Source organism: Anomaloglossus baeobatrachus, unplaced genomic scaffold (assembly GCF_048569485.1).
Source record: "Anomaloglossus baeobatrachus isolate aAnoBae1 unplaced genomic scaffold, aAnoBae1.hap1 Scaffold_109, whole genome shotgun sequence".
NCBI classification, from domain to species: domain Eukaryota; kingdom Metazoa; phylum Chordata; class Amphibia; order Anura; family Aromobatidae; genus Anomaloglossus; species Anomaloglossus baeobatrachus.
This window is the reverse complement of record NW_027441879.1, coordinates 607,134-679,222: the sequence shown is the minus strand read 5'-3', so window position 1 is coordinate 679,222 and position 72,089 is coordinate 607,134. Positions and strand designations below refer to the sequence as shown.

Genomic DNA, 72,089 nt, shown 5'->3' with positions numbered 1-72,089 from the left:
TTGAAAAGTCAAATGACGCTCCTTGCATTCTGAGCCCTGCTGTGCACCCAAATATTTGATTTCCACCACAAATGAGGTGTCTGTGTACTCAGGAGAAATTGCACAATACATTTTATGGTGCAATTTTTCCTGATACCCTTTTGAAAAAAAAGCTACCTGGTTGAAGTAACAATTTTGTGGTAAAAAAAAAATAAATTTTATTTTCACGGCTCAACTCTATTAACTTTTGTGAAGCCCCCAGAGGTTCAAAGTGCTCAATAAACATCTAGATAAATTCCATGAGGGGTCTAGTTTCCAAAATGGGGTCACTTGTGGGGGAGCTCCACTGTGTCGGCACCTCAGGGGGTCTCCGAACACAACATGGAATACGCTAATTATCCCAGACAATTTTGCGTTTGAAACATCAAATGACGCTCCTTGCATTCTGAGCCCTGCTGTGCGCCCAAACATTTCATTTCCACCACATATGAGATGTCTGTGTACTCAGGAGACATTGCACAATACATTTTATGGTGCAATTTTTCCTGATACCCTTGTGAAAAAAAAACTACCTGGTTGAAGTAACAATTTTGTGGTAAAAAAAAATATTTTTATTTGCACGGCTCAACTCTATTAACTTTTGTGAAGCCCCCAGAGGTTCAAAGTGCTCAATAAACATCTAGATAAATGCCATGAGGTGTCTAGTTTCCAAAATAGGGTCACATATGGGGGAGCTCCACTGTTTTGGCATCTCAGAGGCTCTCCAAACGCAACATGGTGCGGCTTACGATTCTAGCTAATTTTCTGTTCAAAAAGTCAAATGGCGCTCCTTCCCTTCCGAGTCCTACCGTGCGCCCAAACAGTGTTTTTTCGCCACATATGAGGTATCTGCGTGCTCAGAAGAAATTGCCCAACAAATTTTGGGGGTTCATTTAATCCTACTACCCTTGTGAATATGCAATATTTGAGGCTAAATTAACATTTTTGTTGCAAAAAGTAAAATGTTCATTTTTTTCCTTCCACATTGCTTTAGTTACTGTGAAGCACCTGAAGGGTTAATAACCTTCTTGAATATGGTTTGGGTAGCCTGAGGGGTGCCGTTTTTGGAATAATGTCACTTTTGGGTGTTCTGTGTCATGTAGACCTCTCAAAATCACTTCAAATGTGATGTGGTCCCTAAAAAATGTGGCTTTGTAAATTTTTTTGTAAAAATGAGAAATTGCTCATAAACTTTGAACCCCTATAACTTCCTTAAATTTTTTTTTTTTGCCCCCCCCAAATTGTTCTGATGTAAAGTAGACATGTGGGAAATGTTATTTATTAATTATTTTGTGTCATATGTCTCGTTGGTTTAGAGCATAAAAATTAAAAGTTTGAAAATTACAAAATTTTCGCGAAATTTCCATTTTTTTCACAAAGAAACGCAAAAAATATTGGCCTAAATTTACCACTAACATGAAGCCCAATATGTCACGAAAAAACAATCTCAGAATCACCGGGATCCGTTGAAGCGTTCCAGAGTTATAACCTCATAAAGTGACACTGGTCAAAATTGCAAAAAATGGCCTGGTCTTTAGGGTCGAAATAGGCTTGGGGCTGAAGGGGTTAAGAAACTGGATGAATAAGAAACCAAGTTCAGCATCGAGTTTTTATTGATGATGTCGAGCGATAAAGGGAAATGTCTGTTATTACCACATATATACCCTGCCCCCCCCTCCCCCCGCAGTGACTGACAGCCGCTCAGCATTGGAACCTGCTGTTAGTCAGTGCAGAGACCGCGGTATACTGAGCGGTGATTAACACCTCATCGGTGCCACCCCTATGACTGAAAGCTGGATGCTGTCATAATATATGTTGTTTGAGTTAAAATAATTTGGGGATCTAAGTAACATTAAGGTCAATTACGGAAATCAGAAGCCTTGAATGTTACTTTGAGCTCCACGGCGGTATCTATGGACAAAACTAACTTCTCTTTTAAGTGGCAGTCCAGGGCAATCAAATTTGTTAGGTATGTCCATCCTTGCTAATCTAGACTCCCTCTACTCCATGAACTATCAGGCACTTTTGTCACATACTGTAAGGGATCTTCTAGCATATCATAAAAAAATCATCTCTTGGTTCGGGCGTACTAATAAATTCAAAATGGATATACTCCCTCGGTTCTTATATGTCTTCCAAGCAGTCCGAATACTCGCTGTCACCAGTTTTTTTCCCACTTTGAAGTCCGCCCTGCATAAATTATGTGGGGACACTCTAGAGCCAGGATTAAGTATCAGATATTCACACGCCCTACCTCTACAGGTAGCATGGGTCTTCCAGATATCCAGGGCCGGATTAAGGTTGGTGGGGGCCCCTGGGCAGAAAATCTGGTGGGGGCCCCTGGGCAGAAAATCTGGTGGGGGCCCCATAAACGTTAACATTTTTAGCCATAACAGTAGAGCGCGAACTGTAGCATTTAGATATAAATTTAATGAACATTTATCTTCTCCTGTTCTGCCACATTCAGATTTACAGGACTACAATACAGATACAGTCCAGGATCACTCACAGCCGTCACTTATACACACAGTACAATACAGATACAGTCCAGGATCACTCACAGCCGTCACTTATACACACAGTACAATACAGATACAGTCCAGGATCACTCACAGCCGTCACTTATACACACAGTACAATACAGATACAGTCCAGGATAGCTCACAGCAGTCACTTATACACACAGTACAATACAGATACAGTCCAGGATCACTCACAGCCGTCACTTATACACACAGTTCAATACAGATACAGTCCAGGATCACTCACAGCCGTCACTTATACACACAGTACAATACAAATACAGTCCAGGATAGCTCACAGCAGTCACTTATACACACAGTACAATACAGATACAGTCCAGGATAGCTCACAGCAGTCACTTATACACACAGTACAATACAGATACAGTCCAGGATCACTCACAGCCGTCACTTATACACACAGTACAATACAGATACAGTCCAGGATCACTCACAGCCGTCACTTATACACACAGTACAATACAGATACAGTCCAGGATAGCTCACAGCAGTCACTTATACACACAGTACAATACAGATACAGTCCAGAATCACTCACAGACGTCACTTATACACACAGTACAATACAGATACAGTCCAGGATCACTCACAGCCGTCACTTATACACACAGTACAATACAGATACAGTCCAGGATCACTCACAGCCGTCACTTATACACAGTACAATACAGATACAGATGTGGCTGTGTTGCATGATGGCCATCACTAACAGACATGACTGCACACCATGCACACTGACACAGCACTTCTGTATATACATCACAGGAGGGGCTAGGGCCTACAATATATACATTACAGGAGGGGCAGGGGGCATAGACGTTACTGGGGGGGGCATAGATGTTGCTGGAGTGGCAAACAGCTCTGGTGGCGTACACATTACTGGGATGGGTGGCTTAGCGCTCTGGGGTGCCGCACAGACTGCTCTGATTCATATATACACACACACAGCTCTGCTTCACACACACACACACACACACACACACACACACACACACACAGCTCTGCCACACACACACAGCTGCTTCACACACACAGCTGCTTCACACACACAGCTGCTTCACACACACAGCTGCTTCACACACACAGCTGCTTCACACACACAGCTGCTTCACACACACACACAGCTCTGCTTCACACACACACAGCTCTGCTTCACACACACACAGCTCTGCTTCACACACACACACAGCTCTGCTTCACACACACACACAGCTCTGCTTCACACACAGACAGCTCTGCTTCACACACAGACAGCTCTGCTTCACACACAGACAGCTCTGCTTCACACACAGACAGCTCTGCTTCACACACAGACAGCTCTGCTTCACACACAGACAGCTCTGCTTCACACACAGACAGCTCTGCTTCACACACAGACAGCTCTGCTTCACACACAGACAGCTCTGCTTCACACACAGACAGCTCTGCTTCACACACACACACAGCTCTGCTTCACACACACACAAATACACAGCTGCTTCACACAGCTCTGCTTCACACACACACACACACAGCTCTGCTTCACACACAGCTCTGCTACACACACAGCTCTGCTTCACACACACACACAGCTCTGCTTCACACACACACACAGCTCTGCTTCACACACACACACAGCTCTGCTTCACACACACACACACAGCTCTGCTTCACACACACACACACAGCTCTGCTTCACACACACACACACAGCTCTGCTTCACACACACACAGCTCTGCTTCACACACAGCTCTGCTTCACACACACACAAATACACAGCTGCTTCACACACACAGCTCTGCTTCACACACAGCTCTGCTACACACACACAGCTCTGCTTCACACACACACAGCTCTGCTTCACACACACACAGCTCTGCTTCACACACACACAGCTCTGCTTCACACACACACAGCTCTGCTTCACACACACACAGCTCTGCTTCACACACACACAGCTCTGCTTCACACACACACAGCTCTGCTTCACACACACACAGCTCTGCTTCACACACACACACAGCTCTGCTTCACACACCACACATCTTTCTTCAGCTCTGCCCTTACCTGCTCTGATGCCATCCTCCTGCTGCTCCGGTATAGGCCGCCGTCCTCCTGCTGCTGTTCCGGTGCCGCGGCCATCCTCCTGCTCCGGTGAGTCTCCTCTCCTGGCCACGGCGCCGGTCTTCTCATATGCGGCCGCGGCGGCGGTCTTCTCATATGCGGCCGCGGCGGCGGTCTTCTCATATGCGGCCGCGGCGGCGGTCTTCTCATATGCGGCCGCGGCGCCGGTCTTCTCATATGCGGCCGCGGCGGCGGTCTTCTCATATGCGGCCGCGGCGGCGGTCTTCTCATATGCGGCCGCGGCGCCGGTCTTCTCATATGCGGCCGCGGCGGCGGTCTTCTCATATGCGGCCGCGGCGGCGGTCTTCTCATATGCGGCCGCGGCGCCGGTCTTCTCATATGCGGCCGCGGCGGCGGTCTTCTCATATGCGGCCGCGGCGGTCTTCTCATATGCGGCCGCGGCGGCGTCCTGCTGTGACGGCCGCGGCGGCGTCCTGCTGTGACGGCCGCGGCGGCGTCCTGCTGTGAAGGCCGCGGCGGCGTCCTGCTGTGACGGCCGCGGCATTGGACCCCACAGCAGAGCAGGGAGCAGACATACCTCTGACCCCGGAAGTACAAACTACTTCCGGGGTCAATCAGCGTCCTGCGCCCGCAGTTTGTTTTTGCGTCTTAGATAGATAGACGCAGATACAAATAAATGCAGGTGCGCGCACCCCCCCCCCGAAAACACAGCTGATTTATTAGGCTGTCTTTACGGAGGGGGAGAGGGTGTGAAGAAAAAAAAAAAAAATATTGCTGATGGGTGGCAAGTATGGCCCCGGTGGTGGGGGCCCCCTTGGAAGCTCTGATGGTGGGGGCCCCGGGGCTGAAGCCCCGCCTGCCCCGCCTATAATCCGGCCCTGCAGATATCCGTTGATATCATCACTAGTGTGCATGTTTGGCTGTCATTTCCATGCAGACACTAAAAAGTGGGTTGCCCTGGAACAGAGAAGTACATCAATTACGCTAAAATATATACCGAGACTGGGGACATGGGAATGGCAGATTTCTTGACTTAAGGCCGCTTTACACGCTGCGATCTCGCTAGCGAGATGGCTAGCGTGCGTACTCGCCCCCATCATTTGTGCGGCACGGACAAATCGCTGCCCGTGGTGCACAAAATCACGCGGATCCGTCACACTACTTACCTGCCTATCGACGTCGCTGTGAGCGGTGAACCGCCTCTTTTCTAAGGGGGCGGTTCGTTCGGCGTCACAGCGACGTCACTAAGCGGCCGCCCAATAGAAGAGGAGGGGCGGAGATGAGCGGGACGTAACATCCCGCCCACCTCCTTTCTTCCTCATTGCGGGCGGTCGCAGGTAAGGTGAGGTTCCTCGTTCCTGCGGTGTCACACATAGCGATGTGTGCTGCCGCAGGAACGACGAACAACATCGTACCTGCAGCAGCAACGATAATTGGGAATAGGGGGGCATATTACCGATTAGCGATTTTGAGCGTTTTTGCGACGATTCAAAATCGCTCATAGGTGTCACACGCAACGACATCGCTAACGCCCCGAATGTGCGTCACAAATTCCGTGACCCCAACGAGATCACTTTAGCGATGTCGTAGCGTGTAAAGCGGCCTTAAGGCCACATTGAAAGTTTGGGATCGGGTGAAAGAGTTCCCTGGTTGGACCCTCTCTTCTGTTATCCCCAAATTTCTCCAACCTGGAATTTTCACCAGGCATCTCGTAAAACACATTCTTACGTTGGAATGGGGGGATGACTCTCGTATTTACCACATGTTACAGGGAACTAATATTATGCCGTATACTGATATGCAGAACTTAGAACCCCCTCAGTCATTGTCGTGGCTCGAATATAGACAGCTGTACTCTTTTGTTTGTGCTCAGTTGAAGGGGGTTTGCCCTCACCTAATTCTACACTTTCCTTTTTGAGAAACTATTCTTACAGGACACCATAGCTCTCTATTTGATATCACTTATCTATAAATTATTGGGTCAAGGTACACCTTCCGCACACTTGGATCCAAATTTGATTACTAGCTGGGAAGCAGAGCTGCGGACATGTTTTACAGATGAGAAAAAACAGAAAGTGTATTTATTTACACATAAGATGTCCATAGCTGGTTACATCAAAGAAAAAAACTATAAGATTCTAACCAGGTGGTACCAATATCCAGTAAAGCTTCACAGGATTTTCCCTTTGGTGTCCAAAATGTGTTGGCGTTGGGGAACAGACCGTGGACCATGACACATGTATGGTGGGATTGTTCTAAACTTCAGCCGTTTTGGGAGGCGGTTATACAGCTGTACTTTATAATTATCGGAGAGGTTAGTGATCCCTTCTCTTCAGATATCTCTAGTATCGATACTTCCTGGCTCTATTAGATCTCAGAAGTGTGATTTGCTGCGGTTTTGCCTAACGGCCGCACAGTGGGTGATACCTAGGCATAGGCGATCATCAGGGGTTCCATCCCTGAGGGAATGGCAACAGGAACTAGCTTTTATTTATCACATAGAGGATTTGTCAGCTGAGGTAGAGGGGGACAATGAGAGGTTTTTGAAGATGTGGCAGCCTTGGATCCTCTTCAAGGACACTAGCGATTACCGGCATCTCTTTGGCCCGTGAGTTGGATCCAGTTACGATCAAGATTGATCCTATATCTCACACTATCCAACATTCCCCTCCTTTGTTTCCCTTTCTTACCTCCCCTTTTTCCCCCTTTTCTTTCTCTTTCTATCCTATCTGTTCATTTCCTCGCTCTCTCTCGCTCTCTTTCTCTCTATATATCTCTCTATATCTCTCTATATCTCTTCTCAATATCTCTTTCCATTTTCAATGATATAGACTGGATTCACCTCTACACTTTGAGTCATAAAAATGTGTATTGTTTACATGTAGAACTGCTCACACTTTGCGAACAGCTAGAATTTACAGTGCACTCGGTGGCAATTATTATAACGACAGATGGCTGTAGAGTTGTTTGTTCTGATTCATGTATGCTGCTTTGCCGTTTTGTTGTTTAATAAAGACAGATTATACATAATATATCTTAATGACCACATGGAAATATTTCTTAGCTATTTTTTAACTTCATTGTTTTGTAACAAATCTATTTTGTTATTTTGTATATATGTTTGTTTTTTAAATGGTCGGGGCTAATAACATTGATAGTGGTATATTCCTATATTTCACACTTTCGTGCGGGGGGGGGGGTGTCATAGTTTGTCATTTTACATTGAAATCTACTGGAAATTAAGTAAATTCAAAGTCCGATGAAATGGTGAATAAATAGTTGGTGCACACTACATCCGATCATGCTGTTGTTACCCCCAGTGTGAGCCGATCAAACACTGCAAGCGGCTCACACTGGGCTGAGCACCGAGCGTACCCGAGCACATCGATACTCCCAAGATTAGTTTGCATACATAAAGCATCCGATCTCCGCACCTTATCGGAAAAGTCTGAGTTCAGGTTCACTCATCTCTAGTGGTGAATAAAAATCACTTTTGTGAAATAAAATCAGCTTGTGTTGCCATTTTCCGACACCGGTAACATTATTATTTTGGCGTCGATGGAGTGAGGACTTGTTTTTTTCTTGATGAGCCGACATTTTCATTAATACCATTCTAGGTGCAATATGGATAATTGATCACTTTTCATTGTATTTATATTGCTATAAAATAATGTGCTACTTGTATCGGTCGGTTTTATTACTTACATTGCACATTTCATCTTGATATTTTATCCTACCTAAGTGATATCTCACCTCGCTTATTATCTGCAGTATTTTATATATCGGTTCATCTCCTTCACATTCAGGTCCTTATAATATCGGATCCTCTCAGTGGAGATCTTCTATATAAGAGAATTTTCCTGATTGCCCCGTGAAGGATGGATATGGACAGGGACAAGATGGCGGAGAGGATATTACACCTTACCCTAGAGATCCTCTTCCGGCTTACTGGAGAGGTGAGAGATTCTGATGACGTCACATTACATCATTCTTATCTATGGGAATAACAGATGGACAGAACTGGAGAGGTGAGGACTCTGGAAATGTCTGGAGTGAGATTTATTACTGTGTCTCTCCATAACCAGGATTACACAGTAGTGAAGAAGACCTCTGGTGAGCGCTGTCAGGCCCCTGTGTCTGAGGGATGGGGAAGACCCCTGAGCCCAATCACGGGGCCTCCACGTCACCTCCCGATACATGAGGACATCAATGACCAGAAGATCCTAGAACTCACCTACAAGATGATTGAGCTGCTGACTGGAGAGGTGACACTGCTGGGAATGCTGGGACATTATACAGTAACGCTATATAGGGATCGGGGGGTGACTGTATCATTGTATGTGTCAGGTTCCTATAAGGTGTCAGGATGTCACCGTCTATTTCTCCATGGAGGAGTGGGAGTATTTAGAAGGACACAAAGATCTGTACAAGGACGTCATGATGGAGGTTCCCAAGACCCTCACAGCACCAGGTAATAGACAGGACTAAATACACACGGCCTATAATTATCTGTATGTAAGGAATGAATTCAGTCCCTGTATGTGTCTCCTCCAGTTCTATCCAGTAACCGGACAACACCAGAGAGATGTCCCTGTCCTCTTCTCCCACAGGACTGTAAACAAGAAGATCCCGATGTTCCTCAGGATGTGTTTCCTCCAGTTCTATCCAGTAAGAGGACAACACCAGAGAGATGTCTCCATCATCTTCTCCCACAGGACTGTAAACAAGAAGATCCCGATGTTCTTCAGGATCATCAGGTAGATGTAGAGAAGGTGCCATGAAATCTCCCTATGATGTGTAGACGGCTGTGAGGTCTTATGTTCAGTCTTGTTTTATCCACCAGTGTTATGTTTTATACTTGTGTAATGAGAGTGGTGGAGATGGCAGTGTAGCACCCCGGGGTCGTGGGGTTTTCACCCAACACATCGCCGGGCCAGGGGTGCGGATTCTCTGCATCGTCATGGGCCAGCCTTGCCCAGTTTCGTGATCCTGAGACGTACAGGAAGGGAGGGAAGGCAGTGTACGGGTTGGTAGGATGGAGGGAGAGGGCGGTGAGGAAACTCTTTTTAGATTGTGACGCCACCTGTGGTACGCGGCCCCAGGGATGGGCCGCCGCTGCGCTTCCGGGTGCTGCTCTCCGGGGCTGATGGTGAAGGTCACAGTTGGGATGCTGTCGCTCCTCACAGGCGGAGCGGGGTTACCTCGGGGAGGATGACTGAAGACGGACGGGGTGGTGGTGCTCCCCATTGGTTCCGCAGCGTTGGGCGACAGTGCCGGTAAAGATGAGGGAGAGACAGGGGCTGCGGTTCCAGGTCTTTTTACTCACTGGTAGTTCAGGCGCTGCCCCAGAGTACCGTTCTCCACAACGATGGACTCCAGCCGATACCGATTCCGTGGAAGTTCAGATCTGGTGTGTGTCAGTCTATGGTTCAAGACCTCAGCCCCAGATCCTTTATGCTATTTGGCTGCACACTTGGTGGGACAGGTTCGGTGACTTTTCTAGCCGTTCCCGCGACCCTTGCAGAGTTGGTAGACAACGTGAAGTATGCCTGCGCTAGGGTTCTGTACCCTGACAGTACTGGTTCTGTGGAAGCAGTCACCTGCTTCTCCCCAGCGACCGTGTTCAAACACCTTGGCCCACAGAGCTGCTTCTCGGCATGTCTGCTTTGCTCTGTGTCTAGAGCTGTTCTCTCCTTTTGTAGTTGTGTTGTGTGTTCCAAGCTGTTGCCCCCAGCCACTTCATCGGATGGTTCATTACTCTCACTAGGTCAACCTGCTCTTCCCACTGTGTGCGCCTGACTCCCCCTGTGGTTGCTTCTCCCTGACCCTGAGTCCCCGGTTCCAGTAGATCAGGGAGCCCCTGGTGCGGTGGCGTCCTGTAAACCCACCGCTGAAGTGACCCCCTACTTTGACCCGACCCTGGCACGGTCCCCATTGAGTAGGGCAACCCACTGTAACTGTGTGTATGTGTGTTGGTGGAACTGGTACCGACCCTCCTTGAACCCGGGATAAGTACTACACCCTAATTGAGGTGCAGTACCCTGTGGCACCTGAAGCCTCAGGGGCAACCACAGCAGGATTAGAGCTGATCATAGATGTGACTTCTCCATCTGTCTGTGACTTTTGGATCACATTTATCCCGTTCTCTACACTGAACACTTACATCAGGGTTTCGACACCAGGTTATCAAACAGAGAGGTCGACCCTATCCCATGGGTCAGAAGGTCACAGCGCAAGCCAGCACTAGTTGGATCTGCTTTGCCTTCCACTTAGCTGTGGATACTATCCTCGTGCTGGCGCTGCTAGGGTTAAGCAGATCCTTGTGTCTTTCTTGGCTTACCATCCTGAGATGTCTCAGCTGTTCTGATTTTTGCACTCCCCTCTGGTATAAGTTCTCACCACTTCACCTCAGTAGTTGCCAGTGATAACTTGCTTTTCCATGGTCCTGGCATGGAGGTGTGAGCCATGGAAAGAGCAATTGTTTTGAATTTGATCCTGGAGATTGCTGCCTGGAAGTTTTCTTTGGTGTCTTCCTATTAATCATCTCCCTTTTTATTAATTTCTCTTTCCACCCCCCTTTTTTACCACTTGTTGTTTGGGAATGCAGTTTCTTTTTCCTTTGTCTGTCGTTTTCTTTTTGTGTCATTATTATAAAGCAGGACTAGTGTTCCTCCTGCCCTGCTCACTAGATACGGTTGTGATTAGGGTAAGACAGGGATAGACACGTGATTGCAGCACAAGAGGAAAAAACCTGTCTTGGGACATCGGGGAGCTCAGAGTTGCTCAGAGTATGTGACAGGGTTTATCCTTCCTGTTCTTCCCTAGAGGCAGTGACTTCCACCCCATCTTTTTCATGATACACCGCTCAGCCTCTTTGTGGAACACAACAACCAGGAACTGCTCTGTATTGGTAACTGGTGCCTACTGTCAGCAAAGTCCAACCTCAGAGGCTCTGGTGATGACTGGGTCGGCACTTAATCATGCCCCCCTGGATAAGCCTGGTTCAGAGCGCAGTGAAGCCCTCACACAACGTATTAGCATGACAGGTTTACATGTAATTATTCAAATGAAATGATTCAGATGAAACCCCCAAATGATCCATTCACTGTAATGAGGAAGCAGAGTTAGTCTGGACTTCTCATGGCAGCGCGGTAATCATCCCTATCTAGTGAACGGTTATCTCCAGTAATTGTATTATTACACCGGATTCTTTATGATGTTATGTCGCGGGCGGAGGAGGGGACGCTGCGCTCTCCCACTGCTCGGGTCCAGCTGCTGCTGCTCGGTGGTGGCTCGAGCGGTGGGCCGGATCCCGGGGACTCGAGCGGCGTTCCTCGCCCGTGAGTGAAAAGGGGGAATTGATTGTGGGGATTTGATATTGTCCGTGACGCCACCCACGGTTGTGGTGAGATTGGTGACACCACCGCTGCTCTGGACGGGGATCCCGGGAGCGATGACAGGGAGCAGCCTGGATGTTAGTTCTCCCCTCCGTGGGTAGGGGGTTGGTTGTCCCGGGGCCCGGTGAGGGGGTAGGGATGGATGGCAGGCTGGTTACAGGGCCTGGTGAGGTGCAGGGTCGTGGGGGCAGCGCTGTGCCACACAGCACGGTGGTACTCACTCAGCCAATGATGAACACAGAGTCTCCGGTAAAACAAACGGCTGGATGGACGGGTCCCACAGACGGCTGCGGTGTTTCTCCTCCCGGCAGGTTGATGGTGACTGCCTTTCCCTGCACCTGTGTAGTGTGTACGGTTCCAATGGGTTCCCACCGGTAACCCGCTCCCCAGCTTGGATATGTGCTGAAGGAGCCCCTTTTGCCCGCAGGCTCTGGCCCTGGGAACTTTAGCCTTGGCGGTTACTGTGTTTCCCTCTAACGGTTGGACTGTTGCCTTCTGTCGGGACTTGGCTGCTGGGAAACCCAGGAGGTTCCCTTCGCTAACGGATTTGACAAATTGCACGGCGACTCCTAGCCTTCTCGGGGTCCGTAAGCCCCTGCCGGATGGTGCTGGCTTCTCTTTGTGTACCGGTCCGGTACCGCCGGGCCACCGCCCATCCACGGTCCTTACGGCTAGCTCCAATAGGCCTCTCCTGCAGACGGTCACCACCGTCTGCCAACCTTGCTGTTCCGTCCGGGCCACACACCCGGACCACTTTCTGTCTGCTCCTTTACCACTTCACTCTCCTCACTCAACTCCCAACTATCTGCTCTCCTTTTCCCACCTCCAGGACTGTGAACTCCTCGGTGGGCGGGACCAACCGCCTGGCCCACCCCCTGGTGTGAACATCAGCCCCTGGAGGGAGGCAACAAGGGTTTTTGTTTGACTTTGGTGTGCCTGACCGGGAGTGTGGGGTGTGTTGGTGTAGTGCTTGTGACGTCCTGGCTTGTCCAGGGCGCCACAGTTACATCGTCATCTTCTCCCCATTCAGGTCCCTAGAATATCGGATCCTCTCAGTGGAGATCTTCTATATAAGAGAATTCTCCTGATTGACCCATCAAGGATGGATATGGACAGGGACAAGATGGCGGAGAGGATATTACACCTTACCCTAGAGATCCTCTTCCGGCTTACTGGAGAGGTGAGAGATTCTGATGACGTCGCATTACATCATTCTTATCTATGGGAATAACAGATGGACAGAACTGGAGAGGTGAGGACTCTGGAAATGTCTGGAGTGAGATTTATTACTGTGTCTCTCCATAACCAGGAATACACAGTAGTGAAGAAGACCTTTAGTGAGTGCTGTCAGGCCCCTGTGTCTGAGGGATGGGGAAGACCGCTGAGCCCAATCACGGGGCCTCCACCTCACCCCCCGATACATGAGGACATCAATGACCAGAAGATCCTAGAACTCACCTACAAGATGATTGAGCTGCTGACTGGAGAGGTGACACTGCTGGGAATGCTGGGACATTATAAAGTAACGCTATGAAGGGATCGGGGGTGATGGTATCATTGTATGTGTCAGGTTCCTATAAGGTGTCAGGACGTCACCTTCTATTTCTCCATGGAGGAGTGGGAGTATTTAGAAGGACACAAAGATCTGTACAAGGACGTCATGATTGAGGTTCACCAGCCCCTCACATCCCCAGGTAATAGACAGGACTAGATACATACGGCCTATAATTATCTGTATGTAAGGAATGAATTCAGTCCCTGTATGTGTCTCCTCCAGTTCTATCCAGTAAGAGGACAACACCAGAGAGATGTCCCCGTCCTCTTCTCCCACAGGAATGTAAACAAGAAGATCCCGATGTTCCTCAGGATGTGTTTCCTCCAGCTCTATCCTGTAAGAGATATCTACTTATGTACTTTCTGTACTAATTTGTGTTTAGACTTTTAGGCTTTCTGCTCTGGATTTTTCAGCTGTTTTTTCTTTGCTTCTGCTTCTTCTGCTGTTTGTTTCTAGTACCTTCTCTATGTCATTATGACGGCAAATGCAGAGGGTTAATGAATACCGTTTCTCCGAAAATACGACCTACACTGAAATTAAGCCATAGCATGATTTTATGGGATTTTTTGAGAATGCTTGAAATATAAGCCCTATTCCAAAAATAAGCCCTAGTTACAGTCAGGACCAGTGTTGGAAGGAATCAAACTGCACGATTTCTCAGGAACCCCACTCTCTTATGGACCCCATGAGTTGTATTCTAAGGTTGATGGTTTAAGGACCTTTGATTATTTCAAAGTCATGTGACATGATGAAACCAAAGGTCTCTTAATTGCAGAAGTCTAAAAGAACTCAACAGGACATAGACTGGCGTTAGGGGAAATGGAGAGCAAACTGGGGAATTTCACAGGCCCCCATTCTCCTAGCAGTCATAGTGTTTATACGCCAATTATAGGACTGCTTAAGGTCCTTTTTGACATCATATCATGTGACCAAAGGCTGGTGTCTGTGTCTGTTCACGCCAATTTTAACCAGCTTTGCAAAAATGGGCAGAGCTTGGCCAGAAGAAGGGTGTGATGTCACCACTTCTCTAATTCATAACAAACTGTGGCGTTCCCTTTGCCAGAAATCTCACTTCAGTTCCTGATGTTATTTGTCAGTGTCCATTGCCGGTCTTGATGAACTGGAGCCCTAATGTTTATCTGGACAGACCGCAAGACCCTGCTACCTGCTTTGGTTACAAAACCTAAGGATGGGCCATCAACATTACAGTCCCGGACAATCCCGTTAAATATCCGGCATCTGTCTAACTATTTTATGTTCGTCTTTGAAAAAAAATTCTTTCAAATTGTCCATGTTGTGGATCAAAGTTACAAGGAGATTTTTGCAGGTTTTGCCAACTGTCATGGCTGCGCCAGGATCTGTGAAAATTATAGATTCTGGCACTCTGCAAGTTAACTGCTCTGATGTCTGTGAGCAGTGCAGGGAGACGCAGGCGTCGAACCACAGGCTTGGGCAGGCTAGCAAGAGTAAGGGGCACTTTGCACACTACAACATCGCAGGTGCGATGTCGGTGGGGTCAAATTGAAAGTGACGCACATCCGGCGTCGCAGGCGATATCGTAGTGTGTAAAGCATTTTTGATACGATTAACGAGCGCAAAAGCGTCGTAATCGTATCATCGGTGTAACCTCGGTCATTTCCATGAATTGGGAATGACCGATGTTACGATGTTGTTCCTCGTTCCTGCGGCAGCACACATCACTGTGTGTGAAGCCGCAGGAGCGAGGAACATCTCCTACCTGCGTCCTGCAGCTCACACCGGCTATGCGGAAGGACGGAGGTGGGTGGGATGTTTACGTACCGCTCATCTCCGCCCCTCCACTTCTATTGGCCGCCTGCCGTGTGACGTCGCTATGATGCCGCACGACCCGCCCCCTTAATAAGGAGGCGGGTCGCCGGCCAGAGCGAAGTCGCAGGGCAGGTGAGTGCATGTGAAGCTGGCGTAGTGATAATGTTCGCTACGCCAGCTATCACCATGATATCGCAGCTGCGACGGGGGCGGGGACTATCGCGCTCGGCATCGCAGCATCGGCTTGCGATGTCGTAGAGTGCAAAGTGCCCCTTATTCTCTGCTGGGTTGCTTGTTAATGTCTTTGATCACATGCTGTAGAGGAGAAAGTATCTATCGATCCCCTTCTGTATATGCTGGCTGGACTATTCCATTAATGCCATCTATAGGTTACCTATACTGGTCTGGTGAGGTGTTGAGATCCAGACTTACGGGTGGTTGTTGTGTATTATTGCCGTGAGCTGTTGTGGTGTTAACCCTAGTCTTTTTGTTGCTGCCTTTCTGCATTTCCATCATATTCCTGCCCCTTCCTTCCCCGGGGGATAACAGATTAGATCTGGTCAGGAGAATAGTAAGGCACAGGACTCTGGCATCTCCATCTTCAGGGGTAATCAAGAGGTTAGGAACAGTTTAGGGTCCCCTAGCTTGAGGGACAGTATAAGGGCCCCCTGTCCCTCATTATCCTGCAGTCATATTGTGACAATCAATCAGATTATTTCCTGTAGCACATTCCAGAGAACTGGTGCTAGTAATGGGAGATTCAAATTAATGAAGATGTAACTCTTAGGGGTACTTTGCACACTACGACATCGCAGGTGCGATGTCGGTGGGGTCAAATTGAAAGTGACGCACATCCGGCATCGCAGGCGACATCGTAGTGGGTAAAGCCTAGATGATACGATTAACGAGCGCAAAAGCATCGTAATCGTATCATCGGTGTAGCGTCGGCGTAATCCATAATTACGCTGACGCGACGGTCCGATGTTGTTCCTCGTTCCAGCGGCAGCATACTTCGCTGTGTATGAACCCGCAGGAGCGAGGAACATCTCCTACCAGCGTCACCGCGGCTCCCGTAGGATATGCGGAAGGAAGGAGGTGGGTGGGATGTTTACATCCCGCTCATCTCCGCCCCTCCGCTCCTATTGGCCGCCTGCCATGTGACGTCGCAGTGACGCCGTACGACCCGCCCCCTTAATAAGGAGGGGGGCACCAGCCAGAGCGACGTCCCAGGACAGGTGAGTCCATGTGAAGCTGCCGTAGCGATAATGTTCGCTATGGCAGCTATCACAAGGATATCACAGCTTTGACGGGGGCGGGGACTATCGCGCTCGGCATCGCAGCATCAGCTTTCGATGTCGCAGCGTGCAAAGTACCCCTTAGATAGGGATGGGAGATCCCGATTTGTAAAGATCGGAGATCGTACCGATCACATAGTAATCGAGTCCACGATGCCGATCACGAGATTTCCTGAAAAGCTTGTGTTACAGATCGGTCCAAATCGGGACCAGGGGCTGTAAAAAGAAAGCACATTAATAAAATAAATATCTTTATGATCATACTAACTGGTCACATGACTATGACGTTTTCAAAGGTCCTCTTAACTCCGGGGGTATTCACTGCACTGCTCGTCACTTGGCAGTCATCGGCTGTTTTTGGCCGGGTTTGCGGTGATGTCAGGGTTCACCCAAGTCCATGGCTCATAGACTCGATTGAAGTTTGACTGTCACTGTGCGAGTGTCGCATCGCAAAACGGCGCTCAATCTCCAGACAGCAGCGGGTCGGCTGCATGTCATTCCATGCAGCTGAAGCGCTCCTGTCCTGAGATCAGTCGGTGCGGGGTGATGCCCATGCAAGACGCCAGTGCAATCATCCGCTCATTGTCCGCCTGCTTCTTGCTCTGTACAGAGTGATGTAGCAGAGCTTACAATGCTCTCTGCTTCTCGCTGTGTTTAGACTGTGTCTGTACAGAGTGATGAAGCTGACAATGCTCTACCTGTGGATTACGTCGGACTAAGGATTTTTTTATTATAAAGATGGAGTCTCTAAATGTTTTTTTGTTTTATTTCTAATAAATTTTTTCTCTGTGTTGTATTTTTTTTACTGTTTACTAGAAATTCATGGTGGCCATGTCAATTTGGCGTGACACCATGAATTTCGGGCTTAGTACCATCTGAGAATACAAAGCTGGTATTAACCCAATTATTACCCAGTGTGCCACCATCATTGGATGAGCTGGGTAAAGCGCCTGGAAATGGCGCTAAGAAACAATGCGCCATTTGCAGGGGCGGCTGCAGGCTGCCTAGAATCCCAGCCCCCATCTGCCAGGGCTCTACCTGACTGCCCATCAAAATACAGCGGGAGCCCACGCATTTTTTTTTTTTATTATATTTTTAAATAAAATAAATAAATAATGGGTTTCCCTGTATTTTTATTGCCAGGCAGGTGGGGGTGGCAGCCCGTAGCCGCCCGCTTCAACTGCGCTGAGAATCAAAAATACTGTGGAGCGCCACGTCATTTTTTAAAATTATTTATCTTTATACAACTATACATACTATATATTGTGTACAATATATATTGTGTGTGCACATATATATATATATATATATATATATATATATATATATATATATATATATATATATATATATATATATACAGTTCTGTCAAAAATTGAGTGACCACTGCAAAATTTTCAGTTTTTCTGATTTTTCTCTTTATAGGTATATTTTTGAGTAACAAGTAAATTATTGTAAAATAAATACAAATTTTTTTTCTTCGAAATTTGGAGACGTTGCCAGTAGTTTATAGAATAAAAGAACAATTTACATTTTACTCAAAAAATATAAAGAGAAAAATCAGAAAAACTGAAAATTTTGCAGTGGTCTCTTGTGTGTGTGTGTGTGTGTGTGTGTGTTTTTATATATATATATATATATATATATATATATATATATATATGTATATATATGTATATATATATATGTATATATATGTATATATATATATATGTATATATATGTGTATATATATATATATGTATGTATATATGTATATATAATTATTGTACACAATATACAGTTGCATGAGAGTAAATAAATAATTTAAAAAAATGCCGAAGCGCTCCGCAGTGTTTTTGATTCTCAGCACACATAAAGCAGATGGCTACGGGCTGCCACCCCCATCTGCCTGGCTTTACCTTGGCTGGCAATCAAAAAACAGGGAGGCCCTTTTTTTAAAAAAAGTTTTTTGCCAAAAATAAAAAAAAAGTGACGTGGACTTCGCCATATTTTTGTATGCTAGCCAGGTACGGCAAGCAGGTACGGGCTGCCTCAAACCCCCAGCTGCCTATTTGTACCCGGCTGAGAACCAAAAATATAGAGAAGCCTTTTTAAATTATTTCATGAAATAATAAAAAAAATGACGTGGGCTTCGCCCAATTTTTGTGTCCAGCCAGGTACAGCTAGGCAGCTGGGGATTGGAATCCACAGCACAGGGTGGCCCAAGCTTTCTGGGCCCCCCATGCGCTGCAAATTGCAGTCCGCAGTTGCCCCAGAAAATGGCGCTTTTATAGAGGTGCCATGTTCTGGCGCCGTATCCAACTCTCCAGTGGCCCTGCTGGCGGGTAGCATGCTGGGTAATAAGGCGTTAATACCAGCTTTGTTTTACCAGCTGGTATTAAGCCCAAGATTCTTAATGTCAAGCAAGTTTGACCCGGCCATTAAGAATCTCCAATAAAGGGTTCAAAAAAAGACACCACACAGAGAAAAAAATACTTTAATAGAAATAAATACACAGACACACTTAGAGACTCCATCTTTTTTACTCCCTCTCACCCCTCCACGATCCTAGTCTTCTGTCACCGATCTAGCTCTGCTATATCAGAATGCACAGGGGGGTGGAAGAACGCTGCTGCTCCCCGCGCTGTCTAATCACTCAATGAGTGATCAGAGGCTGCGGGTTGGTAAACGGTGACGTCGCCGCTGCCACCGTTGCCATAGTAACCTAACAAGCGGGTTACTATAGCAATGGTGATCTCCGATCACCTGATTCCCGGCACCACTATTCATCACCGGGTGTAGCAGCCAATCCCTGCATGTGGGCTAACTCTGTAAAGAGCGCCAACATGCAGGGAGGGGGAGCAGGCATGTACCCGAGCATCTCGTTGGTATACAGCAGTCGCCAAATATATCGAGTACTGAGATACTTGGGCGAGCACCGTGTACCGGCAAGCATGCTGGCACTACAGGACCTTTGCATGACGTCATAGCCATGTGACCCAGTCTGTAGCCAATGAGATAATACCACATTCCCACATGACTGATCACATGGCTATGACGTCACAAAAGGTCCTTTGGTTACCGGGAGGACACAGCGATCATCGCACTCGGAAGTAGAAGCGGTGGGAGACAAAGTGCAGGACGCGTCGCGGGACCTGTAAGTATAATGACAATGTTTATTATTGAGTGTATTCTTTATTTTACAGCCCCCCTCCCCATCCCATAACTGTAAAGTCCAACATCGGTGATCGGACGCAAGATCGTGTTATCTCGATCCCGATCTTGATCTTTACAAAATAATCGGACGAGTCTCCCCGCTCCCGACCATCAGGGGGATCACCCATGACTACTCTTCAGGCTGCTTTACACACAGCGACATTGCTAGCGATGTTGCTAGCGTTTGCACCCGCCCCCGTCGTTTGTGGGTCACGGACAAATCGCTGCCCGTGGCACACAATATCGCTAGGACGCGATAAACTTACTTACCGTCCTAACGACGTCGCTGTGGCCGGCGAACAACCTTTTATTTAAGGGGGAGGTTCGTGCGGAGTCACAGCAACGTCACACAGCGGGCCACCAATAGAAGCGGAGGGGCGGAGAGCAGCCGAATAAACGTAACGCCCACCTCGTTGCCGGAGGACACAGGAACGCTGTTGTTCGTTGTTCACGGGGTGTCACACGTAGCGATGTGTGCTGACTTAGGAACGACAAACAACCTGCGTCCAGAACGAGCAACGATCTTTTGAAAATGAACGACGTGTCAACGATCAACAATTAGGTGAGTATTTCTGATCGTTAACGCTCGTTCGTAGGTGTCACATGCAACGACGTTGCTAACGATGCCGGATGTGCCTCACGAATTCCGTGACCCCCGACGACATATCATTAGATACGTCGTTTTGTGTAAAGCGGCCTTTAGATGTCGAAATTGGACAACAGATTCAGAATAAATTTTTTCCTAATTTAATTTCTGATATTATGGTTTAAAAAATGTATTTTCAAGATAATATCACTAAAACATTGTGTTTATTTTTAGCAGATGACTGTATTGGGAGTTCAGATGGAAATCTATTATCTTCAGAATTTAAAACAGATGATAAAAGTATCACACATGATATATATGAAGAGCATGCTCTTGTCACAGATATACCTCCAGTCCTTCTTCGGAAAGTTTTAACATCTGGTCTTTTCAAACAAGTCCAAAATTACGATTTATCACAGATTTGTATGCAAAATAAAAGTTACAGAAGGGATGGGGAACATGAAACTGCTCCTACAAGGGAAAAACCATTTTCATGCCCAGAATGTGGAAAATGTTTTACTCAGAAGATACTCAATCAGAATCTTATTGAGCATCAAAGAATTCACACAGAGGAGAAGCCATTTTCATGTTCAGAATGTGGGAAATGTTTTATTCAGAAATCAAATTTTGTTATGCATAAAAAAAATCACACAGGGGCGAACCCATTTTTATGCTTGGAATGTGGTAAATGTTTTACTAGGAAATCAAGTCTTGTTGACCATGGAAAACTTCACACAGGGGAGAAGCCATTTTCATGTTCAGAGTGTGGGAAATGTTTTATTCAGAAATCACACCTTGTTAGGCATCAAAGATATCACACAGGGGAGAAGCCATTTTCATGTTCAGAATGTGGGAAATGTTTTAGTCAGAAATCAGCCTTTGTTATGCATCAAAGATCTCATACAGGGGAGAAGCCATTTTCATGTTCAGAATGTGGGAAATGTTTTATTCAGAAATCAGATCTTGTTGTGCATCAAAGATCTCACACAGGGGAGAAGCTGTTTTCATGTTCAGACTGTGGGAAATGTTTTATTCGGAAATCAAAACTTGTTCAGCATCAAAGATGTCACACTGGGGAGAAGCCATTTTCATGTTCAGAGTGTGGGAAATGTTTTAATTGGAAATCAGAACTTCTTGTGCATCAAAGATGTCACACAGGGGAGAAGCCATTGTCATGTTCAGAGTGTGGGAAATGTTTTAATTGGAAATCAAAACTTGTTATGCATCAAAGATGTCACACAGGGGAGAAGCCATTTTCATGTTCAGAGTGTAGGAAATGTTTTATTCGGAAATCAGAACTTGTTGTGCATCAAAAATGTCACACTGGGGAGAAGCCATTTTCATGTTCAGAATGTGGTAAATGTTTTATTCAGAAATCAGATCTTGTTGTGCATCAAAGATGTCACACCGGGGAGAAGCCATTTTCATGTTCAGAGTGTGGGAAATGTTTTATTCGGAAATCAAAACTTGTTCAGCATCAAAGATCTCACACCGGGGAGAAGCCATTTTCATGTTTAGAGTGTGGGAAATGTTTTAATTTTAATTCAGAACTTGTTGTCCATCAAAGATATCACACAGGGGAGAAGCCATTTTCATGTTCAGAGTGTAGGAAATGTTTTATTCGGAAATCAGAACTTGTTGTGCATCAAAGATCTCACACAGGGCAGAAGCTGTTTTCATGCCCAGAATGTGGTAAATGTTTTACTAGGAAATCAGGTCTTGTTCACCATCAAAAAAATCACACAAAATAAACCATTTTTATGTTTTGAATGGGGAAAATGTAATTCTCAGAAATCACATTTTGTTAAACATGTGAAGAAGCCGCACAGGGAAGGAACCTTTTTCATGTTGTGAAAAATTGAAATGTTTAACTGGTAAATCAAGTCTTCCGACATCAGAAAACCAGCAGAGCGGAGCAGCCATTCTTGCTTTCGGAATTTGCCAAATGTTTTTATCATTAATCGGGTCCTGTTGTCAGATGAGTCACACGGGAGAAGCCATCATGATGTACTATAATTCAAAGGGTTTTATCCTAAAATCGGCTACAGTTCCTTAACCCCTTAACGACCGCGGGCCGTAAAATTACGTCCTAAATGACATAATCTTACTGCCCGTTGTCCTCCGGCGGCAGCATGCCGCGATCGGCACACATCTCAGCTGATTTTCACAGCTGAGATGTGTGCCTGCTAGGCACGAGCAGAATCGTTATCTGCTCGTGCCGATTAACCCCTTATATGGCGCTGTCAATACATGACAGCGCCATTATAAGCGCGATTGCGGTAAGCATTTACTTACCGCCCGAAACCGGAAGTCACGTGACGCGATCACGTGACTCCCGATAGTTGTCATGGTAGCACAGGGTCATGTGATGACTCCTGTACTACACATGACTTGGTTTCACTTTCGCTGTGCCCGGGGCACAGCAAAAGAGAAAGACAGCGTATCTGCTGTTTACAGCCTTCCAGCTGTGATCAGCAGATACTGCAGAGCGATCGGAATGCTGATCGCAATAGCCCCCTAGGGGGACTAGTAAAATAAAAAAAAAAAGTTAAAAAATAAGTTTTAAAAAATTAAAAAAAAACAAAAAAACCTAAAAGTTCAAATCACCCCCCATTCGCCCCATTGAAAATTAAAGGGTTAAAAAAATAAAAAATATACACACATTTGGTATCGCCGCGTTCAGAAACGCCCGATCTATCAAAATATAAAATCAATTAATCTGATCAGTAAACGGCGTAGCGGCAAAAAAATTCCAAACGCCAAAACGACGTTTTTTTGTCGCCACAACTTTTGCGCAAAATGCAATAAGAGGCGATCAAAACGTAGCATCTGCGCAAAAATGGTACCGTTAAAAACGTCAGCTCGAGACGCAAAAAATAAGCCATCACTGAGCCTAAGATCCCGAAAAATGAGAACGCTACGGGTCACGGAATATGGCGTAAAACGTGCGCCACTTTTTTCGGACAAACTTCCGATTTTTTTTTAACCCCTTATATAAAAGTAAACCTATACATGTTTGGTGTCTACGAACTCGCACTGACCTGAGGCATCACACCCACACATCAGTTTTACCATATAGTGAACACAGTGAATAAAATATCTCAAAAACCATAGTGCTATCGCACTTTTTTTGCAATTTTTCAGCATTTGGAATTTTTTTGCCATTTTCTAGTACACAATATGGTAAAACTGATGGTTTCATTTAAAAGTACAGCTCGTTCCGCAAAAAATGAGCCCTCACATGACCATATTGACTGAAAAATAAAAAAGTTACGTCTCTCAGAAAAAGAATGGCGAAAAAAAAAACGGAAAGCGAAAAATCGGCCGGTCGTGAAGGGGTTAAGTAAGGATTTGTGATGAAAAGAACCATTTTCTTTCTTTTTAGAAATTATTGTAGTTTTTCGACCATAAGACATACCTAGGTTTTGAAGGAGGAATATAGGGAAAAAAATAACGCAAAAATTGTGGTCATGAAGCACTGTTATGGGTAGGATTTGCTGCTGACACTGTTACGGGGATAAAATCCCCCAATTCTGTACTAATGTCCCCCATACTGGGCCCCTTCCAGGTATATGTGTCTCCCATGCTCGTATATATGTCTTTCATCCTGGTATATATGTTGCCTATCTTTATCCCATCCTAGTATATATGATCCCCATCCTGGTATATATGGCTCTTGTCCTAGTGCATATGTCCCTATCCTTATACAGTATATATGGCCCTCATCTCGGGCCCATTCGTGTATATATTTCCCCATCACGCTGCACACATAAGAAAATAAATGATTATACTCACCATCCCTCCGCTCGCCCGGTGCATGGTGTTCTCTTCTGATGCATGCAAGTGTCTTCAGCATGTAAGCGTGTCTTGCTAAATTCTACTAAAAAGGGGGCTGAAAGCCCGTACTTACGAAGCGCTCACTGATATCCTAATCAGGCACGAATCCTAATATTCTTTATAGCAAGATACTATTTATTTTAATAGCACATGAATAGTTAATGGTACATAGGCATTTAGAACTATAGTCATAGAATCTTATACAATAACAGAAATATGCATCAACATTACCGTTTGTTGTAGCAATCCTTTCACATCAGAGAGAACTCGATTTAATGATAAGGAAACAACATGGCATCTTGCATCACAGGAACTGAATTATTGATAGGTCAAATAATATCTGGGATCACTCCTATCTTTTGATTATGATCCCTATCTAATCAAATTCATACTTCAGTCATATCACATTGGTATCACAATCGGTCCTTGATCCCAGGGATTATTTTCCATCATCAGTATTCCACTAGAAGAAGATCACTCGGAATATACCATACCATGACCAAGAAATATTGTTTGCCACAAATTTTGTTTTCTTGGTTTGTTTAGATAAACGTTGAATCACAAATATAATCACTTTCACTACTTTGTTCAGTATATTAAAACTAAAAGCAATATTATCTGAAAAGCTCCCTTGAATATCATGTGTTTTGGCATTTGCTCGATATTCAAAGGAATCATTACACATTACATTTCCCGATATGTTACTACAAGTTTCACTAGTCCCATTTATGAACATATTGGCATAAGGCCATAACATATCATGAATTGTCCTTTCCACTAAGCTGGGTTTAAAAGCATCTACAGTATTTATAGCTGTCCCAAAACTTATTTTTATATTCTCTATAGGGATGAATTCCAGGTTAGTCAGTCCAGTCTTATTTCTTAGTACCCAAATTCCTCCCTTAAAAGCCAGATATTGCAAATTGGTGACTGTTGCATTCAAATTGCCTTGCCACCATGGAAGATTGATCCATCCCACTATGGAAATGGGTACTGTAGTATTCTATAGACGAACACTTCGAGTGTCTTTATCAGCAAGATGATCAGAACAACTTTTCTACTTTAAGATTTCCTCCATCGATACCGGGACATCCAGATAAGGGATACTGGTGGCTGTAAGCGAAGAATGTGTACAGATCCAGCAATCTGTGTGTTGAAAATGTGATGGTGCATCAGAAATGTATTCGCCATAGGTTCCTCCTGATGTAGACTTGTCCATCCAACGACCAAAGAGGCAAACATCAAACACAGGAATTTCTCCATCTCATCACTATCGAGCTCTTTCCAGTAACCGATACCATGGATTCCGCTTATTTACAACACCATCTGCAAATAAAGATACACTATTATTCTCGTAAATAACATTTTTCTTGTGGAACATATTCCCACTTCTCCACTTTTGGTCTCATTATCAGGAGAGTACGATCTTTTCCGACCGCTATTACCTCTGCCTCTGAGGGCGGTCCTTGAAGGTTTTGAATCCATATTTTTGCTCCTACATTTGTAATATTAGAGGATCCAAAACCTTTAATATCCCGTATTGTTAATTCTGCCGGGGCAGTTCCTTCTCTTATTTCAGACAAGTTTATTGGAATTATCAACATCTGAGCTACCTTCTGGTGCTTCATCAATATCAAAGGTTCATTTCCCAAATTTAGCATCAGTACCTTGATTTCTCCCTGATAATCTGCCTCTATTACCCCTCCCACCACTATGGCTCCTTTTAACACTAAACTAGAACGAGTGGCTATTTGACCACAATGATCCTTTGGTATCTGGCAACCCAATCCTGTTGAATTTGGTTTTACCTTACCTGGGGGTACCACGACAGTTTCCAATGTACTGAGGTCTAAACCTGCTGAATAAGGTGTCGCTCTTTCTGGTGTGCCCAAACAGCTGTACCTTGCCTTGTCAACTGTTGGACTGATTTGTCTGATGGCTGCTGCTTTATCTGCTTCTGAATTAAACAAACGTTCAAGTGAGTTAGTAGGGACATGAGCATCGAAATGAAATACAGTGGTCTTGGTAGATTGAATAATCCCTTCAATGTCTTGCCACACTTCCCTGACCATCTCAAACACATTTTGCTGTTCCTCTCCCCAGTGGAAGTCATATTTTTTCCTCGTTACTTTGTACAAATGAGCCAACATTTGTCCCAAATGAGGGATATGTTGTCTCCAAAAATCAAACAATCCAATATAAGACTGAGTCTCCTGTTTGGATTTAGGGACCAGAAAATTAATAATTTTCTGTCTGGCATTGGGCAAGATCTCTCTGTGCCCCTTGTTCCACTGAATCCCTAGACATGTTACCATCTGAGACGGTCCTTGAACCTTGGCATCATTGATTTCCCATCCTTTACTCCTCATATGAGCAACCAGTTTTGTCAATTGATCTTTCACACTTTTCTCATCTTGTCCTTGTATCATTATATCATTGATATAATGTGAGATCTGCATTTCCTTATGACAAGACATAACCCCAAAGGAGAATTTTCCTTTGGTTAGATTAAGAGTCATCCATTTTAGGATATCAATTCCCAAAATATATTCTGGTATAGGTACTACCAGTACCGTATACTCCTGATAGGTAAATTACCTATCTTCAAAGCTACCTGTGTCTGAACCCCCGGTGATCACTTGACCACCTAGTCCAGCAATTTTTACTCGAGGTCCTTTTATTGTTTCTGGGTTTCCATGAATTAAAGTAGCCTCCGCCCCGTGTCAATCAAAGCTGGGACTCTTTGAACATTTCCCCCTTTCCAATGTATGCTAAGATTGACGTAGGGACGTTCGTCCCTTTTTATCAATAGGGGGGCTTGGCTGGCTACCTATGGTAAATCACTTCCTTCTGAACTTTCATTTACACAGACTTCAGTCTGTGTATTAGCCCTTACTTCCGTGACCTTTGTGGCCACGGCTGCAGCCAGTTCTTCCCATGGATAAACTGACTGAAAATCTTCCCAAGACACATTCTTTGGGGGGTTTTCCCCTTTTCCCTCTTATTTCTTTACCTTGGGGGTTTTTGAACCCCCTTCCACATTTGTAGTGGTCACTTTCTTTGTGGATAGAACTTTCTGTTTGTACAACTTCCATAATTCTCCTGTCTCCTTTCCATCAATCCTTTCCTTATTGATCCCGGCTTTAAGCAAAGCCTGGAACATGTCTTTGCGAGACACTCGTGGGGCCTCCCCTACTGATTTCTCTTTCCAATCAGGATTGTTTAGCTTACTGTTACCAACATGGCCTCCAGGGGACGATTTATCCCACTGTCCCATATCCTGTAACTCCCTCATCCTCCCTAGAACTACACCGATTGATTCTCCAGTCAGCGCTACAGTTAAGGTTAAAATAACTGTTTTGTATGCTGGAGGAGCATGTTTAACCAGCCTATTTCTTATGCTGGCTTTCAATGGGTACTGGAGATAATCATCATCCATTCCCAAAAGAGGAAGAGCATTCCTCATTGCTTCTTCCTTCAGCCTTTCCATACCATCTTTTAAGGTATACCAAGGTTTATCATTGATAGGAAAGTCTGCTTCTGATGGATATTTGTCCAGAAAAGCATGGGCTAAGATCATGATTAAGTTTTGAGTACCATGCTCATTATGATCAACAAAATAATTTTTTATTGATCTCTGAATTACTGGGTCACGAGACATGGTGACAAATTTTGCCACGTCTCCGGCGTCAAAGTGCACTCCACCTCCTCCGAGATCGTGCACCCTGACCAACCAGGGAATTTCTCCTTCTCCTGGTTTTTGTCTAAACTGTGTTAAAATGCTATCAACTTCTCCCTGAGAGTAATCTTCAATGGTTACTCGATTTTTTACATGAGGAATTGTTCTCTCATTTGTGATGGCATTACTATCTTCGTCATATTGCAGATTCCCCTGACCATCCCGGACATGTTCCCAGATGATCTCATTCTCTGTCCTCTCTAGGCGCCTCCTTACGGGATTAGCCTGAATCTTCCCTTTATGGTAATCCTCCTCATCAGATGATGAAGATTAATCCCACACATCCCCATCCCAAGTATCGGGATCCCAGTTTATAGAAGCTGAGACGATACTTTTATGTACTTTGGTTTTATTTACTTTTCCTCTTCTTTTCTTGTACTTATTTTGAGCAATTTTTATGGCAGCTTTTTCTGCCACATTCTGATAATGTTCCAATTTATCCTTCAACAGTCTGGAATTACATTCCATAACTGTTTTCAGGCCACCTAATTATCATCTTTTGTTCCATCTGGGAACTTTTCTTCTGCATCTTTAGATTACGCTCATGCATTACACTATATGCACTTGCCAAAATCCAGATGTGCCGTGCTAAAGACACTACATCACCTGCTTTCACAGGGACACTACCGAATACATTCACAACATCAGTAGCTTCACTACCCTTAAGCTTATCCTGCCATTGTTCTGCCAATTCACAAGACGCTACATCACCTGCTTTCACAGGGGCACCACTGAGTACATTCACAACATCAGTAGCTTCACTACCCATAAGCTTGTCCTGCCATTGTTCTGCCAATCCACAAGACACTACATCACCTGCTTTCACAGGGGCACCACTGAGTACATTCACAACATCAGTAGCTTCACTACCCTTAAGCTTGTCCTGCCATTGTTCTACCAATCCACAAGACACTACATCACCTGTTTTCACAGGTGCACTACTGAGTACATTCACAACATCAGTAGCTTTACAACCCTTGAGCTTATTCTGCCATTGTTCTGCCAATCCACAATTGACCAATTCATGTGCTATAAAATTGTAGGGAGCCTTAATCCAGCTCGGGATCTCCACAACGACCTCCTTAACATTATCCTTACGTTTTCTGAACATTTTGACACTATGCAAAAAGATTAAAAAAAATATCTGGAAATTTGCCAAATATATGTTTTTAATTAAATTTCGTTAATTCTTATAGAAGTAATCCTGCCGACTACGCCAATTTATGTCTTGCTAAATTCTACTAAAAAGGGGGCTGAAAGCCCGTACTTACGAAGCGCTCACTGATATCCTAATCAGGCACGAATACTAATATTCTTTATAGCAAGATACTATTTATTTTAATAGCACATGAATAGTTAATGGTACATAGGCATTTAGAACTATAGTCATAGAATCTTATACAATAACAGAAATATGCATCAACATTACCGTTTGTTGTAGCAATCCTTTCACATCGGAGGGAACTCGATTTAATGATAAGGAAACAACATGGCATCTTGCATCACAGGAACAGTGCGTACACTTCAATGTCCTGGAAGGTTTCCCTTAACATTAAGCGAGTCCGGTGTATTTTTATAGGAAAACTTTGTAGGTTGTGTTTAAATGGTCACCAGCATGTGACAGCTGAGTCATGTTCATGTAACTTGACCACAAACCGCTGTGGGCACCAGCAGCTTCCTGCACATTTACTTGTACATCCTGCCAGTTGACAACTGACCGACCACAGTTTACCATAGTGTTAGTGAAATATTGCAATGAGCCGTAAGTTTCATATGCAAGCTTCCTTAAACCTGTCTTTAAGCCAACCACAAGTTTCCGGTAAGTGGAACTGTAAATGTGACTTCCTCATTATCTTGAAACTGCTTCAAAACCTGTTTGACATGTATTCTTTGGTCATCATAGTGAAATTGGTTATTCAGAGGACATCTCTTTGATACTGAATTATTGATAGGTCAAATAATATCTGGGATCACTCCTATCTTTTGATTATGATCCCTATCTAATCAAATTCATACTTCAGTCATATCGCATTGGTATCACAAAGCGGCACAGTGCATGACATTGCTGCCATGTGCCCCCAGTTACACGCGGACGTCAGCTGCCGGAATATTCACTGCTCCCCACACCTGGGATTGTGAGCTTGGGGAGCAGTGAATATTCATTCTCTAATAAACACACGTGATCGCCCAGCCACAGCAGTAAGCCAGCGGCTGGGTTGTTATGTGTACCAAATATTAAAGAGAAAATAGCAATTCAGAGGCTAAAATATAGCTTTTAATCTATTCCATTAAAATTTAGATTAAAATATGTGAATAACCCAAAGTTCTCTGGATTGTTGTCATTAGATTCAGCAATCACGTTTCCAGAGAACCTATGATATAACAAAATGAACAAAAAAAACACAAAATACACAACAAAAATTGAGTAAGATGATTATCACTCCAATAAGGACAGTGGTCCAATAATATGAGTATCTAAAAAATCCTGAAAAACAACTCAATATAACAAACATATAGTGCACGGTGAATCTCAAAGAGGAAATCACCAATTCAAATTTTGTAGAATGAGTAAGGGGTGCTTCACACACAGCGAGCTCGCTGCCGAGATCGCTGCTGAGTCACGCTTTTTGTGACGCAGCAGTGACCTCATTAGCGATCTCGCTGTGTGTGACAATGAGCAGCGATCTGGCCCCTGCTGCGAGATCGCTGCTCGTTACACACAGCCCTGGTTCGTTTTCTTCAAAGCCGCTCTCCCGCTGTGACACACAGATCGCTGTGTGTGACAGCAAGAGAGCGACAAATGAAGCGAGCAGGGAGCAGGAGCCGGCGTCTGACAGCTGAGGTAAGCTGTATCCAAGATAAACATCGGGTAACCAAGGTGGTTACCCGATATTTACCTTAGTTACCAGCCTCTGCAGCTCTCACGCTGCCTGTGCTGCCGGCTCCGGCTCTCTGCACATGTAGCTGCTGTACACATCGGGTTAATTAACCCGATGTGTATAGCAGCTAGGAGAGCAAGGAGCCAGCGCTAAGCAGTGTGCGCGGCTCCTTGCTCTCTGCACATGTAGCTGCATTACACATCGGGTTAATTAACCCGATGTGTACAGCAGCTAGGAGAGCAAGGAGCCAGCGCTCAGTGTGCGCGGCTCCCTGCTCTCTGCACACAGCGCTGGTAACTAATGTAAACATCGGGTAACCATACCCGATGTTTACCTTAGTTACCAGTCTCCGCAGCTTCCAGTCGGCGGCTCCGTGCAAGCGCAGCGTCGCTTGCACGTCGCTGCTGGCTGGGGGCTGTTCAGTGGTCGCTGGTGAGATCTGCCTGTTTGACAGCTCACCAGCGACCATGTAGCGATGCAGCAGCGATCCTGACCAGGTCAGATCGCTGGTCGGATCGCTGCTGCATCGCTAAGTGTGAAGGTACCCTTAGGAATGATCTCACCCATTCTTGCAGCTTGGGGTAAACAAGATTTCCTCTATGTGGGTCCACACAGTATCAGCTGGCCCTAGGGACGAGGGCCAGGAACATTGTAGGGGCACCAAGAGAGGGCTAGTTGTGGTCTGTTCTTGTAAGAGCAGAAGCTTTGGGGTATCAGGTGTTATTAAGATTCCCTAGGGTCAATTGTAGGGCCAGCTGATGCTGTGTGGACCCACATAGAGGAAATCCTGTTTACCCCAAGCTGCAAGAATGGGTGAGATCATTCCTAACTCATTCTACAAAATTTGAACTGGTGATTTCCTCTTTGAGGATCACCGTGCACTATATGTTTGTTATATTGAGTTGTTTTTGATGATTTTTTAGATACTCATATTATTGGACCACTGTCCTTATTGGAGTGATAATCAACTTACTCAATTTTTGTTGTGTATTTTGTGTTTTTTTGTTCATTTTGTTATATCATAGGTTCTCTGGAAACGTGATTGCTGAATCTAATGACAACAATCCAGAGAACTTTAGGTTATTCACATATTTTAATCTAAATTTTAATGGAATAGATTAAAAGCTATATTTTAGCCTCTGAATTGCTATTTTCTCTAATTATAAGTGGCTTGTCCTCCTATATCAGGAGCTGCTGTTTGACAAATATTAAAGAGAATGAATATTCACTGCTCCCCACGCAAATAATCCCATCCACCTCTTGGTTGGCGCTGGCTTCATTGCCTAGAGGTGGGCGGGATTATGGTGTGGGGAGCAGTGAATATTCATTTTCTTCTTTAGCTGGCACACTGTTAGCCCTTTTGAGAGCCTTTAGGAATATTTTTGAATATTTTTGATACTGGATTATATTTATATAATTCACTAATCTCAGGTTTCCTACTGCTTTATTTACTAAAAAGCACAGCCCCAGATTGGAGATAGGAACTTTGAAGTATATCACATTGTATATAATTGCATTTCAAATCTTGTTGTTTTGTCAATAAATGCTTGTAAAATATACTGTATATTTTTCATGCCTAACTTTCTCTATTGTCTAGATGTGATGATTTTGCCTCAGAACCTCTTGAGTTGACGCAGACCTGTAGACATTTCACACAAAAATAATGAGGGGAGAATTGAATCGCACTGCATCCCACATATGTGGAAGTTGTTAAGACGCTCTGGCCCTAAATCATCAAAGCTTGTATGCTAAAAAAAAATGGCACAAAAGCTGTGAAAAGTCTAAAAAATTTAGAAAGTTGTGTCAACATTTGGTGGCTTTTGGCATTTTCAAAAATTGACAGAGCTTGGGTGGGACGGGGGCGTGACAGCACAGCTACTTTAATTCATGACAAGCTGTGGTGTTCCCTATGCCAGAAATCTCACTCCAGTGTCTGAAGGAAGTAATATTTCTAGCATGGTACAAGGAGGCACATGCCACTCGTCAAACGCTCCAGATTCATGAAGAGGCATGCACCACTTCATCAATCAGGAGCGGCCCCCGCATAAATTCGGCTCTTAATGTTATAAAATGATCTTTTACAAAGGATAATTGTTGTAATAAAAAAACTAAAGGATTTTATATGTCTGATATCAAAGGGATTATTTTTTTTGTGGGGCTACCCACACATAGAGATAAGTGCACCCATTGAAGTTCGAGTTCAGCTTTTTCAGTCGGACTTTAGATAACGTTCAGATCGGAAACCGGACTTGTCATGAACCCCATTGGAAGTCACTGATTGGGCAGTTCAGGTCTCCACCCACATGCAACCGGCCATAAAGAGAGCATTTAGTATCTTGGGAGGGAGGACAGAGTTTTTTCCTTGTACACAATACATCTTATAACAATGTTTTTACCTCCCCGTGAAAGCCATTCACACACTGCAAGCGGCTCGCACTGGCCCGAGCACTGAGTGTACCCGAGCACAGTGATGCTAGATCGAGTGGTTAGGATACATAAAGCACCCGAACTCCGAACTCTAACACTGATTTTTTGTATAAAGTCTGTATTTGGTACAAACTCCGAACTTTACTATTTAGGTTCACTTATCTCTGCCCACAAACCTTTATTACAGTTTAGATTATGGGTGTAGAAGAGACCAGAACTGAAAGGGGCCTATCTCTTTGTGAAAAGCAAGTAACATTTATGATACCTATGCTGGGGTTTTGTGAATTTTCTGGGATTCTGTCACTAAGTGTTTACCCCTTAATTAAAAATCAGAATAATATAAAGACAGTGTCATATTAGGTACGGGGAAGTACGAAGTGAACGGCGAAAGGGAAACCCTGTGTGTAGCAAAGTGGGAGATGGTGACCTCTGTCCATGCCTACCGCTGGGCCCTGGGTTCCCTCACCGCCTTAGATAGGTTCCACATCTATGAGCAGAGCCAGATACCTGACCCTAAGCTGACCATGATCTGGGCCCTAGGTAGGGATCGGATGGGATGAGCTCTTTATCAACCCTACAAGGCACTAAAGGTACACAAGGCTAACAAACAAGGGGAAACAATATATAACTTATCTCTAGACGACTCAGTTAGAAGTTCAGTAAAGAGCAACAACGATCCTACTGATGTGTGCAAGCCGCCTCCTTGCATCCAGAGCTTGTGAAAGAACTGAAGATCACCAGCCCAAGTCCAGGGAAAATGAGAGTATTTAAACCCATTTGGAAATAAAGATTATTAGCAGCTGAAGGGAAGAGGAGCTCTCCTGGGTCCTAAAGAAAAAAGGATGGAAAACCAGCAGAGGAGATACCAGTACACTGAATACTAACAGTAGAAATAATAGAAAGCGAGGGAGTATTTTGCGCAGCCAAATGCTGTGACCTTCTATTGTTGGACACCGCAGGACTGTCTCATACCCGTGATAGACAGTGACTCTCGTTCCAATGATGTGTCATTTACTGCTTGCTGTAGTTTTGATAAAATTACTGTGTTATCACTAGGGGATTATCACTACAGAGCTAGTAAGAATGCTGCCATGTACCCTCCATCTCCATTAGCTGTGTATAACCCCGCCCTCACCTGATTGGCAGCTTTCTGTCTATGCTCATTATACACAGCTGCCAATCAGTGGTGTGGGTGGGGTTATACACAGTGGAGCATTTCGAGAACTGGTAGATCTTAAGCAGATACAACGGTTTATCAAAACTTCAGCAAGCAGCCAAGTAAGTGACACATCGCTGGAATCAGGGTCTTTTGCTTATACAGGTCGATTGGACACATGTTAGAATTGGCTTTATTCCTCCTAATCTATAAACCACATCCCGAAACTATACGCTATTCAATTTTATATATTTAATCTGAAAAGTAGGCAGTGTTTATAAACATATATAAAAGATGTTACAAAAGGAAACAAAACAATACAGTATATAAAATTACATAACATAAAAGGGAATAATGAGAGAAAATAAATGAACCTGGATCACAAACATAGATTCAGATTTATAGTGGGAAGGACGCCAATGGAACGTGGAACAATCCTATACAGCAATGTTGAATGAGGATCATAATTGGCATTAGCATTTTATTAACACAATTTACACCCACATCCTTCCCCTCTGGTGACACATCACACGACTGGACTTCAGATAACTACAGAATGTGTCTAAAGGCCCTGTCACACACACACATAAATCTGTGGCAGATCTGTGGCTGCAGTGAAATTGTGGACAATCAGTGCCAGCTTTGTGGCTGTGTACAAATGGAACAATATGTCCATTATTTCACTGCAACCACAGATCTACCAAAGATTTATCTGTGTGTGTGTGTGTGTGTGTGTGTGTGTGTGACAGGGCCTTTAGTCTTAGAAAATTATGAGATTCCCAACTTTTACAATATCTTTGCCCCTGGATGTCCCAGGCGGAAGATATTACTGTCATCTTTCCTCTCATGATTTTATCTGTTCATAGATAGGAGACATTGCATACATATTTTCATCTCTCTGGCCAATATCCATTTGGTGAGACCCTGGCCATCACCCAATGATGCAGAACAATGCTTTGCATTCTCCGTTTTATCACAAATTCGAAAATATCACTTTTCTATTATATCAATGCAGTTTATCAAACCTCAATTCATATTTTCTATAAGGGGAAACAAAGGATTTGAATTTATCTGCTATTTTTCTGTTTAACTGCTGCTCTTATCTTTACCGGTCATAAATCTGTCCTTCTCTGAATTCTTGTGCATTCAAGTTAAGATTGGCCTCACATCTGCTAGAGCATGCTCTTTAGTTACTTGTTTCCAAAGGAGGGGGTCAGCTTCATAGGGGTCTTGTTGAGTCTTTATGGATTTTATAATTTTTATACGACACAGGACTAGATATTAATACATCTTTTTTCAAAATTGAGCTTTTAACCCCTTGAAAGCCAGGGTCATTTTTGGGACACTTTCCTGGACTTGGTGCTTAAAGAGTTTAATAAAATCAGAAATATTACTGTCATTATTCTCATATGACTTTGCTTGTGGAGATCCATTGTCTGTGTTTGGTTTCCTGCTGTTTGCATTCTCCAGGGTTAGGTCCAATGGGAGGAGCCTATTCTGTCATGCCTCGTTCCGGAGGTCACGCTGCCTTATCTTGGAACTGTTTTCCTTGGTACTCCAAGAGTGAATAGTTCCTGCTCTGCAGTGTGTGCTTCTGGTTCTTGTGAGTCTGTTCTGATGCTACCCGCTACCTAGTACTCGTTTCCCTGACCTCCGTCCTTCCTGTCTTGTCTTACCTCTCTGTCCCCCTAACCCGTCCTCTGCTTTTGTTATCCCGTCACCACTCCCTCTATACTTACTTCTCCTCTCGGTTTTCGACCCCGGTTTGCTATCTGACTACGGCTCTGCTTACCTCCGGCTCCTGAAGATACCTCCTGGCTTTCCGACCCTCGGCTCTCACTTGACTCCAGCTCCACTTATCTCTCTGTACCTATGTGACTTCCTGGTACTGAATTACGGTGTGATCGACCATTCTATTGTATCCTTCTGTGGATGCTAGTGACCTCTAGTGGGCTTCAAATATAAAAAAGAAATTTATCCTGCACCACCAGGGTTTAGCTTCACAGTTTAGTGGCTGAAGGAAAGCTGCTCCAGTGCTTGTAAAATAACGAGCCACGAGGAACACTCTCAGATGAGAAATAAAATGTCCGAAGTATTATCCACAGTAGAAGAAAAAGCGGCTTCACTCCAAGGTCCATAAAAATGGATTTATTAATACAAAAAGATGTACACAAAAAAAAGCAGTGGTGGAGCTGGGTGCAAGCTCTTCCTGGGAGTAGGTAGCATCTTGGCCTCTATAACCATCTTGGCTTTGAGCAGTTTGTGGCTTTCTGGATCTCGCTGTGTTCGGGGCCTACCTTGATTTAGGATAAATGGCAGCCTGGATTTTCCTTTCCACAGAGAGTTTCCTTCTTACCAAACACTGTAAATAGAGGATAGAAGTGACTGGAAGTAGCCCCACCACCTCCAGCGTCATACACCTCTCCACCCAATACTCAGTCCTCACCTCCTGAGTCCTCAGACACAGACATCTTTCTCTATTTTTCTTGTCAGAAAAGGACCCGGAAATTCCTCACTGCTGCGTCACTTCCTTTTACCACATAAGGCAAAGGGATATACTAAAAAGAATAATGAAAAGGAATAGATAAAAAGAATGAGGATAATAACGTATTAGGTGTATATTATGTAGCTGTATAAAAGATTTCTTGTGCAAGTTAGACATGGAATGAACATTATATATGAGCATTATAGGTGTGGAATGATCATGAAATATCAGTACATTATAGTACATCATTCCACACCTATAATGCTCAGGTAACGTAATATGCACCTGGTTATATGCCATATGCGTTCATTCTCCTATTATCTACAGATATTTCATAATCATTCCATGTGTAACTTGCCCAAGAAACCTTTTATTCATCTACATAATATACACCTAATAAATAAGTTATTATCTTCATTCTTTTTATTTATTCCTTTTCATCATTCTATTTAGTATATCCCCTGCTCCGTACACCTCGTACGCACACGGCTCCTCTCCGTACACCTCGTACGCACACGGCTCCTCTCCGTACACCTCGTACACACACGGCTCCTCTCCGTACACCTCGTACACACACGGCTCCGCTCCGTACACCTCGTACACACACGGCTCCGCTCCGTACACCTCGTACACACACGGCTCCGCTCCGTACACCTCGTACACACACGGCTCCGCTCCGTACACCTCGTACGCACACGGCTCCTCTCCGTACACCTCATACGCACACGGCTCCTCTCCGTACACCTCGTACACACACGGCTCCGCTCCGTACACCTCATACACACACACGGCTCTGCTCCGTACACCTCGTACACACGCGGCTCTGCTCCGTACACCTCGTACACACGCGGCTCTGCTCCGTACACATCGTACACACGCGGCTCTGCTCCGTACACATCGTACACACGCGGCTCTGCTCCGTACACATCGTACACACGCGGCTCTGCTCCGTACACATCGTACACACGCGGCTCTGCTCCGTACACCTCGTACACACGCGGCTCCGCTCCGTACACCTCGTACACACGCGGCTCCGCTCCGCACACCTCGTACACACGCGGCTCCGCTCCGTACACCTCGTACACACGCGGCTCCGCTCCGTACACCTCGTACACACGCGGCTCCGCTCCGTACACCTCGTACACACGCGGCTCCGCTCCGTACACCTCGTACACACACGGCTCCGCTCCGTACACCTCGTACACACACGGCTCCGCTCCGTACACCTCGTACACACACGGCTCCGCTCCGTACACCTCGTACACACACGGCTCCTCTCCGTACACCTCGTACACACACGGCTCCGCTCCGTACACCTCATACACACACACGGCTCTGCTCCGTACACCTCGTACACACGCGGCTCTGCTCCGTACACATCGTACACACGCGGCTCTGCTCCATACACATCGCACACACACGGCTCTGCTCCGTACACCTTGTACACACACGGCTCCGCTCCGTACACCTCGTACACACACGGCTCCGCTCCGTACACCTCATACGCACACGGCTCCTCTCCATACACCTCGTACACACACGGCTCCGCTCCGTACACCTCATACACACACACGGCTCTGCTCCATACACCTCGTACACACGCGGCTCTGCTCCGTACACATCGTACACACGCGGCTCTGCTCCGTACACATCGCACACACACGGCTCTGCTCCGTACACCTTGTACACACACGGCTCCGCTCCGTACACCTCATACACACACGGCTCCGCTCCGTACACCTTGTACATACACGGCTCCGCTCCGTACACCTCGTACACACACGGCTCCGCTCCGTACACCTCATACACACACGGCTCCGCTCCGTACACCTTGTACATACATGGCTCTGCTCCGTACACCTCGTACACACACGGCTCCGCTCCGTACACCTCGTACACACACGGCTCTGATCCGTACACCTCGTACACACACGGCTCTGCTACATCCACACTGTAAACCCCTCCTGACCCCACACATAAACCTCCCCTCATCCAGCACCATGACAACCAGCACAGCAGAGCCCTGCATACACTGAGGAGCTGATCATGTGACCCCTGACTCCTCCCCTCCATGTGACATCATCACAGGTCCTGTAAGCACAGAGCAGCCATATATCTAGTGTGCGGCTCTGCAGGTGGAGGTAGGTGCAGGGTATTATATATCTAGTGTGCGGCTCTGCAGGAGGAGGTAGGTGCAGGGTATTATATATCTAGTGTGCGGCTCTGCAGGTGGAGGTAGGTGCAGGGTATTATATATCTAGTGTGCGGCTCTGCAGGTGGAGGTAGGTGCAGGGTATTATATATCTAGTGTGCGGCTCTGCAGGTGGAGGTAGGTGCAGGGTATTATATATCTGTGTGCGGCTCTGCAGGTGGAGGTAGGTGCAGGGTATTATATATCTAGTGTGCGGCTCTGCAGGTGGAGGTAGGTGCAGGGTATTATATATCTAGTGTGCGGCTCTGCAGGTGGAGGTAGGTGCAGGGTATTATATATCTAGTGTGCGGCTCTGCAGGTGGAGGTAGGTGCAGGGTATTATATATCTAGTGTGCGGCTCTGCAGGTGGAGGTAGGTGCAGGGTATTATATATCTAGTGTGCGGCTCTGCAGGTGGAGGTAGGTGCAGGTTATTATATATCTAGTGTGCGGCTCTGCAGGTGGAGGTAGGTGCAGGGTATTATATATCTAGTGTGCGGCTCTGCAGGAGGAGGTAGGTGCAGGGTATTATATATCTAGTGTGCGGCTCTGCAGGTGGAGGTAGGTGCAGGTTATTATATATCTAGTGTGCGGCTCTGCAGGTGGAGGTAGGTGCAGGGTATTATATATCTAGTGTGCGGCTCTGCAGGAGGAGGTAGGTGCAGGGTATTATATATCTAGTGTGCGGCTCTGCAGGTGGAGGTAGGTGCAGGGTATTATATATCTAGTGTGCGGCTCTGCAGGTGGAGGTAGGTGCAGGGTATTATATATCTAGTGTGCGGCTCTGCAGGTGGAGGTAGGTGCAGGGTATTATATATCTAGTGTGCGGCTCTGCAGGTGGAGGTAGGTGCAGGGTATTATATATCTAGTGTGCGGCTCTGCAGGTGGAGGTAGGTGCAGGGTATTATATATCTAGTGTGCGGCTCTGCAGGTGGAGGTAGGTGCAGGGTATTATATATCTAGTGTGCGGCTCTGCAGGTGGAGGTAGGTGCAGGTTATTATATATCTAGTGTGCGGCTCTGCAGGTGGAGGTAGGTGCAGGGTATTATATATCTAGTGTGCGGCTCTGCAGGAGGAGGTAGGTGCAGGGTATTATATATCTAGTGTGCGGCTCTGCAGGAGGAGGTAGGTGCAGGGTATTATATATCTAGTGTGCGGCTCTGCAGGTGGAGGTAGGTGCAGGGTATTATATATCTAGTGTGCGGCTCTGCAGGTGGAGGTAGGTGCAGGGTATTATATATCTAGTGTGCGGCTCTGCAGGTGGAGGTAGGTGCAGGGTATTATATATCTAGTGTGCGGCTCTGCAGGTGGAGGTAGGTGCAGGGTATTATATATCTAGTGTGCGGCTCTGCAGGTGGAGGTAGGTGCAGGGTATTATATATCTAGTGTGCGGCTCTGCAGGTGGAGGTAGGTGCAGGGTATTATATATCTAGTGTGCGGCTCTGCAGGTGGAGGTAGGTGCAGGGTATTATATATCTAGTGTGCGGCTCTGCAGGTGGAGGTAGGTGCAGGGTATTATATATCTAGTGTGCGGCTCTGCAGGTGGAGGTAGGTGCAGGGTATTATATATCTAGTGTGCGGCTCTGCAGGTGGAGGTAGGTGCAGGGTATTATATATCTAGTGTGCGGCTCTGCAGGTGGAGGTAGGTGCAGGGTATTATATATCTAGTGTGCGGCTCTGCAGGTGGAGGTAGGTGCAGGGTATTATATATCTAGTGTGCGGCTCTGCAGGTGGAGGTAGGTGCAGGGTATTATATATCTAGTGTGCGGCTCTGCAGGTGGAGGTAGGTGCAGGGTATTATATATCTAGTGTGCGGCTCTGCAGGTGGAGGTAGGTGCAGGTTATTATATATCTAGTGTGCGGCTCTGCAGGTGGAGGTAGGTACAGGGTATTATATATCTAGTGTGCGGCTCTGCAGGTGGAGGTAAGTGCAGGGTATTATATATCTAGTGTGCGGCTCTGCAGGTGGAGGTAGGTACAGGGTATTATATATCTAGTGTGCGGCTCTGCAGGTGGAGGTAGGTGCAGGGTATTATATATCTAGTGTGCGGCTCTGCAGGTGGAGGTAGGTGCAGGGTATTATATATCTAGTGTGCGGCTCTGCAGGTGGAGGTAGGTGCAGGTTATTATATATCTAGTGTGCGGCTCTGCAGGTGGAGGTAGGTGCAGGGTATTATATATCTAGTGTGCGGCTCTGCAGGTGGAGGTAGGTGCAGGGTATTATATATCTAGTGTGCGGCTCTGCAGGTGGAGGTAGGTGCAGGGTATTATATATCTAGTGTGCGGCTCTGCAGGTGGAGGTAGGTGCAGGGTATTATATATCTAGTGTGCGGCTCTGCAGGTGGAGGTAGGTGCAGGGTATTATATATCTAGTGTGCGGCTCTGCAGGTGGAGGTAGGTGCAGGGTATTATATATCTAGTGTGCGGCTCTGCAGGTGGAGGTAGGTGCAGGGTATTATATATCTAGTGTGCGGCTCTGCAGGTGGAGGTAGGTGCAGGGTATTATATATCTAGTGTGCGGCTCTGCAGGTGGAGGTAGGTGCAGGGTATTATATATCTAGTGTGCGGCTCTGCAGGAGGAGGTAGCTGCAGGGTATTATATATCTAGTGTGCGGCTCTGCAGGTGGAGGTAGGTGCAGGGTATTATATATCTAGTGTGCGGCTCTGCAGGAGGAGGTAGGTGCAGGGTATTATATATCTAGTGTGCGGCTCTGCAGGTGGAGGTAGGTGCAGGGTATTATATATCTAGTGTGCGGCTCTGCAGGAGGAGGTAGGTGCAGGGTATTATATATCTAGTGTGCGGCTCTGCAGGTGGAGGTAGGTGCAGGGTATTATATATCTAGTGTGCGGCTCTGCAGGTGGAGGTAGGTGCAGGGTATTATATATCTAGTGTGCGGCTCTGCAGGTGGAGGTAGGTGCAGGGTATTATATATCTAGTGTGCGGCTCTGCAGGTGGAGGTAGGTGCAGGGTATTATATATCTAGTGTGCGGCTCTGCAGGTGGAGGTAGGTGCAGGGTATTATATATCTAGTGTGCGGCTCTGCAGGTGGAGGTAGGTGCAGGGTATTATATATCTAGTGTGCGGCTCTGCAGGTGGAGGTAGGTGCAGAGTCTCTATTATTTTCCTCTCCTTCATGTTCCTGTTTCTGTCGTCCTCTTTTCTTTGTTGTTATGACGACGTTGAAGTCGGTTTCTTACTCAGGAATTATTTTTTCTGTTTTTTGGAGGGTTTTTTTTTACAGGTTTTCATCTACAAAAATAAGCCCAATTCCCTACACTGCAGTGCGAAGCCCGGAGGTGAATAAACTGAAAAGCAGCAACAAAAATGATAAAACTGCCACAAAAATGGGCATCAAAGTGGCTCCAAAGGGCGTTATGGAAAGGGTTAATGGCTCCGCACTGCATTGTACTTTATTATTGAGATATTTTTTTTTATTAAACAATACATTTTTTATTGAAGAAATTTTTGTGAATATGGAGCAACAAATACAATTTCAGAGGAGACAAAAACATGAAAAGCAAATAGGAAATCTCCGCCGTCCGGCCTTAGAGCAGATATCTGCAGTCACTGCCTATTATCCATTTGTATTATACAATAAGGCGATAATCAGAGGAATCGTGTAGGAGAAGATGTAATAATACAGAAGAACCAAACAAGGGGAGGAAACAAAGAGGCAGAAGGTGGAGGGGGAGGAAAAGAAGAGGCAGAAGGTGGAGGGGGAGGAAAAGAAGAGGCAGAAAGTGGAGGGGAGGAAAAGAAGAGGCAGAAGGTGGAGGAAATCCCTGAGAGCGACGTCACCTATATGTTGTAATTGACGCCCTTAGGAGAATATATTGGAGATGGACCTACACCTCCCAGTAGCGCCTACCCTGCTCTCCAGTGTAACGGGTTTATAAGCCAGGGCCTCCGCGCTTTTAGATATGTCTGGATTGTCTTATTTTTATAAGCGGACACATTTTTTCATATGAGCAAAAGCAGAGTTTATATCTGCCTTTATTTCATCAACTGATGGTGTGTTTGAGCTTTTCCGGTATCTAGTTATCGCCAATTTTGTTGCTGTAAGAAAGTATGCTATGAATGTTCCACTCTTTGGAAGGTTCGATTGAGTGTTCAGCAACAATAAGGTCTAGGACGGGGAAGGGCGTATCTCCAATCCCATTAATGAGGACAAAAGACGAAACGCTGAGACCTACAGAAGGAAAATCCTTGGACAATCCCATAGAGTGTGTAGGAGTGAGCCTCTGCCTCCACCGCCCCTCCAGCAATGGTCCGAAACATTTGGAAAGAGCGCATTAAGCTTTTGAGGAGTATAGTACCACCTCAGTACTGTTTTCACGTAGGCCTCTATATGTGAGCTACATCGTAGGGATTTGTTAGCTAACGAAAGGGCGCACTTCCAGTCCTCCTCTGAAAATTGAATTCCCAAATTGTCCTCCCATGAAATAAATGGAGTCGATTTCACAAACACATTTCTATCATGCATAAATGAGTAAATCGGTTTTAGGTCTTTCAATGAGTTGCTTTTGTTGCTCAAACTGTAGGTAAGACCTGAGTTGCCCCTCGCCTGCATAAGCGGGAGGTTTGTAAATAGCGACAAATGAGGAATTATTTGTTAAACTCATTACTGGGAATCAAATATTCACGTTGTAGGGTTTCAAAAGAATGAATCCCCACTTCTGCCACCAGGAAAAAATATCAGTGAGATCTCTAGCAATCCACTGACTTAAGTCTAGATCTTGGATTAGGTACTCCAATGTCTCCAATGGAGCTACTTTATACAACAGAGCACCCGAAGGGCTCCCCACCCTATGCATTGCTTCCCATACCGCTGCTGAATTTACTGTGGCGACCAAGAGAGAAACTTTATGTGCATAGGGTAGTAAGGAGGCATACAAGTCTACTGACCTGAGTGAGGCTATTTCTAGTGGAGTCCAATTGGGAACAGCTTCACCGCACCAGCATCTCATAATAGGGTCCAGCTGTGTCGCAAGGTAGTAGTATTTCAAATCTGGAAGACCCAGTCCCCCCAGTTTCTTAGTTTTTTTGATTAGTGATTGGGATAGCTGGGGTTCCTTACCCATCCAGACAGACTTGTTATTCAATTGATGGGCTATCCAGAAAAAAAGATTTTTGGTATGTTATTAGGTAAAATGTGAAATAAATAAATTTGAAAAGTGGCCACTGATCGCACCCACAAGATATCCTGTTTTGGAAACTCATCCAGCTCCTTGTCCACCCTTGTTACTAGAGGGCTATAATTAGTCTTGTACAGGGAATCTATCTGCGCTGTAAGGCGAACCCCAAGGTTGGAAATGTGTTCCTCCCTCCAATCAAAATCAAATTGTTGCTTTAGGTTGGGTAGTTGCTGTTTAGGGATGTTAATGGGGAGTATTTGAGATTTATCCGTCTTTATCTTATAAAGAGAGAGCTCTCCATATTGCTCAATTATGTTTAATTCTTCTGTCAAAGATGTCCTTGGGTTTTCTAAGGATAAAATGATATCATCCGCATATAATGAGATACGGTGAGATTTCCTCTGTACTGAGATTCCCTGAATGGTAGTGTTTTGTCTTATGGTCTCGGCTAGGGGCTCAATGGACAAGATAAATATGAGAGGAGATAGAGGGAAGCCCTGACTGGTACCATTCAAGATTAAAAATTCTTCTAAGAAGGTTCCATTGACATTTACTTTTGTGGATGGGGCGGACTTAGGTGCACAAATCGCTTCTACTATGCGGCCTGTAAATCCTAACTTTCCCAGAACTTCAAAGACAAAAGATCACCTTACCAGGTCAAACGCCTTTTTGGCCTCTAGCGCTACTACAAGTGTCGGACTCTTTTTTTTTTTTTTTTTTTTTTTTTTTTTCTGTTTGCTATATCAATTAGATTGATTAATCTTCTCATATTTCTGCCCTGAATAAAACCAGAATGGGCTGATGAGATTAGTGAGGGAGGAATCGCTGCTAGGCGGTTCGCTAAAAATTTTGCCTAATTTTACTATCTGAGTTAAGGAGGGAGAGGGAAATTGGTCTAAAATTTTGTGGTACGGTTGGCAGATTGCCCTCTTTTAGGAGCGTAATAATGGTGGCAGCTAACATTTCTTTCGGGATAGAGCCAGAATTGACGGCCAACTGAATTCTTTCCTGCAGGTGCGAAACTAGCAGGTCCAAGAAAGTTTTGTAGTAAAAATTTGTTAGGCAGTCTGGGCCTTGAGCTTTATTAACTGGAAGGGACTTTATTGCGGTCGTTATTTCCGCTCATATTAGGGGATGAAGCTGCTCCGGTGAGATGGAGGGGAGATTTAAGGTTTTAAGAAAGGATACCATTGCTTGAGTTTAGGGGAGGAGGAGCTGGAGAATTTTGTTGGCGGTTATAGAGGGATGAGTAGTATTTTCCAAATTCCTTGGCTCTATCATTTGGAGTACACAATTTTTTAGCCAGGTAGCACCCATCAAGCAGGTATGGTAATTTTGATCTCAGACTGAGTGTCTTAAGCCTCTTGGTCAGTAGTTTCATACTGATGCAAAAAGGTGGTCTTTTAATTGAATTCTAAGTTGCCTAAAGTGGGCTTTACACGCTACAATAAATCTTACGATGTGTCGGCGGGGTAACGTCGTAAGTGATGCACATCCGGCATCGTAAGTAATATTGTAGCGTGTAAAACCTACGTGTGATTGCGATTGAACGAAAAAACGTTCATCGCATGCACGTCGTTCAAAAGCTAAAAATTGTACGTCGGGTTGTTCAATGTTCCTGAGGTAGCACACATCGCAGTGTGTGACACCCCGGGAACGATGAACTCAGCTTACCTACGTCCCGCGGCTCCCGCCGGCTATGCGGAAGGAAGGAGGTGGGTGGGATGTTTACGTCCCGCTCATCTCCGCCCCTCCGCTTCTATTGGCCGGCTGCCGCGTGACGTCGCTGTGACGCCGAACGTCCCTCCCACTCCAGGAAGTGGATGTTCGCCGCCCACATCAAGGTCGTATGGAAGGGTAAGTACGTGTGACGGCAAATAATCGTTTGTGCGACACGGTCAACAAATTGAACGTGCCGCACATACGATGGGGGCATGTTACATCGCATACGATATCGTATGCTTAATTGACACGTGTAAAGCAGGCTTTAGTTCTGCTGTGTTATGATCCGAAAAGGATGCTTTGTTCACCTCTTCTAGCTTCTTGAGAGAGAGTATGTTTTCTATTTTGGTCTCTTGTTCCTTTTTAGCTCTAAGGCCCAATTTGATAAAAATACCTCGTACAAAGACTTTGTGTGAGTTCCAGACCGGGAAATAATTGGTTACCGAGTTGATGTTCAGGTCAAAGAATTCCTTCAAGCTCCCCATAATGTAGTCGATATTAGACTGTTTGGCTACTAAAAGTTGATCAAGCCTCCATTATGAGAAGTGAGGACCCATGTGAGCTTCATCTATGGTCAGGGTGATTGGGGCATGGTCTGATCAGGTAAGCTGATCTATGGAGGACGAGATAGATATTTTCAATAATGACCGGCAATGTGGCATTACCAGGAATGTGTCGATTCTGGAATAAGATTTATGAACAGCCGAAAAGAAAGTAAAGTCCCTTTCAGTATCATGTTGAATTTGCCGGATTTCGTATAAGTCCTCTTATTTTGGCTAGCAGAATATGTTGTTTTCTTCCTAGTGTCATGGAATCTAGGTTCGGGTCATAAATCGCTTTGAAGTCCCCACAGTAAATTAGGTGACCTTGCTTCACCCTGTTTACTTGTCAAAGTAACTTCTAAAGAAAACCTGTCTGATTGTTGTTGGCGCATACACCCCTACCACAGTGTACGTTATATTATTAAGTGAGGCTACGTGAATAATAAACCTCCCCTGAGTATCGTGGACAGTTGTAGGTGGGACGTACGCCACAAACGATTTGATAGCTAGAAGTATCCCCCTTTGTTTCTATTTGTAATGCGATTGGATTATCTCTGGTATTATGGGGTGATGTAACCTAAAGGCATCTCTCTCCAGGAGACGTGTTTCCTCGACACAAAAAATGTCACATTGGCTGGACACTGCTTCTCTCCACATAAATGACCTTTTTTGGGGTGTGTTCAGCCCATTTACATTCAGGGAACAAAACTTAAGGACCATTGTTATTAGTAGTATTTTTGCGTTGTTGCTTAGTCTTGGTTAGACCAGCTCCTTGTATTGGGGGTATCTGAGCTGATGGGAATCTATTAGGAACCACGTCGCCCAGGGTATCACAAGGATGGGTGGGGCAGGGAAAGACAACCTGAAAGGAAACACAATTATGCTGCAAACAAACAACATTCTTGAAAAACTTTATTCCCCTACCCAGACTGCACCAATTTCTGTGTCTGAAGAGGGATAGGCAAAGAAAGAATATTTAAGAAATCATACAACAACTATAGCTCTATCAGATGCGTACAGAGTCCTCATCTGGCTAATATTATCACCTCAGCAGTTGCGTCTCTTTCTGCTGGACACTTCTTGCCACTCCTGATCCAAGCGTCACGATGACTCCCCCTCCGCCCGATCGGGGTCAGTGACTTGAAGACCCCAGCTTCTCAAGAGGGTCCCCTCTTCTACTGCAGACATCACCTTATGCCACTCATTTTTATACCTGATGAGGAGTTTCAGCGGAAAATACCTTTTGTATGTAATCACGTTTACACATAGTGCTTGGGTTATATGAGAGAGGGATCTCCTGTAGCCCAGAGTGGTGTCCGACACATTGGCGAATATTTTGATGTGTGAGTAAGGGGATGGCAGAGTCCAGAAGTTTCTTGAAGCCCTTAAAGGTAACCTTTCACCAGTTTTTGGACCTATAAGCCGCGGCCGCCACCACTGGGCTCTTATATACAGCATTCTAGCATGCTATATATAAGAGCTCAGGCCGCTGTGTAGAACATAAAAAATACTTTATAATTCTCACCTCGAAGGTCGGTCCGGTGCAGAACAGTCGGATGGGCGGCGCCGTTCTCCGGGACCAACACCCCCCTTTCGGCCATTTTGGTCTTCCTTATTCTAAAGGTACGGTGCATGACGCGTCTACGTCATACACACGCGCCGGCATTGAGGTCCTGCGCAGGTGCACTACAATACTTTGATTTGCTCTGAGCAGGGCAGACCAAAGTGCGCCTACACTAGACTTCAATGCGCCGCGGCTTCAGAATAAGGAAGACCAAGATAATAGAATGTTGTATATAAGAGCCCAGTGGTTGTGGCAGCAGCTTATAGGCCCAAAAACTGGTGACCGGTTCCCTTTAAGAGCTCTTCCTTGATGTGGAAAAAATGAATGCGAGCCAGCTTATCCCTGGGAACATCATCTGAAATGTGACTTGGTCGGGGCGTTCGATGAATTCTGTCAATTGTCCAGTCCAATTTAGAGCTTTTGGGAAGAATCGTTTTAATCTGTCCCTGGGCATAAGACCTGAGATTAGCTGGTAGAACTTCTATTGAGATTCCTCTGAATTTGAGGTTGTTATAGTATGACCTGTCCTCAAGGTCTGTTAGCTTAGCTTTAATGCCAATTCCCCGTGTGCATCAGCCAGCGGATTGTGAGATTTTGCAAACTCACCCATCTTCTGTTCAATGTGTGTGATTCTTGAATCAATCTCTGATTTGGCCTTGTATCAGAAGGAGAAGAACCTCCAGGTCTTTTTGAATGGAGCGGCTGAAGACCAGTAACTTATCCTTGATTAAAGTCCCTGAGGCCGACTGATCTGTTGTAGGTATGTTTTCCAGGACTTGGGGCAGCATTGAAGGGGGCATCAGTTATCCCGCTGGCTTCCACTGGGTTGTGAGGACCCTTTGGATTGTTAGCACCTTCGCTCCCGTGCCTGGGAGGTGATACAGCTTCTATGTCCCTCAATGGGCTGAACCTGGAGCACGGTACTGGAGAGCTAATGTGCAGTCTCTGTGTGGCAAGTGGGGAATTAGCTGGCGATGCTGGAGGGACCTCTTGGGAAGAGTTGTTATCATCTGCCTCTCCACCTGCGGCCTGCCTCCTCCCCTGATCAGGAGTGTTCTCTTTGTCTCTGGAGGTGTTGAAGAAGAACTCCAGTTGACCTTGCTTTTTCTGACCTCTTTTGCCTCGGGTGATCATTCCACCCTACAGTAAATATTAATTGAGGGGCAGGGGGTTGGGGCAGAGCAAAGTGTTCCTGGTGCTGGGATTCTGTGACTAGGAGCTGTGTGGACTACAAAGTCATTTCAAATAATGGAGCACATAATACCCCCCTATGATGGAGCAGGCCAGGTGTCTCACTGCTGGGGTCTCTCTGCTGATGATACTACGGGCTTGGGGACACACAGTCAGAGATGTTAGTGGCCGGCTTGGATTCTCTCGCTGGTGATGTTGGTATAGGCCTGGGGTCTCTCTAGTAATGATGGTACAGTCCAGGGTTCTCACTCCTTGGGTCCCTCTGATGATGTTGGTACAGCCCTGAGGTCGCTCTAATATAGCTCATAATATAGGCCTGGGGTCTCCCTTTGCTGACTGTAATACAGGCCAGGCCCAGACTACTGCTATACTTTATATTTCAAGTGTAGGGTGGCTCTTATGTATTTGGTGTTGTGTTGACACTATGCTCCCTGTCAAGAGCTCTCACCTCTCCACACAGCAGCTCTGCTCGTTGCCGGGGATTTCCCCTGCTTCAGCTCCTGTAGTCTAAGCGCAGCGCTCAGCCACGCTGGAGTTACTTTTACGGGGCTCCTCTTCTCCTTGTTCCCCTGGATCCACCACCTCAGCTCTGCACCTCACCGTGGCTCAGCCGCCCTCCAGAGCACCAGATGCTCCCGGACACCCCAGTAGGGCTCCAGAGAGGGCACCAGAAAACAGGTACGCAGGATCCACAGGCCGCAGTCGGCAGGCGGGCTTCAGATGTGGACAGGCGACTTGCGGGCAGCAGGGGCTCAGAAGGCGGTCAGTGTCTGGAGTGCTACAGGGTATTATAGCAAATCCCAAGCACACAAATTGAAATGACACAAAGGTAATGCAAATGTGATTTATTAGACTATCTGCAAAAAGAATCGCCACTACCGAAAGAGCAAAACCAACGTTTCGGCTGGTGTAGGCCTTTATCAAGGATTTGCGTGTCATGGAATTATGCATAGGACGAAAAAGAAATGTCAAGGGACTGTAATGAGCGTGTGGCGTCTTATTTTCAGCAGTAAGTTGCAATAGCCAGGGAGGCGTAGATAAGAGGTGAGACAGAGGAGAGATTGCCTTAAGACAGCCAGGAATGGGGACAGGGTCCCAGAGGACGTGGGTGTCAGCAGGTGATTATTTATATTATTACGGGTGTTTGTATTGCCCTGCTTAAAATAGAAACAAAATTCCTTTCCCTGTTTCTATTTTAAGCAGGGCAATACAAACACCCGTAATAATATAAATAATCACCACATCCTTCTTATTTATTTGATCGTTTATTTTCTTCTGTATTTTATAAAAAACACCCACATACATAAAAACATATCATCTTCTTTCCCCCCTTTGTAACATGTTTGCACATTTTTCTAATTTTTATTTTTATCCATCACCACTGATTTTTTTCACGATGATTGCCTCCCATAAGTACAATTCCATCACGGCGCTTTTTCCTTTTCTTGCCTCTTTTTCCCCCTTTTACTTCCACTTGTTCCTTTCTCCCCTTTTTCTTTTTTTCTTCTTTTTTTCTCTTATTTTGCTTTTTTCTTTTATTCCCCTTTTTTCAACATTCAGAACTTCATCCACTCCCTCACGTGTCCATGAGTCACGAGGAGGATGATGACGTAATTAGTGAATACGTGGCTTGTTTATAACATATATATGGGAGCCTGCGGCCCCTTCTCAGCTATAGTATTCTCTGTACATTGTCCTGAGGAAGAGGACGGACATGTCCTCGAAACGCGTAGACCTGTGAAAATAAAGGGAATAGTTTTACTAATCTCATCTGGACTCCTGTGGTTTGGCGCGGTATTTAAACCTGCTTTTCTCCTGCTGTCTTTTATATAACAATACAGCACAGATTAGCTTAAAAACGTTTGGAGTTTATATCGGACGACTCCTTTAAACGTTGCTAAATGTGTTTGGTGAAACTAGGAAAAATGAGATTTGTACATTCACCATGTGTATAATACAACAGGGAACATACATACAGAAGCCTGACAATATACATACAAATGTACAAGCAGCTTGAATCTTACTTAGTAAATGCAGATAGAACCCAGAGCTGCAGATGGCAACAAACATAGATTTCCTTACCAGCGATGCTATCACAAAGGGGATACAATGGAGAATGTCCTCAGTATGTGAGTAATTAGAAAATGGAGACTTAACACCCAGAATGCACCTCCAAAGGGGAGGAGAAAAAAGGCATGAAAAACAAGGCTGGTGCTGATAAAGTTTGATCACTAGAGGGAGCTAAAGTACAATCTAGTAAAGAAACATGTAACGCAAATCAAACAATAAAGAATGCAGATTAACTGCAAATGTCAGAACAGTCCTACTCCAAAAAAACCCTCTATTTGCGGCTCCATAAGGAAGTGTCCAAGCAAGTAAAAGGTTAGAAAATACAGCAGGACTTTTAACAAAGAAAGCAGGCACCCGCAAAAGAAAGGAGACACTTCCCCACCCCCAAAAAAAACACACCCCAAACAATTACAGTTGACAAGTAGCGATAGTGGATGGGCTCTCACACAGAGATCTGTGTCTGTGTGAGGTTCCTCGCTGTTCCAGCCACATTGCACCGCAGAGCCGTGTATACAGTGACAGAGAAAGCAGAGGCAGTAACCATCTGTGCCTTCCTCTCCGTTGCTACATGTTTGTGTGTAGCTGGGTTGCTCTTTTATTTTTCTGCCCACATGCCATATGAAGGATTTTTTTTTCAAAGATGACTCATAGTTTTTCATTTTACCATAAAATGTGCTGGAAATTAAGTAAAAATTCAAATTACGGTGAAATGGTGAATAAATAGTTGGTGCAGACTACATCCGATTACACTGTTGTTACCCCTAGTGCGAGCCGATCAAACACTGCGTCTCACACCGAGCGTACCCGAGCACAGCGATGCTCGTGACAGTGGTTTGCATATGTAAAGCATCCGATCTCCGCACCTTGGAAAAGTCTGAGTTTGTACCGAACACTGAACTTCAGGTTCGCTCATCTCTAGTGGTGAATAAAAATCAATTTTGTAATAAAAATCAGTTTGTGTCGCCATTTTCCGACACCGGTAACATTATTCTTTTTGCGTCGATGGAGTTGAGTGAGGACTTGTTTTTGCTTAATGAGCCGACATTTTCATTAATACTTTCTAGATGCAATATGAATAATTGATCACTTTTCATTGTATTTATATTGCTAAAAAAAATAATGTGCTACTTTTATAGGTCGGTTTTACTACTTACATAGCACATTTCATGTTGATTTTTTTTTTTTCCAACCCAAGTGATATTTTGGAGAGAAAAGGGAAAAAGAGTTTTTGGAGTGCAAAATTCAATACAAATTTATTAGAAAAGGTGACAATAAATTTGTTAAAATTAGTACAAAATTAAAAACAGAGACCATGCCAAACAAAGTCTAGCCATCCCATCATTCCAAGAATGATATAACACAATACATGGTGGCAAATCAAATGTAGGTAGGACATTAAAGCTCAATACTATTGCATTACAATATCTCCTTCACATAGTGTGCTTTAAAAGTATGCATAGTCAGAGTTCATATGATAGTAAATGTCATACCCACAGAGTGATGATATAAATCAAAGGCGGAATTGCCACAATGGTGGCTGGTCTCAGAGCACAAGGACCTCAAGCAAGCCCAACATACGTTTTGGTGGAACATTTTTTCATATCTTCATCAGGGGAGAGGTGCTGTAGTGTTGTCCCGCCAAAAGCTGGGTTTAAATGACCACTGCTGATGTCCGGAACCAGGAAATTACCTAATGGCGGATGCGCAGATTCACCTGGCAATTCTCGCGGGCCGTCACATCATCTCGCTCCTGCCCAAGAGCGAGGACACGTCACCATGGCTCCTGCGTATGCACGCGGCGTATAGACAGCAGTGGTCAAGCTGGCAAGACAAGCTCTAGAATTCATGCATGCGCATGGAAATAACCAGAGCAGACACAGCGGTTCAGTATACAAGAAGGTAACAGACCTCACAGCGGCATCCTTAATACACAGATGAAATTCCAGATATAACGTGAACAGTCCATGACATCCTTCAATGAGGTGAGGGTTTCCACATATTTTCCATACCTATCCCCGATGTCAGAACATAATAACTTTGCCTAAGTGGTGTAAACATACCCAGCATTATTAAAGGACCAGAAATAATTAAAAACAAAAAGGCAATAAAGAGAGAGGAGGCAATAATAACTCAGACAAGGACTGTGATGCAAATATCCAAAAACACAAAAAGGAGAGGGTCTATGGAGTGCTTAATCAAGCCAACTGGTCATTATAGAAATGAGGCGTAACTAATGGACTCATTCAGTCCCTTGGGGACCAAAGTGTCCAGTGTCCAAAATCCATTTCTCCTCACACTGCGCCAGGCATTTTCTGAGGTCACCACCCCTGATCCCCCAGTCTATAACATCAATACCCCTAACTTTTAATTTGGAGGAGTCACAGGAGTGGTGAGACTGCAAATGCCTGCGCAGAGTTTTCAAAAGGGTAATGTCTGTTAGGCTACTTTCACACATCAGTTTTCTGTATTCAGGCACAGTCCTTTTTTTTGTCGTATCCAACGTTTCCGTTTTTGTTGTGCAAACCGGAGCCAACCGGACCCACCGGATCCGTTTTTTAACGGATCCGTTTAGAACGGATCCGTTAAAAAACGGATCCGGTGGGTCCGGTTTGCATCCGTTTTGCATCCGTTATGTCCGTTTTTTAACGGATCCGTTTTTTAACACTAAACAAACAATTAACGAGTTCCGTACTCTGATTGGCTATTGGGAACATATAGTATATATACAGTATTTTGAAGCATATATTACAGAATGAAGACAGAGGCAAGCAGAAACCATGGATGCTATTCTTGCAAATTACACAAAGATCGCTGCAGATTTTATATTTGAGGCAAATCGCTTGGCTATCATCGTCAGAGAAAAGGAGCGACAGCGACTGAGGCGTCAGCGACATCGACGCTTTTGGATCCATCCCCTGACTGCCCAGAGACTGACACGTGGGGTGTTTTCAACCCTATACCTGGAGCTCCGTGGAAACCATGAAAAATTCACAAGCTATGTCCGGATGGCAGTGAATAATTTTGACGTCCTCCTTGGCCTTGTTGCGGACAACATCCGTAAAACGGACACCTACAGCCGGTTCTCTATAACACCCGAGGAGCGTTTGCTGGTTACGCTTAGGTAAGTTTTTTTTTTTTTAAATTGTATCCTCCTGTAAATTGACTTTTAACTGTAATGTGTTTGCTATTATTTTTTTATAATTATTGTCTTTCCTTTACAGATTCCTTGCAACTGGAGAGTCGCTTTCATCCCTCCACTACCAGTTTCGACTAGGAATTTCCACCATCTCGGGAATCATTAGAGACACTTGCCAAGCCTTGTGGGATTGCCTCCATGAGGATTTCATCCCCCAGCCCACCAGGGAAAGATGGCTTGCAATTGCTGAACAATACTATAACATTTGTCAGTTTCCAAATTGCCTTGGCTCAGTGGACGGCAAACATATCAGAATTGTGAAACCTGCTGCTTCGGGGTCAGAATACTACAATTATAAAAAGTATTTCTCAATTGTCCTAATGGCAATAACGGATGCGGAATACAAATTCATCTCAGTGGACATTGGCGCATATGGGAGATCCAATGACTCTCAGGTCTTTAAAATGTCCCCAATGGGGCGGCGAATCTATGGGAATACTTTTGATTTCCCTCCTGCAAGACCTCTTCCTGGCACATGTGAGCCCCCAATGCCCTTTGTTTTTGTGGCCGACGAAGCCTTTCAACTATCCCAACATCTATTGAAGCCATATGCAAGCCGTGGATTGACGCAAACACAAAAAATATATAATTACAGATTATCCAGAGCCAGAAGAATGGTGGAATGCTCCTTTGGGATACTAACCAGCAAATGGCGAGTCTTGTTAACAGCCATTAATTTAAACATTGAAACTGTTGATGAAATAGTGAAAGCATGTGTGGTACTGCACAATTTTGTTTTAACAAAGGAACCTTTGTCGTTGGATGACCAGAGTTTGGAATCCACCTCTTTGTCAGACTACACCAGTCCTGGATTTAGGAGTAGTGTTGCCTGTTCAACAATCCGTGACATATATGCTAACTATTTTGTGTCCCCAGAAGGTAGAGTTGATTGGCAAGATCAAATGGTGTAAGATTTTTCGTCAGTTTTATAACAAATAAAAATAATTATAAATAAATTAAATAATATCTTGTTAACCTTGTTAATTTTAATCTTTCACTCGCTTTAAAAATTTGTAATTTTTACCCCGTCAAATTACAACATGTTATGTTTTTGTATTACCTTATTATTAACTTAACTTGCTAAATAATATTCACACCAAAAAAAACAAGAACAAATAAATACTTTTCAACCAAAAACTTTTATTTTTTATTACATAGATAAATAAATTATAAATTTGTAAATCTTGGGCTTGGGGTGGAGATAGTACTGGAGGGGCTGACAGGTGGGAACACACGCACAGTTGGAGTATTGAGGGTGGAAAGTGGTGTTGGTGGTGGTGGTGGGGAAGTAACAGAAGATGAAGGTGTGGTAGAGAAACCAAGAGGGAAACCAGGAGATGGGATGGGATTTGGTAAGGATTGAGGGGTGGAGTGGAGGGATTGGGAGACAGAAGAGGTGGCGGGTGAATTAGTGGTTTGAGTTGGGGTCATGATGGTTGTGGAAGGCGAGATGTGGTAGTGGGTAGGAAGTGTAGGGGCAGATGTGGTTGGGAGCTGGTACTGGCCCGCAGGCTGGTACTGGGCCACAGGCTGGTACTGGGCCGCAGGCTGGTACTGGGCCGCAGGCTGGTACTGGGCATCAGGCTGGTACTGGGCAGCAGGCTGGTACTGGGCAGCAGGCTGGTACTGGGCAGCAGGCTGGTACTGGGCAGCAGGGGGAGTAGGGACAATGGCTGGAGGGGGGGCAGGTGGTCTTGTAGGGGTGGGTGGAGGTGGTTGGGAGTCAACCTGCCCCAGAGCCTGCCGTGTGGCTTGCATTACATGCATCTGCTGGTCAAGAGATAGCTTTTCCATGCGCTCTAGTACGGCTTGAAAAAAACAATGATTGGGAGATTTACTTGCATCTAAATGCAGCCTGTCCAGACGCGTGCATAATTCGTGTGTATTTTTTTCCATATTTGCATTTAGGAAGCTAAAAGATGCACGATTTTGTTCGGATAATAATTGAATGGCGTTCTGGAAGGCTGCATTTAGATGCAAGAACTCTGGCGCATAGCTCTTTTCCTGACCCCTATGACGCTGACGCCCAGAACCCAAAGGTGTTCTACTGAGGGCAGCAGTGTCAGAGGGGTGGGGTAGGGGAAAAGCTATCTCATCACCAGCAGCTTCAGGTAATGAAGTCTCACGGGAAGCTCCAGCGCAGGTGGATGGGACAGATGTAGATGGAAGGGAAGGTTCAGATGGGTGGGGTCTGTGCGTGTGTTCACCAGTGGCGGACTGTTCAGGGATCGCTCCTGTCGGGTTCGATGCAGGCTCCTGAGTGCTGCAGACGGTGCTGTTAAAAAGAGGAAAAACAAAACAATAATTAATTTAATTGCTATACATTGGCCCTGACTAAAAACAAAAAAGCAAAAAAAAACTGACATAAAATATTATACTTTGTACATATTGTGTGGAATATTTACCTTCTGCACACCATAGTTGTCCGGAGGAACGACAACGCTCTAAAGTAACGGTACTTCGATCTGCGTCCTCCGGATCCACTCGGGGCCTGCATCTCTTGATTTAACTCCTTTTTGAAGCGATCCCTGATAGACCGCCACCGCTTCTGAAGTTTGTCACCTGAAAGTGGAAAGCAGAAAGTGGTTAGTATACAACACATTACATCATGCAGCATAACCTACTGAACTGTGAATACTTACGCTGTTTCTTCTGGCCACGAGAATTGAGCTCCCCCCAACCTTCTACCGCTGCGTGGCATACCTCGTCCCAGAGTCGACGGGTTACGATCGAATCAGCGTGGCGGCGGTCAGCCATGTTCCACAGCGGCTCCCTCTCTCTAACTTCATCGATGAGGAGGTCGATATTGATAAATCCGGCCTCCTCACCGTCAGAATCGGGAGCACGCTGGGATGCCTGTTCAAAGAAAGAAAAAAGAAATTAAAAAAAAAAATAGACAAAAATTCACACTGACATGAAAAAAAAAAAAATAAAAAAAAAAAAAAAACTTACACTATGACCACCGCCACCTCGACGACGACCCTGGGACGGTCTTGGGGGAGCTCTATCATGAGCCCTAGAAGTTGAAGCCTTTAGTGAAGAAAACAAAAAAAAATTATTTACTTATATGTTTGGTGTGCTGTGGTAAACAATTCCTGTATGAAACTTACACTATGATCGCCCGCTCCGTGTCTTTCTCCACCCCTTCCGTCGTCTTCTGGCAGCATCTCCTGTGATGTTTCGGCCACCTGTGTAAATGTCGTTGATTTAAAAAAATGTTTTTTTTTGTATTTTTTAAAAAAAAAACAAAAAAAAAAAATACCTCAGTTTGTGAACCGAAGGGCGGGCTACCAGAAGACGACATTTTTTTGATTACAGGCCACGCACAACAGGACCTCAACCTCAGGAACACTCTTGCACTGCCACGGAAGATCAAAGGACCCAGCAACAGGATGCCCAGAAATGAACCGCAACACTGCACCTGCAAAAAAAGAAAAAAAAATGTCTAAGTACATGCACGCAGCTCACAGCAGTGATCTGTGGACAGTACTGTGGACATTACCTCAGGAACACTCTTGCACTGCCACGGAAGATCAAAGGACCCAGCAACAGGATGCCCAGAAATGAACCGCAACACTGCACCTGCAAAAAAAGAAAAAAAAATGTCTAAGTACATGCACGCAGCTCACAGCAGTGATCTGTGGACAGTACTGTGGACATTACCTCAGGAACACTCTTGCACTGCCACGGAAGATCAAAGGACCCAGCAACAGGATGCCCAGAAATGAACCGCAACACTGCACCTGCAAAAAAAGAAAAAAAAATGTCTAAGTACATGCACGCAGCTCACAGCAGTGATCTGTGGACAGTACTGTGGACATTACCTCAGGAACACTCTTGCACTGCCACGGAAGATCAAAGGACCCAGCAACAGGATGCCCAGAAATGAACCGCAACACTGCACCTGCAAAAAAAGAAAAAAAAATGTCTAAGTACATGCACGCAGCTCACAGCAGTGATCTGTGGACAGTACTGTGGACATTACCTCAGGAACACTCTTGCACTGCCACGGAAGATCAAAGGACCCAGCAACAGGATGCCCAGAAATGAACCGCAACACTGCACCTGCAAAAAAAGAAAAAAAAATGTCTAAGTACATGCACGCAGCTCACAGCAGTGATCTGTGGACAGTACTGTGGACATTACCTCAGGAACACTCTTGCACTGCCACGGAAGATCAAAGGACCCAGCAACAGGATGCCCAGAAATGAACCGCAACACTGCACCTGCAAAAAAAGAAAAAAAAATGTCTAAGTACATGCACGCAGCTCACAGCAGTGATCTGTGGACAGTACTGTGGACATTACCTCAGGAACACTCTTGCACTGCCACGGAAGATCAAAGGACCCAGCAACAGGATGCCCAGAAATGAACCGCAACACTGCACCTGCAAAAAAAGAAAAAAAAATGTCTAAGTACATGCACGCAGCTCACAGCAGTGATCTGTGGACAGTACTGTGGACATTACCTCAGGAACACTCTTGCACTGCCACGGAAGATCAAAGGACCCAGCAACAGGATGCCCAGAAATGAACCGCAACACTGCACCTGCAAAAAAAGAAAAAAAAATGTCTAAGTACATGCACGCAGCTCACAGCAGTGATCTGTGGACAGTACTGTGGACATTACCTCAGGAACACTCTTGCACTGCCACGGAAGATCAAAGGACCCAGCAACAGGATGCCCAGAAATGAACCGCAACACTGCACCTGCAAAAAAAGAAAAAAAAATGTCTAAGTACATGCACGCAGCTCACAGCAGTGATCTGTGGACAGTACTGTGGACATTACCTCAGGAACACTCTTGCACTGCCACGGAAGATCAAAGGACCCAGCAACAGGATGCCCAGAAATGAACCGCAACACTGCACCTGCAAAAAAAGAAAAAAAAATGTCTAAGTACATGCACGCAGCTCACAGCAGTGATCTGTGGACAGTACTGTGGACATTACCTCAGGAACACTCTTGCACTGCCACGGAAGATCAAAGGACCCAGCAACAGGATGCCCAGAAATGAACCGCAACACTGCACCTGCAAAAAAAGAAAAAAAAATGTCTAAGTACATGCACGCAGCTCACAGCAGTGATCTGTGGACAGTACTGTGGACATTACCTCAGGAACACTCTTGCACTGCCACGGAAGATCAAAGGACCCAGCAACAGGATGCCCAGAAATGAACCGCAACACTGCACCTGCAAAAAAAGAAAAAAAAATGTCTAAGTACATGCACGCAGCTCACAGCAGTGATCTGTGGACAGTACTGTGGACATTACCTCAGGAACACTCTTGCACTGCCACGGAAGATCAAAGGACCCAGCAACAGGATGCCCAGAAATGAACCGCAACACTGCACCTGCAAAAAAAGAAAAAAAAATGTCTAAGTACATGCACGCAGCTCACAGCAGTGATCTGTGGACAGTACTGTGGACATTACCTCAGGAACACTCTTGCACTGCCACGGAAGATCAAAGGACCCAGCAACAGGATGCCCAGAAATGAACCGCAACACTGCACCTGCAAAAAAAGAAAAAAAAATGTCTAAGTACATGCACGCAGCTCACAGCAGTGATCTGTGGACAGTACTGTGGACATTACCTCAGGAACACTCTTGCACTGCCACGGAAGATCAAAGGACCCAGCAACAGGATGCCCAGAAATGAACCGCAACACTGCACCTGCAAAAAAAAGAAAAAAAAATGTCTAAGTACATGTACGCAGCTCACAGCAGTGATCTGTGGACAGTACTGTGGACATACCTCTTCCCTGGAGCACTGGACTGGAGGACAGCAGAAGTTGAAGTCAGGAGCCGGCAGGAAGTGTGTAGAATGTGCTGGATCCTTTTATAAGTTTTGTGATGAGGGAAAAAAAAAATTTGCGCATGCTCTGTTTAACAAACCGGATGCGGTCACCGCATCCGGTTTAAACCGCATTGCGCCGGATCCGGCATGCATAGACACCCATTGTATACAATGCCGTATTGCGCCGGATCCGGCAGAATGCGGTTTTTTTAAGGGGACAAAAAACGTTACATGATACGTTGTATCCGGCCGCCGCATTCAATTATTTTGCCGCATCCGGAAAAAAACGGATGCAACGCAAAGCCATCAGGTACAATCCGGCAACAATGCAAGTCTATGGGGGATAAACGGATGCGGTACCGTATCCGTTTAACCCGTTTTTTTCCGGATTGAACCTGATGGCAAAAAACTGATGTGTGAAAGTAGCCTTACTGAATTGGCTGCAGCAATATCCCTCATATGCTCCCTGACTCTAATGTGGAGCTCACGGGAAGTGAGACCCACATAGGTCAGGGAGCAGGCGCATGTGGCAAAATACACAACGTGTTGTACCACATGTGATGTATTGTTTAATGTTATAGGTCCTCTGGCCATCTGATGAGTGGAAAGATGTACTGTAAAGGCCACTGCTGTAAGACAAACAATGTTCACAGGAGAAACATCCCTGTAAGGAACCCCGTGAACCAAAACGGTTAGTTCTCGGGGGGACATAATGACTCTTTACCAACTAGTCCTCTAAATTCTTAGCTCTCCTAGATGTCATCAGTGGATTTTGTGTAAGTGTCTCTGCGCAGGGTCAGTTAATAATACTATCCAGTGCTTTTTCAGTATGTTTCGCATTGTTTCCCATTCTTGATTAAAAGTTCCAACGAATCTCTCTGGATCGTGTTTTTTGGCGGTATCTGTCAGCAATGTGCTCAAGGAGTTGGGTTTTTTTTGCTCTATTGTAGCCATTTCTTATTATCTGCAGTATTTTACCTATCGGCTCATCTCCTTCCCATTCAGGTCCTTTTAATATCGGATTCTCAGTAGAGATCTTCTATAGAAGAGAATTCTCCTGATTGCCCCGTGAAGGATGGATATGGACAGGGACAAGATGGCGGAGAGGATATTACACCTCACCCTAGAGATCCTCTTCCAGCTTACTGGAGAGGTGAGAGATTCTGATGACGTCACATTACATCATTCTTATCTATGGGAATAACAGATGGACAGAACTGGAGAGGTGAGGACTCTGGAAATGTCTGGAGTGAGATTTATTACTGTGTCTCTCCATAACCAGGATTACACAGTAGTGAAGAAGACGTCTAGTGAGCGCTGTCAGGCCCCTGTGTCTGAGGGATGGGGAAGACCCCTGAGCCCAATCACGGGGCCTCCACCTCACCCCCCGATACATGAGGACATCAATGACCAGAAGATCCTAAAACTCACCTACAAGATGATTGAGCTGCTGACTGGAGAGGTGACACTGCTGGGAATGCTGGGACATTATACAGTAACGCTATGAAGGGATCGGGGGTGACGGTATCATTGTATGTGACAGGTTCCTATAAGGTGTCAGGACGTCACCGTCTATTTCTCCATGGAGGAGTGGGAGTATATAGAAGGACACAAAGATCTGTACAAGGACGTCATGATGGAGGTTCCCCAGCCCCTCACATCACCAGGTAATAGACAGGACTAAATACACACGGCCTATAATTATCTGTATGTAAGGAATGAATTCAGTCCCTGTATGTGTCTCCTCCAGTTCTATCCAGTAAGAGGACAACACCAGAGAGATGTCCCCGTCCTCTTCTCCCACAGGACTGTAAACAAGAAGATCCCGATGTTCCTCAGGATGTGTTTCCTCCAGCTCTATCTTGTAAGAGATATCTACTCATGTACTTTCTGCATTAATTTTGTTTACATTTTTAGACTTTCTGCTGTGTTTTTTCAGCTGTATTTTCTTTGCTTCTGCTTCTTCTGCTGTTTGTTTCTAGTGTCTTCTCTATGTCATTATGAAGGCAACTCGACAACCTGCAGAGGGTTCATGAATACCCAGTTTCCCATAATATACGACCTACACCGAAAAAAAGACCTAGCATGAATTTATGGGATTTTTAGAGAATGCTTGAAATATAAGCCCTACTCCATGAATAAGTTCTAGTTACAGTCAGGGCCAGCGTTAGGAGGAGTCAAATGGCACAATTTCTCAGGAACCCCACTCTCTTAGGGACCCAATCAGTTGTATTCTAAGATTGAGGATCTTTGATGACTTCAAAGTCATGTGACATGATGTAACCAAAGGTCTCTTAATTGCAGGAGTCTAAATTGAACAGGACACAGGCTGGTATTAGGGGAATGGGAGAGTAAACTGGACAATTTTACAGATCCCCCATTCTCCTAGCGGCCCCAGTGTTTATATGCCAATTATAGGACTGCTTAAGGACCTTTTTGGCATCACATCATGTGACCAAAGGTCTGTTAATTATAGAAGTCTAAAGCTGAAGAGGAGACAGGCTGGTGTGTGTGTGTGTGTGTGTGTGTGTGTGTGTGTGTGTGTGTGTGTTCACGACAATTATAACCAGCTTTGCCGAAATGGGCAGAGTTACAGCCGCACACTGAAATGCAAAAGGTTTCAACTACTAAATAAGATGTAACATAATTATTGCTTTAGAGAATGTGAACTACTGGCAAACTACCCTGGAAGGAATGGAGACACCTACAGAAGGACATTTGACACCTAGACCCTGATTCATCAAAGCAATTATTTCAGAATTCTGGAGGTTTCACCACAATTTTAACCAGCTTTGCCAAAATGGGCAGAGCTTGGTCAGAAGAAGGGTGTGATGCCGCCGCTTCTCTAATTCATAACAAACTGCGGCGTTCCCTATGCCAGAAATCTCACTCCAGTCCCTGACATCATTTTTCAGTTTCCATCACTGGTCTTGATGAATTGGAACCCTAATGTTTATCTGAAGGAAATATTGTTAGGGTGAACTCTTACAAAGTTCTATAAGTTCCATTAGTTGCCTACTGCCTGATTCTAATTGGTGTGGATCGAGTGCATGCTTGAAAAATGAGATGAGACACACATTCCGATATTCATCTTTCCTCCACCAAGGTCGGCCCAGAAACTGCTTTATTTCAACTGAAGCATGCCCTGATATTACCTTGGAAAGGGGATGTCCAGTTGTGTTCATTGGTCAGTGGGTTGAACAATGTGTTAAGCGGGCTTTACACGCTGCGACATCGCTAATGCGGAGTCGTTGGGGTCACGGAATTCGTGACGCACATCCGGCCGCATTAGCGATGCCGTTGCGTGTGACACCGATAAGCGATTTTGCATCGTTGCAAAAACGTGCAAAATCGCTAATCGGCGACATGGGGGTCCATTCTCAAATCTCGTTACTGCAGCAGTAACGAGGTTGTTCCTCGTTCCTGCGGCAGCACACATCGCTGCGTGTGACGCCGCAGTAACGAGGAAGCTCCCCTTACCTGCCTCCCGGCCGCTATGAGGAAGGAAGGAGGTGGGCGGGATGTTACGTCCCGCTCAGCTCCGCCCCTTCGCTGCTATTGGGCGGCGGTTCAGTGACGTCGCTGTGACGCCGCACGGACCGCCCCCTTAGAAAGGAGGCAGTTCGCCCGTCACAGCGACGTCGCCGGACAGGTATGTATGTGTGACGGCTGTTGTGCGACACGGGCAGCGATTTGCCCGTGTCGCGCAACAGATGGGGGCGGGTACCCACACTAGCGATATCGGGACCGATATCGCAGTGTGTAAAGTAGCCTTTAGTCCATGAGCTGATTGGTGGGCGTCATCGTAAGGGGGTCTATGTCATCTGGGGCCATCTTGGTGATGCTGATGGGCGGGTCTATGATGTCATCGGGGACCATCTTGGGTTCCTCTGAAGACTGACTGGCTTATGTTTAGAGAATCGATTTCATTGAACACACTTCTCACAGTGCTCTATGTACAGAGGTTAATTAAGTATTTCATCTTATGGCTCTCCTCAACAGTCCCCCCTAAATACTTTATTAACCTTCTAATGCTAATACGTGCTGCTAATGTCAATGAGGGAATATAGAAACAGTGAGATACAGGGGATAAAGAGGCGTCAATATGCAATTATATATATTCAATTAATTCCCAAAGATTAAATATTCAAACTCTGTATTTTAAATAGCTTTTTGGTAGCTTAAATCAATATGATATACCCTAAAAAAGATGTATCCACTGTATCAATATAATAATAATAATAATAATAATAAGGCCAGGTAAAGTCATGAGGAGATCTTGTCCAATCACAGACCCTCCACTGTCCAATTCACCCTCAGGCTAATAAAAATAAACGCATATTTGTCAAACACTTAGCTTGAAAGAATCCCAATGCGTTTCTCCCCTCTTCACAATGACAGACAGGGGTTCATCAGGGGCATCCCCAGGTGAGGACCGATAGTGAAGCCAGTTTCCTAGCCTGTTCAAAATATCTGCTAATCCCCAGATACTGTAAGATATCTATAATTACCTCTGCTATAGAACATGCACTTTTACTACTTTTAGGAACTCCATTCTTACATACCACCAGCATCATGAGTTTTTCAGCAGTAACATTTTCCATACTGGATATGTTTCAGAGTAAGCCTGAAAAGAAATTCTCACACAACACGCACAATCTCATATGTAGGTTTAGATGACTAATCTGCAATCTCTGGAGCTGTAGAGCGGATGAGGGGGGTGTTTCTACAAGGTCTTTACAGTTTTTCTACCTTATTAGGCACATGTCTTACAAAACTGGCTGTGTCTTGTCCACCACCACACTTATAACGGGCTTTGTCATGTGTTCATAGGTTACGTGGGCCATTATTGAGTAGAGAACTCATGGGGGAGATAGCTTACCGCCCTTTATCCACAGACCTTCCTCAGTCATCTTGCTCCCTGCGTATCACACTCCGTTCCTTGCTTAATCGCTTGTTCCTGTAAGGATTTAAGAACACGACGAGTGACAAATGTCACTGAGTGACAGGTGCCACCGAGGTATGGTACTGGTCTGCATTGGTAAAGAACTCTCAACTCTAGGTCCGTTCACTGCTTCTTTGTTGTCTGCACCTATGCGAGCATCTCCTCGAGCTCCATCAGTCACTGGCTCCTTTGATAACAGGAGAGCCTCCACCTGGGCTTATACGCACTCTATGGTCTTTATAGGTTTATCACCTCACACTTGAAAAGATCTGCTGCCTATATCCACTGTTGACTATCTTACCCGTTTCTGCTCTACAAACCACAGCGATCGTAAATCTTCATCTCATTCTCCTATTCCAATGTGAGAGGGGCGAGTGGTTTGATTTTTATTACCTCCATGTTGCGTAACCTCAGCATATCCAGTGTAGAATCAACCAGCATCTTAGTATCTGGATGCATCTACGGAAAATCTCAAAATCTGCATTAGCAATGGGCTCATCTGAGACATGTTCAAAACCTGACAATTCTTGTTACATTGGAGCAATCATGAGATATATGTGTATCTGCTGTATCCTCCATTACAGATACAAAATATAAAAACAACTTAATAGAAAAACTCAATCGATGAACAAATTAAAACCTTAAAAATAGGTGTGACTTTCCACATCATCTTCCCCCCCCCCCTTTTTAAATCCATTATCCAAAGCATAATTAGTTTCACCAGATAATTAGCAAGAAGAGCAGAGCAAATCGTATAGGCAATTGTGTGATAATATAACCATTAAAATATAACTTTTAATATATGTCACTAAAAAATGAAAACACAACATATACGAGTAATTAGTTGCATAGCAGCCAATGTATAGGACAGTAGAATATGGAGAGGCACTTGCTAGACAAATATCACAGTGACTTCTCCATTAGTTCCACAGATGAGAAAAAGCCACAAAAGGTGGAAAAAGCACCAATGGTTACAATCAATAAATGCCAATGGTTATGAATAATAAATACCAAAGACCGTGCTGTCCAAAAACAGGTGGGGGGGGGGCAATTTTTCATCCTCACAGTACCCCTTAATGGCAACACCCTGATCTTAAATGCTCCTGGACCTCTTTGATGTGCCCGGTCACCATGGAGGTCCGTTATGGATGATTATTAAGTTTCTGCTCCCTTGGCCACTGTTCCCTGATGATATATGAATTATGAAACTCGTCGGGAGGTCCAGGAGCATATAAGGCCAGAGTGTTGCCATTATGGAGTACTGTGAGGCTGAAAAATTGCCCCCCACCCCTGTTTTTGGACAACACGGTCATTGGTATTTATTATTCATAACCATTGGCATTTATTGGTTGTAACCATTGGTGGGTTTTTTTCCACCTTTTGTGGCTTTTTCTCATCTGTGGAACTAATGGAGAGGTCACTGTGATATTTGTCTAGCAAGTGCCTATCCATATTCTACTGTCCTTAAATAGGTTGCTATGTTTAATTTTTTAGTGATATATATTAAAAGTTATATTTTAATGGTTTTGTTATCACACAATTGCCTATACGATTTGCTCTGCTTTTCTTGCTAATGTTTATCTGCACAGACTGCAAGACCCTGTTACCTGCTTTGGTTACAAAGCCTAAAAATAGGCCATCAATATTACAGTCCCGGACAACCCTATTAAATATCCGGAATCTGTCTAACTATTTTATTTTCGTCTTCGAAAAAAACCTCTTTGAAATTGTCTATGTTGGGGATCAATGTCACGTAGATGTTTGCAGGTTATTCAACTGTCATGGCAGCATCCCTATCTGTGGAAACTACACTCTGCCTGCTAACGTCTCTGATGTCTGTGAGCAGCGCAGGGAGATGCAGGCGTCTAACCACAGGCTTAAACAGGCTAGCAAGAGTTAATCTCTGCTGGGCTGCTTGCTAGTGTTTTTGGTCACATGCTGTGGGAAGCCAGTATCATTCTCTCCCCACCTGTGTATCCTGGCTGGACTATTTCATTAATGCCAGCTATAGTTTACCTATACTGGTCTGGTGAGGTGTTGTGATGCAGACTAACTTGTGGTTGTTGTGCATTATTGCTGTAAGCAGTTGTGGTGTTAACCCATTGCTGTCTTTCTGTTTCTGCCTTCCTGCTCTTGCTTTTCTCCTTAGTCTCTCACTGTTTATTTTTGTGAGTTTGCAATGTGTCCTGTTTTTCTTAATCTGTGTTTCCATCATATTCCTGCTCCTATGGTTTAAAAAAAAAATAAATGTACTTTCAAGATAATATCATTAAAAAATAACTGTGTTTATTTTTAGCAGGTGACTATATTGGGAGTTCAGATGGAAATCTAATATCTTCAGAATTTAAAACAGATGATGAAAGTATCACACATGATACATATGAAGAGCATGCTGTTGTCCCAAATATACCTCCAGTCCTTCCTTGGAAATCTGATCTTTTCAAACAAGTCCAAAAGTCTGAATTATCACAGAATTGTCAGCAAAATAAAAGTTACAGTAGGGATATGGAACATGAAATGGCTCCTACAAGGAAGAAACCATTTTCATGTTCAGAATGTGGGAAATGTTTTATCAGGAAATCACAGCTTACTATCCATCAAAGAACTCACACAGGGGAGAAGCCATTTTCATGCCCAGAATGTGGAAAATGTTTTACTTGGAAAATAACCCTTGCTAACCATCAAAAAAATCACTCTGGCGAGAAGCCATTTTCATGTTCAGAGTGTGGGAAATCTTATATTCAGAGATCTCTTCTTGTTAGACATCAGAAAATTCACACAGGGGAGAAGCCATTTTCATGTTCAGAGTGTGAAAAATGTTTTATTCAGATATCAGACCTTGTTAGACATCAGAAAATTCACACAGGGAAGAAGCCGTTTTCATGCCCAGAATGTGGTAAATGTTTTACTAGGAAATCAGGTCTTGTTTACCATCAAAAAAATCACACAAAATAAACCATTTGTATGTTCTGAATGTGGAAAATGTAATTTTCAGAAATCAGATCTTGTTAAACATGTGAAGAAGCCACACAGGGAAGGAAACGTTTTCATGTTGTGAATAATTGAAATGTTTAACTGGTAAATCAAGTCTTATCGACATCAGAAAACCAACAGAGTGGAGCAGCCATTCTTGCTTTTAGAATTTGCCAAATGTTTTTTATCATTAATCAGGTCCTGTTGTCAAATGAGTCACACGGGAGAAGCCATCATGATGTACCATAATTCAAAGGGTTTTATCCAAAAATCGGTTACAATTGCTCAAGTAAGAATTGGTGAGGGAAAGAACCATTTTCTTTCTTTTTAAACTTATCGTATTTTTCGGACCATAAGATGCACCTAGGTTTTGAAGGCGGAATATAGGGAAAAAGATTGAAGCAAAAAAATGTGGCCATGAAGCACTGTTATGGGGGGGATCTGCTGCTGACACTGTTACGGGGATAAAATCCCCCCAATTCTGTACTAATGTCCCCCCATCCTGGGCTTCTTCCAGAAATATGTGTCTCCCATCGTCTTGTCTATGTCCTTCTTCCTGGTATATATGTTACCCATCTTTATCCCATCCTGGTATATATGTCCCTTGTCCTAGTATATACAGTTAGGTCCAGAAATATTTGGACAGTGACACAAGTTTTGTTATTTTAGCTTTTTACAAAAACATGTTCAGAAATTCAATTATATATATAACTAGAAGGTGGCCTGATTCTACGCATTGGGTATTCTAGAATTTACGTATTGTGTAGTTCATGTATGATTTTTGTTTTATATATATATATATATATATATATATATATATATATATATATATAGATGTTGTTGTGTGTAGTTACCAAGTGTTTGTGTAGGGGCTGTACATGTTCTGGGTGTTGTCTGGGTGTGATGGGGGGTGAGAGCAGTGTTGTTTGTGTGTTGCGTTGTTTGTGGAGCGCTGTGTGTGTAGCGTTGTGTGTGTGTGTTGCGCGGTTTGTGTGTGTGTGGTGTGTTTTGGGGGGAGGTATGTTTTGTGCAATGTGTGTGTTGTGCAGTATGTGCGTATATTTGTGTGTGCAGCGTTGTGTGTGTGTGGGTGTCTGTGTAGGGCAGTTGTTTGTGGTTCCCAGTGTGTGTGTGTGGTGTGTTGTGCAGTGCGCGCGTGCGTGTGTGTGTGTTGGGGGGAGGTGTGCACTTCCCATCGTGCTCCATCCCCCATGCAGCGCACTCCCCATCGTGCTCCATCCCCCATGCAGCGCACTCCCTATCGTGCTCCATCTCCCATCCTGCGCACTCCCAAACGTGCTCCATCCGCCATGCTGCGCACTCCCAAACGTGCTCCATCCGCCATGCTGCGCACTCCCCATCGTGCTCCATCCCCCATGCTGCGCACTCCCAAACGTGCTCCATCCGCCATGCTGCGCACTCCCCATCGTGCTCCATCTCCCATGCTGCGCACTCCCAAACGTGCTCCATCTGCCATGCTGCGCACTCCCAAACGTGCTCCATCCCCTATGCTGCGCACCCTCCATCGTGCTCCATCTCCCATCCTGCGCACTCGCAAACGTGCTCCATCCGCCATGCTGCGCACTCCCAAACGTGCTTCATCCGCCATACTCCGCACTCCCCATCGTGCTCCATCCCCCATGCAGCGCACTCCACATCGTGCTCCATCCCCTATGCTGCGCACCCCCCATCGTGCTCCATCTCCCATGCTGCGCACTCCCAAACGTGCTCCATCCGCCATGCTGCGCACTCCCAAACGTGGTCCATCCGCCATGCTGCGCACTCCCAAACGTGCTCCATCCGCCATACTCCGCACTCCCCATCGTGCTGAATCCCCCATGCTGCGCACTCCCAAACGTGCTCCATCCGCCATGCTGCGCACTCCCAAACGTGCTCCATCCGCCATGCTGCGCACTCCAAAACGTGCTCCATCCGCCATGCTGCGCACTCCCAAACGTGCTCCATCCGCCATGCTGCGCACTCCCAAACGTGCTCCATCCGCCATGCTGCGCACTTCCAAACGTGCTCCATCCGCCATGCTGCGCACTCCCAAACGTGCTCCATCCGCCATGCTGCGCCAGCATCAGCCTCTCTACCCGCAGCATCAGCCTCTCTGCCCGCAGCATCAGCCTCTCTGTCCCCAGCATCAGCCTCTCTGTCCCCAGCATCAGCCTCTCTGTCCCCAGCATCAGCCTCTCTGTCCCCAGCATCAGCCTCTTTGTCCCCAGCATCAGCCTGTCTTCTCCCAGCATCAGCCTCTCTCATCCCAGCATCAGCCTCTCTCATCCCAGCATCAGCCTCTCTGTCCCCAGCATCAGCCTCTCTGTCCCCAGCATCAGCCTCTCTGTCCCCAGCATCAGCCTCTCTGTCCCCAGCATCAGCCTCTCCTCTCTGTCCCCAGCATCAGCCTCTCTCCTCCCAGCCTTCCCCAGCATCAGCCTCTCTCCTCCCAGCCTCCCCCAGCATCAGCCTCCCCCAGCATCAGCCTCTCTTCTTCCAGCCTCCCCCAGCATCAGCCTCTCTCCTTCCAGCCTCCCCCAGCATCAGCCTCCCTCTCCCAGCCTTCCCCAGGATCAGCCTCTCTCCTCCCAGCCTCCGTCCTCCCAGCCTTCCCCAGCATCAGCTTTCCCCTCCCAGCCTCCCTCAGCATCAGCCTTCCCCAGCATCAGCCTCTCTCCTCCCAGCCTCAGCCTCTCTCCTTCCAGCCTCCCCCAGCATCAGCCTCTCTCCTTCCAGCCTCCCTCAGCATCAGCCTCCCCTTCCCAGCCTTCCCCAGGATCAGCCTCTCTCCTCCCAGCCTCCTTCCTCCCAGCCTCCTCCTCCCAGCCTCCTTCAGCATCAGCCTTCCCCTCCCAGTCTCCCCCAGCATCAGCCTCCCCCTCCCAGCCTTCCCCAAGATCAGCCTCTCTGCTCCCAGCCTCCTCCAGCACGCCGTGCTCCTCTGCCGACACTCACACACATGATCGCATACACTCACACACACACGATCGCATACACTCACACACACCCGATCCCGACACTCACACACACCCGATCGCATACACTCACACACACAGACACTGACGATATCGCACATACGCGCTCACAGTCACAACATCCGGAGATACCACATGCTTCTGGCCATGTGATCCTCCGTCAGGTCCTGGAAGGTCACAACAGCACAGTATCGAGGCCGAGAAGCAAGCGATATCGCCGGATGCTGTGAGTGTGTGGATGCGATGTGATGTGTGTGAGGTGTGTGTGTGAGGTGTGTGTGTGAGAGTGAGTGTGATCTGATGTGTGTGTATGTGTGTGTGTGTGTGTGCTGTTATGTGTTTGCGTGTGGATGTTCCGCCGCTGCAGGACCTTGATGCGCTTGTAACCATGCCAACGTATCCCGTCCCCCGCTCGCACGGGAGCCCACACCACTCCCGTGCGAGCGGGGGATGGGGGACGGGGGGGGGGGGGTGAGTACAGTACTCACCTCCGTGACAGCCGTGTCAGTTCGGGGAATGCGCGGGGGGAGGTGGGCGGGGCCAGAGCTAACGTGCGTTGCGTGAGGGGGCGGGGCGTGGCGTGGCCGAATTGCCAATGCCTGCAGGGTGCCGGGGCGAGAGGCCAATCTGTGGGGGGGCGGAGCCTGGGCGAGCGGCTGGCCAATCCGTGTGGGGGCGCAGCCTGGGCGAGCGGCCAATCGGTGTGGGGGGGCGGGGCCATGGCGAGCCCAGCGGCCAATCAGCTTGGTGTCACCGTAAGGACACAATGTCACCGGAAGGACACAATTTTGAAGCATGACAGACAGACAGACAGAATAA

The 72,089-nt window shown here is 45.5% G+C and overlaps 3 protein-coding genes across 4 annotated transcripts; all 3 read left to right on the top strand.

Moving 5' to 3' along the window:
- Window positions 1–8,800: 8,800 nt before the first annotated feature.
- Window positions 8,801–13,557, top strand: LOC142260466 (uncharacterized). Its single transcript, XM_075331937.1, has 5 exons — window positions 8,801–8,891; window positions 8,974–9,097; window positions 9,181–9,383; window positions 13,054–13,203; window positions 13,333–13,557. The coding sequence occupies exons 1-5, from the start codon at window positions 8,868–8,870 to the stop codon at window positions 13,555–13,557; spliced, it is 726 nt and encodes a 241-aa protein (XP_075188052.1). The 5' UTR covers window positions 8,801–8,867.
- A 1,363-nt stretch (window positions 13,558–14,920) lies between these two features.
- On the top strand, window positions 14,921–22,655 carry LOC142260465 (uncharacterized). Its single transcript, XM_075331936.1, has 2 exons — window positions 14,921–14,987; window positions 20,680–22,655. Exons 1-2 carry the CDS (start codon window positions 14,921–14,923, stop codon window positions 22,194–22,196), a joined length of 1,584 nt encoding a protein of 527 aa, XP_075188051.1. The 3' UTR covers window positions 22,197–22,655.
- A 16,405-nt stretch (window positions 22,656–39,060) lies between these two features.
- On the top strand, window positions 39,061–68,334 carry LOC142260456 (gastrula zinc finger protein XlCGF66.1-like). Of its 2 annotated transcripts, none has more exons than XM_075331929.1 (6): window positions 39,061–39,109; window positions 61,383–61,530; window positions 61,660–61,839; window positions 61,921–62,044; window positions 62,128–62,241; window positions 67,622–68,334. In XM_075331929.1, exons 2-6 carry the CDS (start codon window positions 61,453–61,455, stop codon window positions 68,275–68,277), a joined length of 1,152 nt encoding a protein of 383 aa, XP_075188044.1. In that variant the 5' UTR covers window positions 39,061–39,109; window positions 61,383–61,452; the 3' UTR covers window positions 68,278–68,334. The 2 variants fall into 2 exon arrangements, with proteins under 2 accessions (XP_075188044.1, XP_075188043.1); XM_075331928.1 differs by having other exon boundaries at window positions 67,619–68,333.
- The last annotated feature ends 3,755 nt before the right edge of the window (window positions 68,335–72,089 follow it).

What these genes read in the sequence shown, in the direction of transcription:
- LOC142260456 (XM_075331928.1), top strand. Translation starts at nt 61,453, where the DNA reads ATGGATATGGACAGGGACAAGATGGCGGAGAGGATATTACACCTCACC. An exon ending in TTGAGCTGCTGACTGGAGAG is followed by an intron (nt 61,840 to 61,920) that starts GTGACACTGCTG and finishes TGTATGTGACAG; the next exon opens with GTTCCTATAAGGTGTCAGGA. An exon ending in CCAGCCCCTCACATCACCAG is followed by an intron (nt 62,045 to 62,127) that starts GTAATAGACAGG and finishes TGTCTCCTCCAG; the next exon opens with TTCTATCCAGTAAGAGGACA.
- LOC142260465 (XM_075331936.1), top strand. Translation starts at nt 14,921, where the DNA reads ATGGCTGCGCCAGGATCTGTGAAAATTATAGATTCTGGCACTCTGCAA. An exon ending in AGTTAACTGCTCTGATGTCT is followed by an intron (nt 14,988 to 20,679) that starts GTGAGCAGTGCA and finishes GTTTATTTTTAG; the next exon opens with CAGATGACTGTATTGGGAGT.
- LOC142260466 (XM_075331937.1), top strand. Translation starts at nt 8,868, where the DNA reads ATGATTGAGCTGCTGACTGGAGAG. An exon ending in ATGTTCTTCAGGATCATCAG is followed by an intron (nt 9,384 to 13,053) that starts GTAGATGTAGAG and finishes CTCCCCATTCAG; the next exon opens with GTCCCTAGAATATCGGATCC. An exon ending in TCTTCCGGCTTACTGGAGAG is followed by an intron (nt 13,204 to 13,332) that starts GTGAGAGATTCT and finishes CTCCATAACCAG; the next exon opens with GAATACACAGTAGTGAAGAA.